At 42.6% G+C, this 72,089-nt stretch overlaps 1 protein-coding gene across 1 annotated transcript; it reads right to left on the bottom strand.

Annotated features, from left to right (window-relative positions):
- Positions 1-13,732: 13,732 nt before the first annotated feature.
- Positions 13,733-61,502, bottom strand: LOC132397645 (sodium- and chloride-dependent neutral and basic amino acid transporter B(0+)-like). Its single transcript, XM_059976414.1, has 10 exons — positions 61,393-61,502; positions 49,937-50,133; positions 48,819-48,950; positions 43,761-43,919; positions 39,896-40,049; positions 31,781-31,913; positions 28,343-28,483; positions 27,341-27,569; positions 23,495-23,620; positions 13,733-13,866 (listed from the first exon to the last, which is right to left on the bottom strand). The coding sequence occupies exons 1-10, from the start codon at positions 61,500-61,502 to the stop codon at positions 13,733-13,735; spliced, it is 1,515 nt and encodes a 504-aa protein (XP_059832397.1).
- Between the last annotated feature and the right edge of the window lie 10,587 nt (positions 61,503-72,089).

Below are 72,089 nucleotides of genomic sequence, written 5' to 3'. Positions count from 1 at the left end.
TCCTCCCTCATGGCTCCATAGCCCCCTTTGTTCAGCTGTAATACTGACACTTCCGATTTTCCCTTCTCCCTCTCAAATTGTAGAATAAAACATAATATTATGGTCACTACCTCCTAATGGCTCCATTACCTCGAGTTTCCTTATCAAATCCGGTTCATTACACAACACTAAAGCTAAAATTGCCTTCTCCCTGGTAGGCTCCAGTACAAGCTGTTCTAAGAATCCATCTCGGAGGCACTCCACAAACTCCCTTTCTTGGGGTCCAGTACCAACCTGATTTTCCCAGTCTACCTGCATGTTGAAATCCCCCATTACAACTGCAGTATTACCTTTACGACATGCCAATTTTAGCTTTTTGTTTAACTTGCACCCTATATCCAGTCTACTGTTTGGGGGCCTGTAGATAACTCCCATTAGGGTCTTTTTACCCTTACAATTTCTCAGTTCTATCCATACTGACTCTACATCTGATTCTATGTCACCCCTCGCAAGGGACTGAATTTCATTCCTCACCAACAGAGCCACCCACCCCCTCTGCCCACCTGCCTGTCCTTTCGATAGGAAGTATACCCTTGAATATTCATTTCTCAGCCCTGGTCCTCTTTCAGCCATGTCTCTGTTATTCCAACAACATCATTCTTGCCAATTGCCAACTGAACCTCAAGCTCATCCACTTTATTTCTTATACTTCGTGCATTCATATATAATACTTTTAACCATTACTCCCCTCACCTTTCACACCGACTCCTATTGCACTTGGCCACACACTCCAATCCCTTCCTGATCTTCCTTATTCTCTCTTTCCACTTAACTCCATCCTTATATTTCCCCTTCATCTCCTCCCCCCCCCCCCCACTATTTACTTTAAACATACCCGTGTAGCAGTGGCAAACCTGCCTGCCAGAATGCTAGTCGATGATATTGGGAAACTGTTAGAACTAAGTTTATCTGAGCTTCAGTAGTCGAGCTGTAGCGTACAGACCAGGCTGATGTATGTGTACTGGAATGCCATTACGGACTCTTACAAGAGAGACTCAACAGCCTCGAGACTAATTTCCTCTGCACCTCACTGATGGTGAGACCTGAAAAACAGAGACCGCATCTTAGTATCGTCACCGACTTCATTTGTGCCAGCACAGCTCTTGATTGGTCGAGAAAAAGAATACTTGAAGATCCTGAACTCAGACTCATCACAAAACACCAAGTGTACCACACAACAGTGATTTCTGCCATCCTACAGTATATATCCAGATTTTGGATTTAATCTAGATTAAATGTATTGGAAAATACCACCTATGTTGCCTCTACAACAGCATCTGATATCACTGGAAGGTTAATTGTAACCTCTTACAGGTCACCACCTCCAGCATGAAGTGTGTTGGCCAGACTACAATGATTCAAGATTCAAACTTTAAGATTTTGTGTACATCAAAACATACAGTAAAATGTGTTTAGGGTATGCTGGAGGCAGCCCAGAAGTGTCACCATATATTGCAGTGCCACCGTAGCATACCCACAATACTCAGCAGAACCAAATAGAACACAACAAGCAACAAAACAACAGCAAAACACACATAGTCCTTCAACCCCCGAGGCAAGCCTCCAGCAGACTCTGACTTGCAGATGTTAGGCTTCAAATAATGAAGGCAGTGCTCAGAGTTACAACATTCCTGACGAGTCCTGGGACTACTTGGCTCAAGACCAATTAAGGTTGGGAAGAAGCTTTCAAGAGAGTTATTGAGAATGTACACATAATCTGCTGTACATCAAGATCACACAGGTGTAAGTGCTCCACCCACCCATTCTGCCCATGAGTCCATGGGTCTTTCATTGGCACCTTCATCCCCTGAGAAGCCGAAGTACCAGAGTCAGAAGAAAGTCATTCTCGATCCCAAGGGACTGCCCATTAAAGGTACATGATTTCAGGTGATGCAATGTGATATAGATTGATGGATCTGTGAATTGGTAAATGTAACCAACTCAGAGACCCCTCAATTTTGACAGGCTTCTTGATATGGGTGGTCATGGTCTTTAATCTCAGAAGTTCTAATAAACTCTTCCAAACTTTTGTCTGTCCATCCCTTGATGTAACTCATGATTGTCATGCGCTGTTGACCAGGACTTTTTCTTCCATCAATTTTCCCATAATAGGGATGTCATAAGGTGGGATGAAGGAATTTTAAAGGGTATCTGAGGGGTGCGTGTTTTACACAGAGAGTGACGGATATCTGGATCTCTGCGAGAAGAGGTGACGGAATCAGATAACAGTTTAAGAGGTATTTAGACAGACATTTAAATAGGTAAGGTGAATAAGGATATGGACCTAATAGGATAGAATGGTGGGCAAAAAGTTAGCGACAACAAAGCAAATTAAAAGGCTTTTCATCTCAGTGAATTTCTGAAGATCTGTTTATGGTTGTTATGTTAGATGAGTATATATGTAAATTCAAGACGTGATCACAAGGTGGTTATATTATATCTTTTTAAACCCATCTCCTACACAAAGGGAGCAGATTAGAGGCCTGGTCTTCAAATTCAGTTGCTTATTTGGTCTTTATAAAACTATAACTCGGTGGCTCTTGTATTGCATACATCACGTTCAAAATTATAAGATCAGCTGTTACTACTCAAAGCAAGTTAAACTCTTAAGAGCTATTAAATATAAGACAATTCAACCATTAAGTGATAAAAATGGAGGCAGTAGTTCAATTAAAAGACACCTGAGGGGCAACTTCTTCACACAGATAGTGGTGAGCTGCCAGAGGAAGTGGTAGAGGGAAGTGGGATTACAACATTGAAAAGGTAGATGGAAAGGAAAGGTAGAGGGATATGGAGCAAATACAGACAATTGGAACTAGAGTAGATAAGCACCTTAGTTAGCATGGATGAGTGGGCCAAATGACCTGTTTCTATGCTGTATGGAATCGAGAGTTCTGAAGATAGTGGAAGGGGCCATAATTTGGGACAGAGGTAATGGTGGTAAAGAGGAGTCTGGGTATGTTGCAGACTACTATGTTCAATATTTACTCTACAACTTGAGTGAAATCAATATCTCAGCCTTTCGTCATCCTTCGGTGATACCAGCTCAGAGTCTTCATTTTTCTCTTTTCTCTCTCTGTGGAGTGGAGGACATGTCCAGCCTGGACATGGCTCCCTGCTCTCCATTTTGTAAGTTCTACAATCTACTATGTTGTCTTTCTCTGCTCACATACACCCATTGACCAGATAACCTTGTTTACAGCTTATCCATTAGTCTCCTCACTTTTACCCTACCAGAGACATCCTCCCTCCCACTCGCACCTTTTTTTTAAAATCCTTCCATTTCTGATGAAGAGCCTTCTATCTGTAACCTTAACTCTGCTCTCTTCCCAAAATATGCTGCCAGAACTACTGAGAGTACCAGCACTTCTGTTTTTATTTCAGAGTTTCAGCATCTGCAGTTTTAAAATATTTTTCACCAAACTGACCAGTTGAATGAACTTGAGAAAGGTCAAAGTTTGTCATAATTGGATGGAATGAAGTAAAAAAGAGAAAGTGTTCAGTAAAATGTTCTATTTTGTTTGAAGTGAAACTTCAAGAGTTGGGCATCCACATACAATTGAGTCTGATCACCACTTCACATTCGTTATCATAGTAACCATTTAAACAAGGAACTACATGCTATCCTTACTGATCAGTTGCTTTTCACCATATTCCTGCTCAATTAAAATAATTTATTTAAAATAATTCTATATAAATAAATAAGTAGCAATACAGAAGTCAAAAATCTTACAATTCAAGTCAACAACGTGAAAGATTAAAGACAAATAACTAAGAATGAGTCATTGCCTTGTAATTAATGACATCCCTTAGGTAGTTTTGTAGATTTTGGAGAGAAAAAAACAATATTGACCAGAGAAATGAAAGGTTCAAGATGTGGTGGGGTGGGATGAGGTGCTACAGGGTAGGATTGTGTTGAAGGAAAGGTATAGGTATGTATAGCATGTTCAGGAATTCTGCTGTGATGCTCATGTCGGCCTGGATTTATCTCAGCAGGTTGTATGACATGGGGATAATGGCTTCAGTCAGTTCTATGAGTTGGTGAGATTATATCCCCCTGCTCCCTTGCCTTGGACCCCCAAATATTCATCCCCTTCTACTGAAAAAAATCCAGTCCATTTGTAGTACATCCATCAAGAATTCCTGGTGAGGCCTGGTTTGAAAAGAATGGATCTCCTTGGACCTGAAAGTGAATTGTTTCCTTTGTAGCATGTCAAAGCCTCCCATTATCTAGGCCTGAACAGAAAAGCAGCAGGAATACGTGAATGGAGTTGCAATGAGCTAGGATCTGTTTGGTTTTCATATCGCTGCCCTCTGTGTTCTTTCAAGTATGGACCCCAGTCAGAAGTTGGTTTGAGACAGGTTAACACTTTCTGTGGAAAGAAAATTAAAATGATCAAGGAGTTGTTAATTCAGAAGCAAATTTGAACCTAGTGCAAGAAATATATTGTATCTGTCACACCTTTTACATGTTAGATAAACAGAGATAGAATTGATATTACTGTTTGGTTACTTTTTTCTCCACTCTACAGAAGTTCTTTCTCAAGAATGATAGCTTAAAAAGTTTAGTTATCTCAGGGAGTGAATAAGGGAGGTACTGAAAGAAGCAGCACTTGAAATGCCAAGACACAGAGGCTGTGGACCAAGTGCTAATAATGGAATCAATGTAGATGGGTAATCAGTGGTCAACATGGGCATGACAGGCCGAAGGGTTTGTTTCTAGGCTATGACTCTATATCTCAATGACTATCCACACAACTGAAGTAGCCTGTGATCCATGCATGGTCTCCCTGTGACCACACGGGTTTCTCCGAGATGCTCCAGTTTTCTCCCATACCCCAGAAGTGTGTGGGTTGGTAGATTAATAGGCCATTATAAATTGCCTCCAGGGTGTGGGTGAATGGAAGAATCTTGGGGCAATAAGTTGGAAAGATGGAGTGGGGGAGGTTACAGGAGAAATTATTGGAGGAATGGAAATGCTCACAGAACTAGCAGTGCACTGAATGGCCTCATTCTCTGTCATAAGAGTCATTCACGCCAGCTCTTGCTTGACATTCCCTCCAACTTTTTATATTGGCTGCCTCCCCTTTTCTGTCCATATGAAGGGTCTTGACCTAAAATGGTGATTGCCCATTTCCTTCCATAAATGCTGCCTAACCAGCTGAGTTCCTCCAGCTCCTTTTGTGTTGTTCCAAATTCCAGGTTCTGCAATTTCGTGTCTCTCCATTTTAGTACATCTCCAAAGCTTTGATCCTTTTCTGGAAGTGAGGCATCCGGAACCAAACAATACTCTGGTTATGGTCTTCCCCAAGTTAATCATGGCTTCCTTGCTCTTATAATCTTTGGGATACAGTAACCAAAGGCAGGTAAATGAAAGGCATATGATCACAAACTGTTCAGACATGAGCAAGATGATCTTTACTATTTGAGATGTTAACCTGATGAATTTGCAACTGCAACTAGACAGACTACTTGTTTCCTAGTGCAGTGCAAAAGGTATTTATAAAATGACAATGGGACACTTCTCATGGAATAATGTTTGGGGCAATTCATACTCTGCCACATTCCTCTCCATCCACATTCTGTTTCACCTTTGGAGACACACGGATCTGGAGAAACAATCTGCTGGAGGAAGTTGAAGGTCAGACAGCATCTGTGGGGGAGTAAGGAATTGCCAGCATTTCAGTCTGAAATGTCTGTTTTTCTTTCGCTGCTTCTGAGTTCTTCCAGCAGATTGCTTGTTGCTGTATCACCTTCCTCCATCTGTCTAACTGATCAGAAGGTGCTGGTGATGGAGGAGAGTGCTACATGTTCCAGGATGTTGACAGAGGGCTGTAGAGTAACCACATCCCTGACAGTATCCAGCTTTTGCCACCATATTCCCAGGTGAAAGGAGCCTGCTCTGCTTTGCATTCCTTTCTTCACTGGGCCGTTGCAGCCAGCACAACTCATTTCCACACGCTTGGAGCTCATCCCTACACCCACCACCTTGTTGAAGGATTGTTGGGTGTTGGGGAAGGCATTCTGGTTTTGAACAACAGAAAGAAAGTGTGGGTGATATATTTCACAGTCAGGATGAATGGGAGGTAAACTAGAAAATGACATTCCTGCCCTCCACCTCTTCCTTTCAGATGGCACAATGTATGTAATTGGGTAAAGAACACTTTGAGTTTCAGAACTCTTTAAAAAAATAGCTTTGGACCCAAATATCTCCCAATATCCATGCACCTCAGCATCTGGTCAGAGCACATCACCGCCTTTATATTGATGGATTCCAGTACTTTTCTCTCTATGCACTAAGGCAGAAGGATAGAATCTGCAGAGGGAAGTTGTCGGGCAAATGTTACTTGTGACAAGTTTATCCGTCATCAATGCCCTCCTATGTCAATCTTTATGCATTATGATACGTGTGTGCACTGCAGTGTCAAATATAATTGGTTTCTACAGTGTCTCTGCTCATTATTGCTTTCTGTTACATCTGTTATCAGCTTGATTCTCCTAGAAATACAAAATAAAGCAAAATATAGTTGTGCAAATGATGCACCACTTCTGGAAAGTGGCTCAGACCAGGAGAGATGGAGCTCGTGGAGCTGCCAGCTCAGTGTGCCAGCAACCATGGTTCCTGGGCACTCATGTGTGGAGTCTATCCATTCTCTATGGCTACAGTGACTTTCCTAAGCTGCTCCAGTTTCTTCCCACATCCTTAAAATGTGGAGGTTGAGAGGTTAATTGGTAACTGTAAGTTGTCCCTAATGTGTAGACAGTAGAAGAATTGAAGGAAATGTTGTGATGAAAAGGGTTTAATGTAGTATTAATTTAAATGGATATTGATAATCAGCAGAGACTCAGTGGACTGAAGGGCCTGTTTCTGTCTTTCACTCTGTGAATCTATCATTTTGTTGGTAGAAACTGACAGCATCACTGGAAATAACGTGCTTTGGAAGTTGCTTGCTGACCTGGTAAATACTGTCACCTTCAGCAGCAGTGATCTCTAATATGGCAATCAGAGGAATCCACATCAGACAGAAAGCGATCATCAGCCATCCAAGTATTGTTGCCCATTTTGGATAATCAATTGATGCATATTTCAATGAAGTGAATGAGTTTATGGACCAGATCAGGATTACCTGTATAAAAAAGTTGCACAAGACAAAGTCAGGATAGAATGAGGTGGAGTATTTGCATCTTGACTAATTAGTCACAGTATGTAAGATCTTCTTACCATCAGAATGGCTGGTGTAATCAAAGCCCAACACACTTTCCACCATATCCAGAAGAATAAACTCTTTTTCCCATTCATCATCTCTATGTCACTGATGAATCTGTTCACGCCTGCCAATCAATGAAAGCAGAGGAGCACAGTTAGCTAACACGGGGAACCTGGTTTACTTAGGAATCTTATACTGAAGTCATCTCATTGGCCTTGGCTATCTCAGGGCTCTACATGAATAACAGATACCGGTCAGAGGCATGAGAGAGATTCTGGTTAAAGTGCTGTACATGTACCCTGACATACAAGGTCATGGAATTTCTTCCTGCACTTCTCCTGCTGTGTGGTGAGCAAAGTCACCGGAGAGACACTGAAGCCAGTGGATTTAGAAGTGTTTATTTCGCAAACAATCAGCAGGCATCAAAGGTAGACACCCCTGGAAGAAGTGGCCTTCTTGACCCAATATTACAAGACTTCTTACATGCTAAAGATCAAAGGTAACAACAGGACAATTCTATAGTTGCAATGTACCTACAGCGCTTCCTTTGAATTACATAAAATTTTCACTCTTCCTTCTTCACACCCACACTCCAGACACCCAAAACGGATGTTAATCCCCACTGACTCTAGGATGCATTCATGCATATGCAGACACCTGAGGTCGAAGTGAAGTATTTTCTTTGTTTTCCATTGATGCAAACCTGCAGTTCTGAGAAGCCCTCTGTTCTGAGCTGCATTTTTAAAAACAGACTGCAATCCACATTCAAATCTGAAGAGTTGCATTTACTATATGCCCCAACTCCAGAATACACCCTAAAGTCTCCAATGTCAAATGACATTAAAGAAATAGGCTGGCACACTGTCTGGCTGGCATTGAGAAAAAGTGTATATCTGTCTTAAAGGGTTCTTAAAATGCTCTGGAATTTTTTTTAAACCAGAGACACGTCTATGAATAGTTATGAGATAACCACACAATGTAACTAATTCCTAATGATGCAAGTTAGTGATTGCTACAGGCAAATTAGTTTTTGCTGCACTTACCATAGATCCAGCATATACCAATTAGTTCCAACAAAGCTATCAAAAGTAGGCCCCATCCAAAGCAGAAAGTATCTATTAAATTTATCCAGTAAATCCCAGCCTAAAATAGAATAAATAGAATTCACTTTAATAGAGCATTGTATAAATTGCTATCTTCTTTCTTTTCATGTACAACATAGACAAGCATCTTTCTGGAGCTTTCTCCACAAGAGAGCAATGCCTCAGAGAGCAAAAGGAAAAGATAGACTGGGGGAAATTTTAACCAGGTGAGGAAATAACATCTTTAGAATAGGCAGCTGATTTTTACAGTGGATTCTGAAAATTGGGTGGGATATAGGAAGGACATTCAATATTAAATCTGAGTGAATAAAATTAAAGTAAGTAAGTGACATTTTCCTTAACCTGTTCTGCCATTATGGTAACTGCTGTATACCCCTCTCCTGCTAGATACAATGCCATCTTATATTACTTAGCAATAGCAGGGAACTTTCAGTTTGACTCATCCCCCTCTGCTTCCTTCCCATTATCCCATTAAAAATCCTGTTGCCACAACAGGATTCACTTTTTCACATCTTCACTTTTGAGGGAAAAAACATAACTGAAGTTGTCTGCATTTTATCATCTAATAAACAGTAGATTCTGGTTGAAACTGAGCTAAACAGTTACACTGAAAGGGTGATCAAGCAAGTAAATCAAGGCAAATGGACTCACTATGTTGTCTAGAAGACATTTTACCACTCATCAAAGAGGCTTCTTCAGTTCTAATTCATGGTGCGTAGTTTTCCAACTTATAAACTTTGTGAGTTGTTTAAAGGTATACCAGTCACATTAAGGCTGTTAAGAGTCATAGAGGTAATGAGAGGGGCATTGGTCTTATCTTTACATCAATGGAAGTGTGAACTGTTGTGGAGATGCCTTGATTTACTACTGCTTGATATCCAGTGACCTGGATGACTGCGAATCTTCATAGACACTAAGGGTGAATTTACCCTTTATTCAGTCATTTGGAAAGGAAGGGGATTAAGTGAATTTTCCCTGAAAGATCACTTCATTGGGCTGAATTTAAAAGTATGAAGTTACAAAAAAGATCTCTGTGACAATAGTACTAAGAGGTATTTGTAACGTGTTTATTTTGGTAAAGCATTGCTGAAAGTAGATTATATCCAAGGTCTGCCCCTCTCAAGATGGGTTGTTTGGTGGAATCACAGAGCACAGAAATGGGTCCTTTGGCCTACCATGTCCATGTTGGACTTACTGCCCATCATTTACCCGCATTAGAATGGCATCCTTCTACGCCTTGCCTGTTTTGTTGTCTGTCCAAATGCCTCTTAAACATAGTGGTTGGAAACATAGAAATCTACAGAACATTACAGGCCATTCGGCCCACAATGTTGTTCCAGCCATGTAACCTAATTTAGAAACTGTCTAGAATTTCCCTACTACATAGCCCTCTATTGTTCTAAGCTCCACAAACCTATCTAAGAGTCTCTTAGAAACCCCTATTGTATTTGCCTCTTCCACCTTCGCTGGCAGTGAATTCCACCCACCCACCACACCTTATGTGATAAACTTACTTCTGATGTCCCCCTTGTACCTACTTCCAAACTCCTGGAAACTATAACCCCTCATGCTAGCCATTTCAGCCCTGGGGAATAGCCTCTGGCCATCCACATGATCAATGCCTCTCATTATCTTATACACCTCTATCAGGTCACCTCTCATCTGATGCCAGCACCTCCTCTGGCAGCACATTCCAGATGTCAACTACTCTATGAAAAAGAAACCCAAGGCTCTACTATAATTCATTTGGTATGTATGAAGATGACAGACTTCACTGCACAGATATTCTCTACCGTTCCCCAAAAGAGAACAGAACTGCTTAGTGGGTTAGGCAGCATCCGTAAAAGAGAAGGAGAGTTAATGTTTCAGATCAATGATCCTTCACTAAAACTGTTCATTTAGCGGGGAAGACCCCCTCCCCACTAATGTGGATCACAAGAAGAATTTCCTTGTGACTGTTGCCATGTTTCCTGGGAGTGCCTATGACTCCCTTAAGCTGAGAGACTCCACACTGCCAGAACATTTCAGCAAAAGGCTTACTGTGCCAAGATGCTAAGGTAGTACTCTACTTCTCTGCTTTCTAACACCAGTCTAATCTCTAACTGTAGCAGCTGAGCACAGATTCAATGAGAACCAGCTAATGATGAATTGCCATGGAAATCTCAGTGATTACTGAGAGAACCCATTCCTTTCCCCAACTCCACCCTCTGCCCTGTGGACATCTCTGGGCTTCATACTTTAAAAACAGGTCTAGGTGAATACATCACCAATATCATTGTACTAAGCTTTCTCTCCAGACACTAAATCACCCCTCCACCATCAATGGTCTCCTCAGCATGGCTGAGTCTGGGAGAACTTCATGCTTCACGCAGATCATCTCTAGAAAGTTGATTAATGATCACTGGTGCAATGAGAAGACCAAGGAGAGACTCAGAGTTTGAAAGACGTGATGTAGCATCTATAGTGTAGTAGGAGCAGAAGAAAGTGGAAGGCAATAGAGGAGCATCTGAACCCACCAGCCATAGCCTCATCTCGTGGCTGAACAGCAGAGAGAAACTTTGTCTATAAGAAATAGAGGGCAGTGATGTTTCTCAAAAGGAGGCAGCAAAAATATTATCCTTCCCACACAAACCTCCTTGCACTTAAATCATTATTAACCATAGATCCCACTATATTCAGACAGGAGAGAACAGATCACATCCTGCTGTGCACGCTTACATGCACAAAAGTGACTGAATCCCTCCCCCAGACACTGAAATGACTTGTTATTAATTCACATCTCGCTCAGCAAACTTGGACTTCCCTGTTTCCTGTGAGTTGTCCCAACTCTCTGTGTGGAGATGGTCACTTAAATGGACATGAAAACTTGGCTCCATTGTGCAGAGACTCTCCCAGGTTCCATCTCCTGCTACATATCTCATTGACCTGGATTTTTATGCTCCGTCAGGTGATTAAAGGAGCCTCTGCAGTCTCCCTCTACAACCTCCCTTTTCTTTATTGTAACTATAGTGTCCAACGGTCTGCCTGACTGCCATTAGGTGTGTGTCTTTAAGAGCTGACAGCCATCTCGCAATGTCAACGATGTCAGAAGCTGCATTGGAGTGTGGAAGGCCCTATTAGGAAGTGTGAATGTCCTGCTTGCTTCTGACTGCAGGACATCCTAGCACAGTGTGACTCCTCTTTTGGCCAAGTTGGCTTTAATGCAGAATACAGTGGTTTTAGAGCATTAGAGATGGGTGGACTCAATTTCAAGTCAACCATTAGATATTAATAGAATTCTAACAACCTAGTAACTAATAAAGAGAAAAAAAAGAAAAGAGAGAAAAAAATAATAAATAATAAAAAATGGGCTGTTTATAATATCCATAAAAAATACAAAATCATCAGTGTCACCAACTCCAATCCTCTCAACATATAATCAAAACTGGAAAAATGAATAGGTTTGGAACAGGGTCTCATTACATCATATGAAAATATTGATTAACTGGTCTCCATGTCTTTTCAAATTTAATAAGGGTCAAATACAACACTTCTAATTTTCCCCAAATTTAGACATAACATAGTTTGAGAAAGCCAATGAAATACGGCAGGGGGATTAATTTCTTTCCAATTCAACAAAATAGATCTTTTCGCCATTAATGTAAGAAATGCAATCATTTGACAAGCAGGAGAAGATAAATGGAGTGAGTCCAAATGGATTGAGTTGTTTTTTTTTAATATATATTATGATATAACCTAGTTTTGCTTTGTTTATATGTTATTTGCATCATTCACGATTTAGGAAGACTTAATTATATTGTAACTACTGATTGTGTATCCTTTCATGTTCAGTATTAATTTGTAAGTTTGTAATCCCACTATCTATGTATTAATCTTATTATGTTGATATTAATAATAATAATAAAAAGATTGAAAAGATATTAATAGAATTCATGCCAACATCAAAAGGAAAAGGAAACTTGGTTACACAGAGTGGGTGGTACTATCCAATGTGATGAAATGGGATTAGTGAAAACAGTCTGCCCTCCTTATATAACCATAGAACATTACAGCACAGTACAGGCCCTTCAGCCCTCCATGTTGTGCTGACCCATATAATCCTTAAAAAAAGTACTAAACCCACACTACCCCATAACCCTCTTTTTTACTGTCATCCATGCACCTGTCCAAGAGGCTCTTAAATACCCGCGGGTATCCACGGGTTCCGCATGCATGGATTCAACCAACCACAGATCGAGAAAACCCGGAAGTTCTCTCTCCAGCACTCGTTGTTTGAGCATGTAGAGACTATTTTTTCTTGTCATTATTCCTTAAACAATACAGTGTAACAACTATTTACATAGCATTAGGTATTATAAGTAATCTAGAGATGATTTAAAAGTACAGGCAGTCCCCGGGTTATGAATGAGTTCCGTTCCTGAGTCCGTCTTTAAGTCGGATTTGAAGTCGGAACAGGTACATCCGGTATTACTTAGCGTCAGTTAGTGAAACGTTTTTCTTAGTATATAGTACAATTTTACCTTTCTATGCATATAAAACTTGAAACATACATATTTCAATAATTAAACCACCGTGTTGCTTAGTAATAATTGTAGCTTTCATTGGGGCAGGGCCTTTCACATGCTCCGGTAGAATTGTTCCGATCGTTGACCAACTGTAGCCTAACACTTTTCCAATGACCAATGGCATTTCACCTCTTTCTGATCGCTTTATTACTTCCACCTTATTTTCAACGTGATCGTGATTATTTTCATGAACAGAAATACTGCGGATTCAGGGCTGTGCTGGGTCCTAATGTTCACCCCACTGAGACATATTAAATAAAGTCCAGGGTTCCGCTGGGTCCTAAAGACCACCACACTGTAACAGTTTAAATAAGAGACTTGAGCATCCGTGATTTTGGTATCTGCGGGGGGTGGGGGGGTCCCGGAACCAGTCCCCCGTGGATAAAGAGGGCTGTCTGTAATAGGATTGTGCAACACAGAAACAAGCATCTCACTTTGTTATATCCACACTGCCCGTTGTAGCTTACCGGCACGAGTCCCATTCGCTTCACACGGGCTCTGGAGAGTATCCAAAGTATTGAGCAAAATGGGAAGGTTTTGTTGATTATTTCAGGGGAAGATGATCATGTGGATGCTCCAATTTAACAGTGTGCTACTCTCAAACTATACAAACTAGTTAAAGGGTGATCACTATTACTTTCTTTAAGGAAAGAATTTCCACACTAGTCGTCTATAAACAGAAGGAATGGGAGAAGTGAAGTCTGGTGAATTCTGCATCTAGTTAAATAGACAATATTAACTATGTGAAGAATAACTATCAATATGATATTGTGACTTATGTACAATTTAGAACATAATGTAACAATAACAATAAATCTCAAATTCTTCTCACCTGTGTCACTAAAAAGATGCCACTAAGGTATAAGACCAGACAAACAGCGGCTGTTAGATAAAGACGTTTTTTCCGGAGCAGAACAGGAAACTTATCTTGTAGGCATGTTATAATGACTTCTGGTGGAAACAAAATATCAGGTGATACAACTTATTAGTATTTAATGGGTGTGAAGTAATTTCATTATTCTGCATTTTTTTCTGTGTTGCTTTAAATCATGTGCATCTGGTTTTAATGGAGTCTGAATATGTTTGAATCACAGCCATGGATTTGACTGTTGGCAAAGTTCTGTCATTTTTTGAAGGGCAGCTGTGGTTGAATTGATACTGAGGCTTCTCTGTTTCTGGCTAAACACCTCTGGGAACAGTGATGTATGACCTCAAATAACCACAATCATTTTCCTTTCAACAAGGTGTGACTCTAGTCAACAAAAAGTTCTCTTCTTCCTTTTCAATAATTTTAGCTTCACCTAGGCTGTCAAGAAAAGGTTCCTGATGCAGAGTTTCAACATGAAACATCAACAATTTCCTTCCTCCTTCTTGGCTTATTTTCTGCTTCAAATTCCAGCATTTTCACTCTTTTATATGTCTAATATCTTATTGAATATTCTGCATATATTTCTAGGAGCAGATATATCAGTTTTCAGCTTGATTTTCAATCATGCATAAAATTGCTCCCAGTCTATGCTTTATTAACCTCACTTAACATTAGTTGCTACACCCATAATGAGGGACCTTCCTTGAGATTTCTCCTGCTAATCAACCTCCTTGGATCATCTTCTCAAATTAGAATAAAACATTAAAGTTCTATCAGTTAGGAAATCATGAGAAAGAGGTGACAAAGGGTCAAAAGGTGTTGAATCATTGTGAGTAGCGCTAAGGAAATGTAAGGGTTAAAAAACAATAATAGGAGTAATATATAGACCTTTAAACAGTAGTAAGGACATGGTCTGCAAATGACAATGGGAGGTAGAAAATGCATGTCATAAGGGCAATGTTACAATAGTCATGAGGGGTTTCAATAACCAAGTAGATTGGCAAAGTCTGGTTGGTGTTGGATCCCAAGAAAAGGAATTTCTAGAATTTCTACAAGGCCTAACAGATAGAGCAGCTTGTGATTGAGCCCACTAGGGAATCAGCTATTCTGGATTGGTTGTTGGATAATGAACCTGAATTGTTTAGAGAGCTTAAGGTAAAAGAATCCTTAGGGAAAAGTGATCATAATATGATTGAATTCACCCTGAAATTTGAGGAGAAGCTGAAGTCAGATGCATCAGTATTACAGTGGAGTAAAGGGAATTACAGAGAAGAGATGGCAGGACTTGACTGGAAAAGAACACTGGCAGGGATGATGGCAGAGCAGCAATGGGTGGAATTTCTGGAAGCAATTTGGAAGGCACAGGACATATACATCACAAAGAGGAAGAAGTATTCTAAAGATGACAGACATGTAGGAAGTTAGAGATTGGGAAGCTTTGAAAAACAACAGAAGGCAAATAAAAACGTTATTAAGAAGGTAAAGATGGAATACAAAAGTAAACTAACGAATTATTTTAAAGAGGATACCAAAAGTGTAATAGCGTAAAAGAGAGGTGAGAGTAGAAAACGATGCTGGAGAGGTAGTAATGGAGGACAAGGAATGACGGATGAATTGAATAAGTATTTTTCATTATTTTTCACTGTGGAAGAGACTAGCAGTATGGTGGAAGTTCATGAGTGTCAGGGGTCAAGAATGGGTGAAGTTGCCAATCTTAGGGAGAAGGTTCTTGGAAACTGAAAGATCTGAAGGTAGACAAGCCACCTGGACTAGATGGTGTACACCCCAAGGTTCTGAAGGGGGTGGCTGAAGAGACTGTGGAGGAATTAGTAATGATCTAACAAGAACCACTAGATTCTGGAATGTTTTTGGAAGACTGGAAAATTGTAAATGTCACTCTACTGAAGTCAGTTAGTCTGACTTCAGTGGATGGGAAGATGTTGCAATCAATTGTTAAAGATGTGGTTTCAGGTACTTGGAGGTGCATGATAAAATACACCATAGTCAGCACCATTTGCTCAAGGGAAAATCTTGCCTGAGAAATCTGTTGGAATTCTTTGAAGAAATAACAAGCAGGATAGACAAAGGAGAATTGGTGAATTTGGATTTTGCACTTGGATATGCACTTGGGTTTTCAGAATGCTTTTAGCAAGGTGCCACACATGAAACTACATAACAAGTTAAGAGCCCATGATAATACAGGAAAGAGTCTAGCATGGAGACAACAGTAGCTGATTGGCAGGAGAGGCAAAGAATGTGGATAAAGGGAGCTTTTTCTATTGACTGCTGCTGACTAGTGGCATTCCACAGGAGTCTGTGTTATGACTGCTTCTTTTTACATTGTATGTCAATGACTTGGATGGTGGAATTTATGGCTTTTTTGCAAAGTTTGCAGAAGATAAAGATGGGTGGAGGGGCAAATATTTTTGAGGAAGTAGAGAATCTACAGGAGGATTTAGACAGATTAGGAGAATGGGCAAAGAACTGACACATGGAATACAATGTGGGAGTTGTTTGGTCATGCACTTTATTGAAGAAATAAAAGGATAGATTATTTCCTAAATGGAGAGAAAATTCAAAAATCTGAGGCACAAAGGGATTTGGGTATCCTTGTAAAGGATTCACTAAAGGTTAATTTGCAGGTGGAGTTGGAGGTGAGGAAGGAAAATGTGATGTTAGCATCCATTTCAAGAGCACTAGAGGATAAAAGCAAGGATATAATGTTTAGGCTTGATAAAGAACTGGTGAGGTCTCATTTGGAGTATTCTGAGCAGTTTTGGGCCCCTTATCTAAGTAAGGATGTGCTGAAACTGGAGTGGGTTCAGGATGATTGCAGGATTGAACAGCTTGTTGTATGAAGAGCATTTGATAGCTCTGGAATTCACTGGGATTGTAAGAACGAGGAGTGAACAAATTGAAACTTATTGACTGTTGAAAGGCCTCAATAGAGTGCATATGGAAAGAATGTTTCCGATGTTGGGAGAGTCTACGGCCAGAGACACAGCATCAGAATAGAGGCGTTTTCTTTTTGAATGGAGATGATGAGGAACTTCTTTAGCCAGAGAGTGGTGAATTTGTGGAATTCATCGTTACAGGTCATTGTGAAGGCTGTCATCAGGTATATTTCAGGCAGAGGTTGATAGATTCCTGATTGGTCAGGGCATGAAGGGATACAGGGGGAAGGCAGGAGATCGGGGCCGAGAGGGAAAATGGAACAGCCATGATGAAATGGCAGAGCAGACTCGATGGGTCGAATGGTTTAATTCCACTCCTATGTCTGTAAGTCAATTTCCTCATGTTTTCCTGAGGCTTTTAATAGTGGAAGTGTGTGGAAACCTACTTCCTGTTTTCTATTTAAAGATTAAAGTAGGGGACAATCTGCATATATTAATGTTACTAGAATTCATAAGAGCTGCTCATGTCCCAGGCAAACAAAGTTTCCACACACCTGAAGATGCCTTCAGGAGTCATAGAATTATAGATCAGAGAACACTACAGCACCGAAACAGGCCCTTTGCCCTATCTAGTCTATGCCAAGCTATTAATCTGCCTAGTCTCATCGATCTGCACCGGAATCATTGCCTTCAGACCCTTCCCACAAATTTCATCTAAATGTTGAAATTGAACATGAATCCACCAATTCTGCTGGGAGTCCCACACCCTCACCACACTCAGAATGACCTCTAGCTCCAGTCTTACCCTCCCCAACCTCGGTGGAAAAAGCCTGCTTGCATTTACCCAATCTATACCTCTTATAATTTTGCACAACTCCATAAGAGTTTAAAGTTCAAAGTAAATATTTTAATTGAAGTACATATATGTCACTAAATACAACCCTGAAGTTCGTGCTCTTGCGGGCATACTCAGTAAATTAAAGAACCATAATAGAGTCAATAACTACACCAACAAGTTGGACAAACAACCAATGTGCAAAAGACACTGAACTGTGTAAGTACAAAAGAAAAAAAAATCAATAATAATCAATAAATAAGCAATAACTATTGAGAACATGAAATTCAGAGTCCTTGAAAGTGAGTGGTTAGGTTGTGTAACAGTTCAGTGATGGGAGAATGAAATTATCTCCACTGCATCAAGAGATTAATATTTGGGGGTGATAACTGCTACTGGATATGTTAGTGTGGGTCTTTAGGCTCCCGTACCTTCTTTCTGATGACAGCTGTGAGAAGACAGCATGGCCGGGGTGGTGGGTTCTTGTCTGCGACAGTGCTCCCTGTAGATGGGCATAATGGTGAAGGGGGCTTTACCCATGATGGACTGGGCGATATCACCTTGTTTTTGTTGGATTTTCTGTTCATGGGCATTGATGTTTCCATTACAGGCTCTCCTCAGCAATGTAAGTTTTAAATGTCATACCAAATCTTCACAAACTCCTAAGGAAGCAGAGGGGCTGCCGTGCTTTCTTTGTTATTGCACTGAGCCCAGGACAGGTCCTCTGAAATGATAACACCAAAGTACTTAAAGTTGCTGACCCTTTCCATCTCTAACCCCCTGATGAGGACTAGCTCATGGACTCTAGTTTCCTCCTCCTGTAGTCAATAACCAACTCCTTGGTCTTGCTGACACTGAGGGAGAGGTTGTTGTTGTGATACCACTCAGCCAGATTTCCAGTCTCCCTCCCATATGTTGATTCATCCCACCTTTGCTTTCGCCAGTGACAGTGATGTCAGCAAACTTAAATATGGCATTGAGCTGTGAGTATAAAGCGGGTAGAGCAGGGGCTAAGCACGCAGCCTTATGGTTCATCGTGTTGATGAAGATCATGGAGGAGATGTTGTTGCCAATCCAGACTGCAACTGAGGAAATGGAGGATCCAGTTGTACAAGGAGGTATCAAGGACAAGGTTTTGAAACTTTTTGATTAGTTTTGAGGGATGATAGAATGTCAAGCTGTAGTCAATAAAGAATATCCTGATGTATGCATCTTTCCTGTCCAAATATTCCAGGGTTGAGTAAATAGCCTGTGAAATATATCATTTGCTGTGGACCTGATGTACTGGTAGGCAAATAGGATGAGATCTAAGTTACTTCTCAGGTAGGAGATGATACGTTTCATCGCCAGCCACTCAAATCATTTAGGCAGGTTACCACATTCTTCTTAGGCACCGGTATAATTGAAGCCTGCTTGAAGCAGGTGGGTACCTCAATATCTCAGACTGCTGAAACAAAAGGTTAAAGATCTTGGTGATCCCTCAGCCAACTGATCTCTGTGGGTCTTTTGTATTTGACCAGGTACCCTACATGGGTCAGATTCTTTCTGTGGGTACACCTTCCTGAAGGATATTCTCACATCAGCCTCAGAGACAAAAATCACAGGGTCATCGAGGGATGTGGAAGTCTGTGAAAGTGCCTGCATGTTTTGATGGTCAAGTCAGCATAGAGGCATTGAGTTCATGTGGGAGTAAAGCCTTGGTGTCACCTAAGTTGCTTGGCATTCAAGCCCTGCCACAGTCGTTGGGCAACCTTCAGTTATTCAAGTTTGGTCTGGAAATGCCAATTCGCACATCTGATGACTTTACAGAGATTGTACTCTGAACCTCTTGTATCTAACTTGGTTGCCAGACATAAATGTCACTGATCTGGCCATCTACAGATTGCAAATCTCATGGTTTAGCAAAGGCTTCTGGTTAGGGAAGTTTAAAGAGAAATTACAGGTTGTAGACAGTGGTAAGAATAATTCAAAGTAGGAATATTGAGAAGTTATTGAGAAGCGACCTACAGCACATCCCTATGGTACTCCCACACCATCTTCCACCCTACCCCCCCCCCCCCATCCTTTCCCTCAGTCTCCTCACATTTTTCTAGGCTGTAGGACATAAAGTTATAAACTATTCAAACTTTCCTGATAACTCGGGTCCTCAATTCTTGGCGACCTCCTTGTAAATTTTCTTTACACTCTTTTAATCTTACTGAGATCTTTCCTATAGGTAGATGACCAAAACAGCACACAGTACTCCAAATTAGGCCTCACAAATTCAATGTAATATCCCAGTTCCTGTATCAATTGATTTATGAAGGCCAATGTGCCAAAAGCTTTCTTTATGACCCTAGCTACCTGTGATGCCACTTTCAAGGAATCATGAATCTGAATTCCCACTCCCTCTGTTCTACTGCACTCCTCAGTGCCCTACTACTCACTTTGTAAGTCCTGCCTTGGTTTTTCCTCCCAAAGTGCAACATCTGACACTTATCTGCAAATATAGTCCTGTAGAATGTGATGAGTATGGTGGGTGGGAGATGGACTTTCCTCAGCCTTCACAGAAAGCAGAGACACTGCTGGGCTTTCTTTGCTATGGAGCTGGTGTTGAGGGACCAGGTGAGATTCTCCACCAGATGAACACCAAGAAATTTGGTGCTCTTAACGATCTCTACCAAGGAGCCGTCGATGTTCAGCGGGGAGTGGTTGCTCTGTGCCCTCCTGAAGTCAACGACCATCTCTTTTGTTTTGTTCACATTCAGAGACAAGTTGTTGGCTCTGCACCAGTCCGTTAGCCACTGCAGCTCCTCTCTGTAAGCTGACTCGTTGTTCTTGCTAATGAGACCCACGACGGTTGTGACATCGGCGAACTTGGTGATGTGGTTCGAGCTGCACAGTCAAGGGTCAGCAGAATGAACAGCAGTGGACTGAGCACACAGCCCTGAGTGACCACCGTGCTCAGTGTGATGGTGTTGGAGATGCTGCTCCCGATCCGGACTGACTGAGGTCTCCCTGTCAGGAAGTCTAGGATCCAGTTGCAGAGGGAGGTGCTCAGGCCCAGTAGGCTCAGCTTTCCAATCAGTTTCTGAGGAATGATTGTGTTGAATGCTAAACTGAAGTCTATGAGCAGAAATCTCTAATAGCCTCCTATATGGTCTGAAGGTATCAGGCCCTGGGGATTTATCCACCCTAATTTTCCTCAAGACAAAAAACAGCTCCTCCTCTCTGATCTGTATATGGCCCATGACCTCACTGCTGCTTTGCCTCACTTCTATAGATGTGTCTCTCTACCGAGTAAATGCAGATGCATAAAATCTGTTCAAGACCTCCTCCATTTCTTTCAGTTCCATGCACAGAGGACTACTCTGATCTTCCAGAAGACCAATTTTATCCCTTGCTACTCTTCTGTTCTTAATATTGTAAATCTGTAGAAGCCCTTGGGATGCTCCTTCACCTTGTCTGCAACAGCAACCTCATGCTTTTTTTTTTAGCTCTCCTGATTTCCTTCTTAAGTGTTCTCTTGCATTTCTTATAATCCTCAAGTATCTTGTGTGCTGATTCTGGCCTATAGTTGCTATACACCTCCTTTTTCTTAGCCAAATCCTTGATATGTATTGAAAACCAAGGTTCCCGAAAACTGTTACCCTTGATTTTTATTTTGAAACATATACACCTCTATTACACCTCTATGAACTGATTAAGGAAACTTTCTTGAACACATTTGACAAAATCTATCCCATCCAGCTCTTCTATAGTATGGGAGTGCCAATCAATATTGTAGTTCCTTTTCACGCCTTGTGGTGTATTGGGCTACATTTTTGCTATTTCCATTGCATTTGACTGGTTTTTACGAGGCCGTGCTGCTAGTTCGACACTCAACCCAGCACAAGTGGAAAGCATGCAAGGAGCTGGCCAGTTTCAAACCCGGGATATTTGCCTAAAAGTCTGATGCTGATGCCACTACACCACCAGCAACTAAGTCAATATGTGGAAAGTTAAAATCCCTTACCATCACAACCTTGTGATTCTTTCTTCCTCTGGTTCCTGTGGACTGTTGGATGGTCTATAATACAATCCCATTAACATGGTCATCATTTCTTATTCCTCAATTCCACCCATACAGCCTCAATAGACAAAATCTCCAGTCTGCCCTGCCTGAGCACAGCTGTGACATTTTCCCTGACTAGTAATAACCCATTCCCCCTGAACCCTTCCTGCTCTATCACACCTAGAGCAATACTGAGCTGCCAGTCCTGCTTCTCCTGCGAAAAAGTCTCAATAATGGCTACAATGTCAATCCGACATGCTGACTCGTGCCCTGATCTCATCCGCATATCCTGCAATACTCCTTGCATTGAAATATACATAATTCTGAACATTAGTCCCACTATGCTCAATATTTCATTTCCTGACTTTGCACGTAGGCTCAACAATATCTTCGCTTGCACCCACTCTGCTATCTGCTCTGATGTTCTGGTTCTCAATCCCTGCTGTTCCAGTTTAAAACACCCCCCATACATCACAGCACTAGCAAACCTTCCCACAAGGATATAAGTATCCCTTCTGTTCAGATGCAAGCCGTTCTGACTGTAGAGAGCTTCCCTGGTAGAGAGCCAAATGATCCAAAAACACAAAGCCTTTTCTCCTGCTCCATCTCCTTAGCTACATGTTAAAGTGTATGATCTTTCTCACAAGCATGTGCCACAGGTAGCAATTCTGAGATCACAGCCCTGGACGTCCTGTCCTTTAACTTATGTCAGTTACCACTTGAGAGTAGACAGTCTGAGAAGCAGTTTAAATCTTGTTTTGCCATTCTTAATAATTTCACAAATTTAGCCCAAACTAATTTTGGACAAATAATGATAGTCATTTAAAATATTTTATTGCAGACAAAGTTTTAAATGTAATTGACAGTTTTAAAAAGGACTCAACTATTGGCCTGGATTGTGAGTCTCTGCATAAGGTTCGCAAAATGGGCACCAAAATACTAAATAGAATGCATTCTTCTTGGGTTCAATGTGACACAGTTGTACCTCATGTCAAAAACTGTTGCCTGCAGGGTCTTCCGAACACTTGATTTATGTAGGAGCTGCAGAGAAATTGGCCGTTCAAAAGCTGAGGTAAGACTTATATTCAGTGCAGGCAGCCCTGTGGCACTGCAGGTAATAGAAGCATTGAAATATAGAAAACCTACAGCACAATATGGGTCCTTCAGCCCACAAAGTTGTGCCAAACATGTCCCTACCTTAGAAATGACCTTGGGTTACTCATATATTACAATGTACTTGATGCACCATCAATAACTCACACTGAGACGTAAGGCGAGATATCGGCTTTTATTGACTGGAAGAAGGAACCAGGAGTGAGTGTCTATCATACAATGTCCTGGAGACTGAGGCCGAGCGTCAGGCCTCAGACCTCCTTTATACAGGGGCCTGTGGGAGGAGCCACAGGAGCAGTCAGCAGGGGCGTGTCCCGACAGGCACATAGTTCACCACAGTACTACTGCCCAAAAAGCAACTAATTTCATGATATAAACAGTGAGGTTAAACCTGATTCTGAATTTGTGCAAATTGGAAAATAACAGTCCTGTTAATTGAATTGGGATGGTTGAAGGGTGGCAAATGCCAATATAAATTGTAACAGTGTAACCTCAAACAGAGCAAAGATCTTTCAAATGTTAGAGCCATATTATGCACAAAGGAATTGGGTTGAGGCTGTTAGAGGTCTGTCATCCTTGGTACAACTTATCGAACAATATAATAAACAAAGGAGAGGTAATTCAGAGTTTGGTTTGAAATCCACCTGCAGCTAGGGATGGATGTAATTGGGTTGAAACATAATAATATTTTTCCTAAATACATTCATAATTATTTCATTAGCAGTATGCAGTAAGGAAACTAGTACAAATGCATTCAGAATTACTTATCTAATCAATTAGTAGCTTTGCTCTTGATAATATGGGATGGAAATGAAGTTAAAACTTGTTACACTCACCTACTAGTACAGATTGACTGGAAAATCCCAGTGTAACAATTGTGCAGAAAAATATAATGGACCAAAGAGGAGAAATTGGCAAATGAAGAAGAGCTTCTGGGCAGGCAAGAAAAGCCAATCCAAAACCTGGAGTGAGAAAGAAGAGTAATCTGGCTTCAATAATGAGACTAAAGTTGGTACAAACAGATTTGTGTTAAGCAGCACTCAATCCAGTGGTAAGAATTTGGTTTTGCAATTGTAGTAACTGAACAGCACCGACTGGCCTATTCCCAATCTGCCCCGTTTCCTTCTGCTACAAGGAACAGTCGGAATCAACCTCACTATAGGTAGCCTGCTTCACCATTTGCCAATGCCATGTGCGATGCAGCAAGTTACCACAATATTGACTAAAATGAAGCAAATGAACACTCCCAGTATTTTATTCGTTCAAGTTTAGTCCACTGAAAATCCTGTCCACAGACTTCATTTGATTGTTATCGACAGTAAAGCAGACCCTCAAGCAAGTCTCTCGGAGCAAGGGCATAGACCAGATCGGAAGTCTGAATCTGTAACTGACCAGATATGCCAAGTTGACTGCTAGCTGGTTCATTCTACCACTCTGCAAGAAACCCTCCCAGTGTACAGTTCCACTGTCCCCATCAAATGGTAACCTGTGAAATAACTCTTCTTTTGGTCCACAGTGAGTATGTCCCAGCAGAAGATCTGAACTCACTTCAAGGCACCATGACTCAGGCAAAATAATATAAAAAGAGAAGCAGCAGGAGCCCCAGTCAACCTCTTAGCTACATGTCTTCCCTGCTATGACTGATCCCTCACTACATTCATTTGGCCTACCTGTCTCTTTACCCCCAATCCCCTTATTGATCTTAGCATCAGTTCCCCAATGACTAGGCACCAACTTTAAGTGACTTACAAGCCTCAGCCTTTCTCCTCCTCATCTTACCTCTACACACCTTATTCAAAGTCAATGCCTTTTGTCCCAGACTTCACAGTCAGAGGAAGGAGCTTTCCATCCCATCAAATAGTCTCAGAGGACTGCCAATCGAATTCCCCTAAACCTAAATGCCAAAATGTCAGCCTCACTCAGACAATCCCATTATCGTCAGAATCAGTCCAGGATGACTGTGAAATACAGATTCAAGTGACCAAAAACTGGATACAGCATTCCAATGCTCTCTACATTTGTAAGATGTCATCAACTATGTATCATTTTTCTTGCAATATTTTCCTATACCTGCAGAACCAATCTGTTTCCCCACACACCAACAATTATATTTCTCACTTGTTAAAGGGTTGTTTTGCTACTCTTTGTTCCAAAGTGAATGAACTCATATTTTCATACATTGTTCATCTTTCTGCTCACATTCATTCCATCCATAGATTATTCCTTCTTCGTTATTCCCCATAGCATTATGTCAGCATTAAACAAGAACATGTTAAACTTTGTCTTTAACATGAATTGTGGAGTGCTGAGGACCAGTTTTGGCCCTAGTGACTGTCATCCTGCAGAGCAACTAAGTTATATATTCTTCTCTTTGTTTGATGATCATTCCCATTGCTACACTCATGATAATAAATCACCTCTATGATGGCACTGAGCCTCAATGTCCTTTGGGATTGGGGCTCAGACTTAGTTTATTAACTTTGTAGGGATGGTTTTTGAGAACAGTGCAGGTTGGGTGGGGGTGTTCGGGTTCAGGTATAGGGACAGAAATGGACAGAGTGAGGTCAGGGATGGAGAACGTTGAGTTGGGTGAAGGAGTGTGTGTTGGTGTTCAGGACAGAATGCTCTGAATTCAGTGAGACTTGAGGATGGAGGGTCAAGGTCTGTGGGCGCTGGAAATGAAGGCTGCTATTCGCCAAGGTCAGTTATTCCCAGGATTTGGAGGCTTAAGGAGGTCGTTTGGCAGTTCCTGAGATCAGAAACCTGTAATTGGCAAGTTCTGGGGTTAAAACCCATATGTCTGCAAATCTGGAGATCAAGGCACAGAGGTCAGTGAGCCTGGAGGTCAAAATTTTGTGATCAGCAAGCTCCAGAGTCGATACCCAGAGGTCGATGAGTTTGGATGTTGAAGCCTCAAGGTCAAAGACTAAAGATGGTGAATCTGGTGATTGAGCCTTGAAGATCGAAGACTCTGGATTGTCAAATCTGGGACAGGGACTGGAGGTCGGAAGCAGGGAGGCAGCCCATCCTGGCGTTGGAGATCTGTCTGTGTGTGGATGGGTGGATGGAAGGGTGGAAAATGCAGGTGATGTTTTGTTTTTGTTGTTGCTTGTGTTGTTCAGCAGAACATTGTGGGTGTGCTACTTTGGTGTCAGAATGTGTAGTGACACTTGTGGGCAGATCCCAACACATTGTTAACGCAAGCAATGACTTTCACTATATATTCCAATGTATGTGTGATTTATAAATAAATCTGAATATGAATGCATAATCTTGTGAGTCTTTAATTCATATATCCATCTTTTAGTGTGTTACCTGAATCTGAGCATTTTTCTCCCTTTGATTCTGTTAGCACTATCCTAAAAAAGTTTTCTCAAACGAGACCTTCCTTTCACACAACTGTTTTGACTCTAACTCTCACAAAATGCTGGTGGAACACAGCAGGCCAGGCAGCATCTATAGGGAGAAGCTCTGTCAATGTTTCGGGCTGAGACCCTTCGTCAGGACTAACCGAAAGGAAAGATAGTAAGAGATTTGAAAGTAGGAGGGGGAGGGGGAAATGTGAAATGATAAGAGAAGACCGGAGGGGGTGGGATGAAGATAAGAGCTGGAAAGGTGATTGGCGAAAGTGATGCAGACCTGGAGAAGGGAAAGGATCATGGGACAGGAGGCCTCGGGAGAAAGAAGGGGGGGGGAGCACCAGAGGGAGATGGAGAACAGGCAGGGTGATGGGCAGAGAGAGAGAAAAAAAACCAACAACTCAATATGTCAGAGATGAAGGGTAGGAGGGGCATTAACAAAAGTTAGAGAAGTCAATGTTCATGCCATCAGGTTGGAGGCTACCCAGCCGGTATATAAGATGTTGTTCCTCCAACCTGAGTGTGGATTCATCTTGACAGTAGAGGAGGCCATGAATAGACATATCAGAATGGGAAAATCAAATGGAGGAACAACACCTTATACCCATTCTGATATGTCTATCCAGTGCATCTCCCTATAGATGCTGCCTGGCCTGCTGTGTTCCACCAGCATTTTGTGTGTGCTGTTGTTTGAATTTCCAACACCTGCAGATTTCCTCGTGTTGACCCAAACTCTATTAGTTTCTAAATTCCCTGTTACCACTGAGCCAAAGAGAGATGTAATATTCACAGAGTACTACACTTGATCTTAGGTAAAAGGCTGAGTCTTTTTATTCAAAACCATAAAGATTAACAGTCCTTCAGCTCAATGAGTCTACGTAATTCAAAAAGCAAGCATTAATATTAATTCTGCCATAACCAATGTTATCAACTCCATATTCCTGTCAGCTTCCTCCAAAATGAACTAGTCAAATTGTACACCATGGAGTATTTACAGCACCCAGTTAACTGGCCAACTTCTCATCTTAGGTATGAGGGAGAAAAATAAAGGAAATCCATGTGGTGACAGGGGAGACGTGCTAACTCCACACAGACAGCACTGGAGGTCAGAGGTGAACCCTGTGAGACAGCAGCTCCACAAGCTGCATCATTGGGGAAGGATGTTCAATATATCCAACATGGCAAATGTCCAATTCTAAATTTACCAATAAAGTAGACAACTTTGCAATTAGACTCTTAGAACTTGACAGATGATAAAATGGTCATAAACCTTACAGATTGAACACAAACTGTAAATTGATAAATTCATCTGTTTACTAGTACCTGAATGAGTCACTGCAGAAACCGGCATATTCAAATCATGAGCCAAATGTCCAAGAACGGTAAATATGGTGAATCCAGCAAATATGCTTGTGAGACCATCGATAATACAAATACTGATGGCATCTGAGCAACAGTCATTGTGGAACTTGTTGTAGGACGACAGTGCCATCAGCCCACCCAAGGTCACTGACAGGGAATAGAAAGATTGTGTTGCAGCATCTTTCCAAACCTGTTGGGTGTGAAGTAGAATCAATTAGTGGTGGGTAATTTTCCTTGGATTTTGCCAATATTTACCTCACCTCCCATCTATATGGCAGGTAATATTGCAGCTGGTTTCAGAGCTTTAGGTCAAGGTTATTACCTCACATCTTGGTCAGGTAAGCATCATTATTGCTTCATGTACAAAGATCCCGTGAGCATCATTGCCAATCGTAGAACTTTGCAAAGACCTTGCACCCATTCTGTAAGTGTAATCTACCTCAGCAGCTTCCTGGATCTCATGTAGCAGACTTCGCTATTAAATGCCCTTAAGCTCTGACTGGAAGAGTGAGTGTGTGTGTGTGTGTGTGTGTTGTGTGTGTGTGTGTGTGTGTGTGTGTGTGTGTGTGTGTGTGTTGTGTGTGTGTGTGTGTGTGTGTGTGTGTGTGTGTGTGTGTGTTGTGTGTGTTGTGTGTGTGTGTGTGTGTGTGTGTGTGTGTGTGTGTGTGTGTGTGTGTGTGTGTGTGTGTGTGTTGTGTGTGTGTGTGTGTGTGTGTCTGTCTGTCTCTGGAACCACAGAGCAATTTCCAGCCTATTAAATCATGGTTTCCTTTATGATGGGAGATAGTCAAATCACATATCTGGATTCCCGAAGCAAACCGAAGGACTGAACTCAGTTTTTTGACTGCTGAAGCATGATTTGAGATTTGGCTCACAACTTTCAGATGGCCTGTGAGGTTTGAGTTCAGAGAAAAATGGAGAAATTATTAATCTTGTATTACTCAAGTCAAGAAGTATGTTTACCTCAGCATTAGCCAGTTTGGAGAAGTCTAGCTGGTTTCCAATGTAGAATTCGATCCCTTTATTAGCTCCAGTCAGGGTTGCCCCTCGGATCAACAGTAAAATCAGACCGAAGTAAGGGAATGTCACAGTGAAGTAAACCACCTGGCCATGGACAGCGGATTGTTGAATAGTCAATAGTTACAATATTAAATCTAATTGAATAGTAAATAATAATAATAATAATAATAGGACTATGTTCAAAGTGGAAGACAGAGATCTACTCTAAACAGGGAAAAGCTAATTTGTATTGATAATCAAAGTAATAAGGCATTCCAGCCAGTGTAATGGGCAAAATAGGAACCTTCTATACCTAATAAAGTGACCACCGAGTATGGGTCCACAATCTCTGCTGCTGTAGCCCATCCACTTCAAGGTTGTGAGCAGGTTTGGGCTTCTTATCTTAGAAAGGATGTGCTGACACTGGAGACGGTTCAAAGGAGGTTCATGAAAATGATTCCAGGATTGAACTGCTTGCCTCATGAGGAGTGTGAGATGGCTTTGAGCCTGTATTCACTACAACTCAGAAGAATGAGGGGTAACCTAATGGAAGCCTATTGAACAGTGAAAGGCCTTGATAAAGTGGATGTGGACAGGATGTTTCTTATGGTGGGAGAGTCTAGGATCAGAGGATCCAGCCTCAAAATAAAGGGGTGTCCTTTTAGAACAGAGATGAGGAGGAATTTCTTTAGCCAGAGAGTGATGGATCTGTGGAATTTGTTGTCACAGAGGGCTGTGGAGGCCAAGTTTTAAGTAAGGCAGAGGTTGATAAAATCTTGATTGGTCTGAGTATGAAGGGATATGGGAAGAAGGCAGGAGATTGGAGCTGAGAGGAATAATGCATCACCTGTGATGAAATGGCAGAGCAGACTCAATGGGCCCAATGGCCTAATTCTGCTCCTATATTTTATGGTCTTATTATTCATTCCTCTCCCCTACTTCTCAATCTTCTAGGAGTTTTGAGCATTTCTGCTTTTATACAAAATTTGAATGTTCAATTAATCCTCATTTTGAATATTTCTCATCAGTTTTCAGACAGCAGTACATTGAAGAAGTGATGGAATGTCAGGAGCTGGCTGGTTTGGGATGCCATTTACACCATCGGAGGCTCCCAATGCAGATGTGAACATGTATGGACCCCTGCAGGCACGTTGTGGCACATTATTGGCATGATCAGGGGTAGCGATGATCAACTCTGGCCAGAATTGGCTGAAACTTCACCATCAACATCACTTTTCACAAGCCAACACTCACTTATCAATATCTCGTAAAATCATGGCACCTACAGCGCAGTAAGAGGTCAAACTGCTCAGTGTAATGAGGGTCTCTGCCATCATCTCCCTTTCAGACTGATATTTCTAGACTCCCCCCCCCCTTCCACTGAGTCAAATCCCTCTACCAGTTTACTTGCCCCAAGTTATTTCTGTCCTTATGAATAAAGCTTGATTTTTCTTGTTTATCACGTGAAGAATCTTACAATTTTATACAGCTCATGTTAACATGCACTTGAGTTATTTAATTTCCAAGGAAACAAATTCATTCTAGAGCAGGGGTTTCCAACCTGGGGCCCATGGACTCATTGGTTAATGGTAGGGCTCAATGGCATAAAAAAAGTTGGAAACTCCTGTTCCAGACAGTCTCTCTCATAAGCCTCATCCCCAGAATCTCACACATTATCACACCCTCCCTCACTGTTGCTTCCTGAACTTTACATAAAATCCTACATCTGTGACCTAGCTCATGTTCTATACAGGCCTAGCTTGTTTTTCCTACTCCCTGTGTTTTATGGGTATCTATGACCATCAAGGGTACTTAATGACCTGAAGTTAAAACAGAAAGTCTTGGAAAGTATCAACAGATAAGGAACACCTGTAGAGGGAGAAACACATTTCATTCAAATCTCTCTTTAGATCCACCTTTTGTAATGTGGCCCACTTTATCTTCTCATAATCCTTGCCCACTGACCAATTCAATGCAGAAAGAATTTATAAGAATCTCCAAACTCACTGAAATGTTTTTTAAAGACTTAGTTCCCTTGATTTATTTATCATATAGTTGTGATGAAAGAGCATCATTATGAAATGTTAACTCTGTATGCAGCCTGCCTGACCTGCTGAGTATTTCCAGCATTTTCTGTTTTAATTCAGGATTCAAGAGTCAAGATTGTTTAATGTCAATTCCTGTACATAGGTGTAAAGAAAATGTTATTCTGGATCTGATAAAGAACACAATGATAATAATAATAAAAAAATAAAACACACAAGAAATGTAGATACATAAGATAACTTATAATAAATACTGTAGATTGAGTGTATGCACATAAAGTGCTGTACATAAAGTGACTTATGGGAAATAATAAAGTAGTGGTGGAGTTAGTGGGTGGAGGTATTGATCAGCATTTCTGCTTGGGGAAAGTAACTGTTTTTGAGCCTGATGGTTCTTGTATGGATGCTACGTAGCCTCCTCTCTGATGAGAGTTGTATAAAAATTCCATGACAGGCTGTGTGGAATCCTTCATAATATTACTTGCCCTTTCCCGGCACTTTGCTGTATATATGTCCTTGATGGCAGGTAAGCTGGTGCCAATGATGCGTCGGGCATTTTGACTACCTGGTGTAAAGCCTGTGTGTCCGCTACAGTGCAAGACACATACCAAGCAGTGATTGTTAGGATGCTCTCTACTCTGCCTCAGTAGAATGATGTCAGTATGGATGTGTAAATTCCAGTTCCCTTCAGCCTGCCCAGAAAGTAAAGGCATTGGTGAGCTTCCTTGACTGTGCAGGATGTGTCCTGGAGCCATGAGATGTTGCGTATGATATGAGCTCCCAAGAGTGTAAACTGCTTGGAGTTCTATTCCAGATTTTCTGAGTTTGTTTTGCTTTCTGATCATATTAACTTGGATTTGCAGTCCAAAACCCATCTGTCCCTATGTCCTTTCAGTATCCTATTTTAAATGGTCTTGTATATTGCCTTGCTTTATTTGTCCTTGCAGAACACATTACTGCACTGAATTTCATTCCCTATTTTCTACAAAGATACTTGTTGGTAAAACTGAATTAGCATCAGATGCACTCCATACGTCAATCCTGCTTCACCATGCAACAAAACCAGAGCTGCTCTGATTGCAACTTATATTACAGGTCCCTGTCAACCCCTGGTAACCTCTTACCCCTTTCCTAATGAGGTATTATCTACCTTAGACCAGGCACCTCCACCCCTTACCTTTGACCGTGGACTAGTTGATTGACTGCAGCCTTCAATTTCCTGACCGCAAGTCACTACAAAATATGGTGGGCTCTCTATCAATCCCATCACAACAGTTCACTTTGTCTTCCAGTACATGTTTCCTTCAGCTCAGTTCAAGAAAAAAATTCCATGTAAGGATCTTTAAACTAAAGTTACCTTTCCTGAAGATTTGATTCCTTTAGAAACTACAATAAAAACTACCAGCCAGGCTAGGAGGAGGCAAAGGGCCAAGTCCCAGTTTAACTTTCCAGTATGATTGATTGAAGGTGAGCGTTGTAAAACTTTCTCACTAAATGAAGACAAAAAACATTAGGATGAGAGAGAATTGGACACATTCACTTACTCAAAAGTTCATTTGCAAGAGGAAACTAGAAATGGCATAATATGTCAGCAAGGAATTAAACATAAAGGCAAATGTAATTCATTGTTGTTCCTTCTTTGTGAGCCAATCAAATGTGCACTGGAACTGGAGTAGAGTAGATAATGTGCGTTTGTCAGAGAGGGGTGGACAGATAGAATAATCTCACCTAGCCAGTGAAAGCAAGGAAGACCCTGGGCCAGAGGATGGGCCAACATTGGAACACCCTTTGGCATTACCTTCCAGAATATTTCTCTGGAGGAAGGCTTCTGATCCACAATTACCACCCGAGCTGGTTAAAGCTGAGGGATGGAAGGAGGTTTGTGAAGGAAGCTGGATGGTCTTAGGAACAGTTTACAATTCACAAGCTACACATCCCTCCCCTTCTTTGAAGCAGTTTAAAAGTTGGATTGCACCTAACCTATTCTTTCAACCTGGACTCTGAACCTAACTCCTCCTCAGTCCCATGTGACCTAACCTTTTGCATCAGACTGCCATGTGGGACTTTGTCAAAATCTTTACTGAAGCATATGTAAACAATGGCCACTGCCCTATCTTCATCTATCCTTTTAGATACCTCTTTGAAAAACTCCAAAATATTCGTCCACTACAAAACAATGGCCTTAACTATCCAAGTGCTGGTAGATCTTGTAGCTCAGAATTCTGTGCCCCCCCCCCCCCCCCCCCGGTAACGTCCATACAACACAGGTTCACTAGCGTATAGTGTCTGACTGGTTCTTGTTATTCTTTTTCAACAATGAAACTTTAGTCACCCTTTAGTTTTCTGGAACTTCCTAGTTGCTCATGATGAAACAAGTATCTCTGCAAAAGTTTCCAGAGTTCTTCTCCAGACTTCCATAAAGTTTAGAGATACACTTGGCCATATTGTGGAGATCTGTCCACTCTAATATGCTTTAAGGCTGCAAGTATCACTTTCCTCATAATATGCAAATGATCCAAGAATTAACTACTTGTTGCAGTACTACAAGTCTAGCTGCAGTATTGTCCTTAATAAACACCAAGGAGAAAAAAGGCATTAGGAGTCTTAGACATCTCCCGAGTCTGCACAAGTAGGTGGATCTGATGGTCTTCAACAGGACGTAGTTTCTCCCTAGTCATCCTATTACTAGTAATATAATAGAGATTACCTTGCACCCTGCTTGCCAAACCCATCTTATACCCTCTTTTTACCCTCTTAATTTCCATCTTAAGCTTTGTCATCAACATTTTTATATTTGAGGGGCTGATTTGTACTCAGATGCAATATATAAGACCATAAGACATAGACACAGAATTAGGCCATTTGGCCCATTGAGTCTGCTCTGCCATTTGATCATGACTAGTCTATTTTTGCCCTCCACAGCCCCACTCCACAACATTCTCCCTGTAACCTTTGAAGCCGTGTCCAATCAAGAACCTATCAAGCTCTGCTTTAAATAATACACCCAATGATCTAGCCTCCACAGCTGCCTGTGGCAATAAATTCCATAAGTTCACCACCCTCTGGCTAAAGAAACTTCTCTTCATCTCTGTTTTAAATGGATGTCCTTCTATCGTGAACCTCTGTTCTCTTGTCTGAACTCCCCCACCATGGGAAACATCCTTTCCACATCTATCCTTCTATCTAGGCTTTTCAACATTCAAAAGGTTTCAATGAGATCCCCCCTCCTGAATTCCAGCAAGTACAGACCCAGAGCTATCAAACATTCTTTGTATGATGACCCTTTCATTCCCGGAATCATCCTTGTGAACCTCCTCTGAACCCTCTCCAATGCCAACACATCTTTTCTTAGATGAAGAGCCCAAAACTGTTCACAATACTCAGGGTGAGGCCTCACCAGTGCCTTATAAAGCCTCAGCATCACTTCCCTGCTCTTGTATTCTTGACATCTTGAAATGAATGCTAACATGGCATTTGCTTTCCTCACCATGGACTCTGCCTGCAAATTAACTTTTAGGATGTTCTAGACATGGGCATCCAAGTCCCTTTGCATCTCAGATTTTTGGGATTTTTTCCTGTTTAGAAAATAGTCCACACATTTATTTCTTCTGCCAAAATGCATGACCATGCATTTTCCAACGTTGTATTTCATTTGCCACTTTCTTGCCATTCTCCTAATCTGCCTAAGTCCTTTTGCAGCCTACCTGTTTCCCCAAAACTACCTGCCCCTCCACCAATCTTCATATCATCTGCAAACTTGGCAACAAAACCATCCATTTCATCATCTAAATCATTTATATACAGCATAAACAGAAGTGGTCCCAACACCGACCCCTGTGGAACACCACTAGTCACTGGCAGCCAACCAGAAAAGAATTCTTTTATTCACACTCACTGCCTCCTACCAATCAGCCAATGCTCTAACCTTGCCAATAATTTTCCTGTAATTCTATGGGCTCTTAACTTGGTAAGCAGCCTCATGTATAGCACCTTGTCAAAGGCCTTCTGAAAGTCCAAATATACAACATCCTCTGCATTCCCTTTAACCATCCTACTTGTAAGTTTCTTAATAAATTACAACTGATTTGTCGGGCAAGATTTTTCCTTAAGGAAACCATGCTGAACTTGTCCTAACTGTCCTGGGTCACCAAGTACTCCATCACCTCATCCTTAACAATCGACTCCAACATCTTCCCAACCACTGAGGTCAGGCTAACTGGTCTATAATTTCCTTTCTGCGGCCTTCCTCCCTTCTTAAAGAGTGGAGTGACATTTGCGATTTGCCAGTCCTCTGTCTCCACGCCAGAGTCCAATGATTTTTGAAAGATCATTTCTAATGCCTCCATGATCTCTACTACTACCTCTTTCAGAACCCTAGGGTGCAGTTCCCCTTCTCCGGGTGACTTGTGTACTCTTAGGTCATTCAGCTTTTTGAACACCTTCTCCCTTGTAACAATAATTGCACCCACTTCTCTTCCCTCACACCCTTCAACATTTGACTCACTGCTAGTGTCTTCTACAGTGAAGACTGATGCAAAATACGCATTTAGTTCATTTGCCATCTCCTTGTCTCCCACTATTATTATTTCTCTGGTCTCATTTTCAAGCAGTCCTATATCTACTCTCATCTCTCATATTTTTTACATACATGAACATGCTTTGATATTGTGTGCTAACTTGCTTACATATGTCATCTTTTCTCTCCTAATGATTCTTTTAGTTACTCTTTATAGCTTTTTAAAAGCTTCCCAATCCTCTGTCTTCCTACTAATTTTTGCTTTGTTGTATGCTTTCTCTTTTGCTTTTATATTAGGTTTGGCTTCCTTTGTCAGCCATGGATGTACTATTTTGCCATCTGAGTATTTCTTCGGTTTTGGAATACATCTATCATGCTCCCTCCTAATTTTCCCAGAAACTCACATCATTGCTGCTCTGCTGTCATCCCTGCCAACACTTCCCTCCAATTTAATTTGGCCAACTCTGCTCTCATAGCACTAAAATTTTCTTTATTCCACTGACAAATTGCTAAGTCAGACTTTCTCGCTATCAAATTTCAAGTTGAACTCAATCATAGAAACATAGAAAATAGGTGCAGGAGTAGGCCATTTGGCCCTTCGAGCCTGCATTGCCATTCAGTATGATCATGGCTGATCATCCAACTCAGAACCCTGTACCTGCTTTCTCTCCATACCCCCGATCCCTTTAGCTACAAGGGCCATATCTAACTTCCTCTTAAGTATAGCCAATGAACTGGCCTCAACTGTTTCCTGTGGCAGAGAATTGCACAGATTCACCACTCTCTGTGTGAAGAAGTTTTTCCTCATCTTGGTCCTAAAAGGCTTCCCCTTTATCCTTCAACTGTGACCCCTCATTCTGGATTTCCCCAACATCGGAAACAATCTTTCTGCACCTAGCCTGTCCAATCCCTTTAGAATTTTATACGTTTCAATAAGATACCCCCTCAATCTTCTAAATTCCAGTGAGTATAAGCCTAGTAGATCCAGTCTTTCTTCGTATGAAAGTCCTGCCATCCCAGGAATCAATCTGGTGAACCTTCTTTGTACTCCCTCTATGGCAAGAATGTCTTTCCTCAGATTAGGGTACCAAAACTGCACACAATATTCTAGGTGCGGTCTCACCATGGCCTTGTAGAACTGCAGTAGAACCTCCCTGCTCCTGTACTCAAATCCTTTTGCTATGAATGCCAATATTCCATTTGCCTTTTTCTCCACCTGCTGTACCTGCATGCCCACCTTCAATGACTGGTGTACAATGACGCCCAGGTCTCATTGCATCCCCCCTTTTCCTAATTGGCCACCATTCAGATAATAATCTGTTTTCCTGTTCTTGCAACCAAAGTGAATAACCTCACATTTATCCACATTAAATTGCATCTGCCATGAATTTGCCCACTCACCTATCCTATCCAAGTCACCCTGCATCCTCTTAGCATCCTCCTCACAACTAACATCACCACCCAGCTTCGTGTTATCTGCAAACTTGGAGATGCTGCATTTAATTCCATCGTCTAAATCATTAATATATATTGTAAACAGCTGGGGTCCCAGAACTGAGCCTTGCGGTACACCACTATTCACTGCCCACCATTCTGAAAAGGTCCCGTTTACTCCCACTCTTTGCTTCCTGTCTGCCAACTAATTCTCTATCCACATCAATACCATACCCCCAATAACGTGTGCTTTAAGTTTGCACACTAATCTCCTGTGTGGGACCTTGTCAAAAGCCTTTTGAAAATCTAAAAAACATCCACTGGCTCTCGCCTATCCACACTACTAGTTACATCTTCAAAAAATTCTATAAGATTCATCAGACATGATTTTCCTTTCACAAATCCATGCTGACTTTGTCCGATGATTTCACCTCTTTCCAAATGTGCTGTTATCACATCTTTGATAACCGACTCTAGCATTTTCCCCACCACCGATGTCAGACTAACCGGTCTATAATTCCCTGGTTTCTCTCTCCCTCCTTTTTTAAAAAGTGGGGTTACATTAGCCACCCTCCAATCCTCAGGAACTAATCCAGAATCTAAGGAGTTTTGAAAAATTAGCACTAATGCATCCACTATTTCTCGGGCTACTTCCTTAAGCACTCTGGGATGAAGACCATCTGGCCCTAGGGATTTATCTGCCTTTAATCCCTTCAATTTACCTAACACCACTTCCCTACTAACATGTATTTCCCTCAGTTCCTCCATCTCACTAGACCCTCGGTCCCTTACTATTTCCGGAAGATTATTTATGTCCTCCTTAGTGAAGACAGAACCAAAGTAGTTATTCAATTGGTCTGCCATGTCTTTGTTCCCTATGATCAATTCACCTGTTTCTAACTGTAAAGGACCTACATTTGTCTTGGCCAATCTTTTTTCTTTTCACATATCTGTAAAAGCTTTTACAGTCAGTTTTTGTGTTCCCTGCCAGTTTTCTCTCATAATCTTTTTTCCCTTTCCTAATTAAGCCCTTTGTCCTCCTCTGCTGGTCTCTGAATTTCTCCCAGTCCTCAGGTGTGCCGCTTTTTTTTGCTAAGTTATACGTTTCTTCTTTGGACTTGATACTATCCCTAATTTCCCTTGTCAGCCATGGGTGCACTACCTTTCCTGGTTTATTCTTTTGCCAAACTGGGATGAACAATTGTTGTAGTTCATCCATGTGATCTTTAAATGCTTGCCATTGCATATCCACCGTCAACCCTTTAAGTATCATTTGCCAGTCTATCTTAGCTAATTCACGTCTCATACCTTCAAAGTTATCCTGCTTTAAGTTCAGAACATTTGTTTCTGAATTAATATATTTTAATATATGTTAATATATTTTATTATAAAATTATTATGATCACTGCCTCCTAAAGGTTATTTTACCTTAAGCTCCCTAATCTCCTCTAGTTCATTACATAACACCCAATCCACCATAGCTATCCAACTTATGCTTCTTTTTTTTTCAATACCAGAGCCTCAATATCTCTCATCAGTTAAGGTTCTCTGAACTTGGTATGTCTATCCTTTACTTTAAAAAAAAACAAGTTGCCCTAGACTCTTGATTTGACCCTTTTAAAAACCATCTGCTTGCCATTAATTAGAATCAACAAGTTGACCTTTCTGAATGCCCTCAAAGTTGGCCCTATTCCAGTTCAGGACTTCAACTTGTAGACTTGCTCTCATTTTTTTAACCATAACTATTTAAAATCCAATAAATGTTGTGGCCATTGGACCCAGAGTGCATCCCAACCGTCACTCGTTACTTGCCGCACACGTTCCTAAAGAGGAGGTTTACTATTGCTTCTTCCTGAATAGCTCCCTCTGTAGAATGCAAGAGGAAACTGTCTTCTACCTTCTGTTGTATGGTCAGGGACAGGGAGTGAGAGGTGTGAGATTCAAAAATCAGAGGTACAAAGGGACGTGGGAGTCCTCGTGCAGCATTTCCTAAAGGTTAATTTGCAGGTTGAATCTGTACATGAATGTAATGTTTGCATTCATTTTGAGAGGACTAGAATACAAAAGCAAGAATGTAATGCTAAGGCTTTATAAGGCAACGGTGACGCCTTACTTGGAGTATTGTGAGCAGTTTTAGGCCCTTTATCTAAGAAAGGATGTGCTGACACTGGAAAGAATTCAAAGAAGGGTCACGAAAATTATTCTGGGATTAAAAGGTTTATCATGCGAGGAGCATGTGATGACTCTGGGCCTGGTGAAAAATTGGAGTACTGTATGCTATTGAGCTGAGTGGCTTGGGAGTGCTTATACAGGAATCACAAAAGGTTGGGTTGCCAGTGGAAATGGATATTGAGAAGGCAAATGGAATGTTGGCCTTCATTGTTAGAGAGTTTACATTTAAATGCAGGAAGGTTATGCTGCAACTGTACAGGGTGTTGATGAGGGTATACCTGGAGTACAGCATGCAGTTATGGCCTCCTTACTTGTAAAAAGATATCTGAGCTTTGGAGGCAGCACAGAGGAGATTCACTAGGTTTATTCCGTACATGAAATGGTTAGCCTATCAGAAAAGATTATTTGTCTTGGACTATACTCACTAGAATACATAAGAATGAGTGGGGATCTTATAGAAACATATAAAATTATGAAATAGGGGCAGGAAATTGTTTCCACTTGTTTGTAGGTAAGACTAGAACCAGGGAAAATAGCCTGAAGATTTGGGTATTATACTTAGAATTGAGATGAGGAGGAACTGGTTTCCCCAGAGAGTACTGGATCTGTTGAATTCTCTGTCCAGGGGTGCAATGTAGCTATGTTATTGAATAAAATTAAGACACAATCTGATGGATTTTTGCATAGTGGTAAAATCCAGGGTTATGGGGAAAAGGCAGGTAGGTGGAGCCATAATCTTATTGAATGCAGAACAGGCTTGATGGACAAGATGGCTTACTCTTGCTCCTATTCCTCTTGTTTATAATCTTCTTATGTGAGGTCAGGAGAGGTTCCATTCACATCCAACATGAGGAAAAGAGGAATGGAAGATATAGTTACAGCCCATGAAATGTTCTTGCTTACTGCCTAATCGCCAGCTGGGTATGTTATGCTTCTGGATTTAAGATGAGGGGGGGTAAGATTTAAATGGTATCTGAGGGACAACAAGTTAGCACAGAGGCTCATGACAAGTGAACAAACTGACAGCGAAAGTATGATCACAGCATATAAGAAATATTTAGACAGGTACATAGTTTGGAAAGGTTTAAGAAGATATTATTCAAATACAAGGAAAAGGGACTATCTCAGGCAGCTTGATTGGTATCGACAAGTTGGGCCAAATGTTGTGCTGTGTATCTCTATGACTGTATGGATGCAGCTCACCAGTTCTTGAGGAAGCCCAGGACAATACTCCCAAACCCCACCAGAATCTCAGCACAGATTCATATGGATATTGCTCCATTCATTCATCAGATGGGACATTCAAATCCACCAATGAGCAATCCCTATGGCTGCATTATTTATACTCACTCCCAGTAAATTTCAGTTGCTGGCTTTGTAATGGTTCTATTGGCACACGTTTTGTTTTGAATTATTTTGTAGCCTCCAGTTGGCAAAGAAACATTCAAAGTGAGTTCTGAAACAAAAGGGCATAAGAGTATCAGCTCAAGTGCACCACAGTAAGAAGCCATTCAGTACATTGTGTTTCTACCCAGGACACAATCATATTCCAACTAACACCACGAGCAAGGCCGGCAGTTATTGCCCACGTGGTGGCGAGCTGCCTTCTTGAGCCACCGGTACAGCTGTCGTTGCGAAAGAGTCCCAGGATGGATCTCCAGCATTATATTTCCAGTATAATTAATATCTAAACACACTGATCAAATTCATATCAGCAGCATTTGCAGGAAGCTACTTGTCATTCTAGTCAAGCATTTAAAGCAAATTCTAACTGCAGCTGTTATCATTAGCTGAGAATACCTCTGTTCAGTGCGAATGTTCAGTGCAACAAGGCAAGGAACAAGTCACAATCCTACACTCAGTGAATCTTCAGCTTGTCTAATATTAATATTGTATCTCAGGCATCAAAGATTTTCAGATATTTATTGAATCAGAGGATATGAGCTAGTGTAGGTAGGCAATCAACCATAATCTCACTAAATTATTTATAGGAAAATTATTGGAAGGTATTCTAAGAGTCCAGATATATTAGTATTTGCATAGACAGGGACTGATTAGGAATTGGCAATAAGGCATTATTTGTGATAGATACTCAATCTTGCAGAGTCTTTCAAGCAAGTTACCAGTAACGTTGATGAGGCAAGGCAGTAGAATGTCTACGTGGAGTTTAGCAAGGCCTTTCACAAAATAACAAATGGTAGGTTTGGAAGATTCACTCACTCGTCTTTCAAGATGAAGTAATAAATTGGATGAGATATTCACTGGGGAAGCCACAGAGTGGTAGTAGATGGTTGCCTCAGTGATTGGTGGCCTGTGACTCATAGTGTGCTGCAGGGATCTGTTGTGGTTTGTCATCTATATCAGTGATCTGAATCACTGATCTAGTGGTTAACTGGATCAGCAAATTTGTGGATGAAACCAAGACTGGGGTTGTAGTGGACAGCAAGGAAGACTGAAAGCTTGCAAAGAGCTGGAAGATTGGTAGATGAAATTTAATTCAGACAAGTGTGAGGTGTTCCAGTTTGGCAGGTCAGACCAGAGTAGGACTTACATAGAGAGCAATAAAGCACGGAGTGGTTTGGTAGAACAGAGGGATCTGGAAACACAGATTTGTAATTCATTGAAAATGATGTCACAGGTAGATATGGTTATAAAGAAACCTTTGGCCAATGGGTCTTCATCAATCAAAGTGTTGAGTACAGGAGTTGAAATGTTATATTGAAGTTGTATAACACATTGTTGAGACCTAATTTGGAGTGTTGTTGCAGGTTTGGGCACGTGCCTACAGGAAAGACATTAATAAGATTGAACGAGTGCAGAGAAAATTGTTTCCAGTTACAGGGCATTTGAACAGGTTAGGACTTTATGCCTACAACACCGAAGATTGAGGGAGATTCGATAGAAGTATACAAAATTATGAAGGGTATAGATAGGGTAAATGCAAGCAGGGTTTTTCCACTGAAGTTGGATGAGACTAGAACTCGAGGTCATGGGTTAAGGGTGAAATGTTTCAGGGGAACATGAGGGGGAGCTTCTTCACTCAGAGGGTGGTGAGAGTGTGGAATGAGCTTCTGGCGGGATGGTGGATGTGGGTCTGATTTCAACACTTCAGTGACATTTGCATTGGTACTAAGATGGGAGGGGTATGGAGAGCTACAGTCTGGGTTCAGGTTGGATTGGACTAGGCAGGTTAACAGTTTGGCACAGACTAAATAGGCTGAAGGGCCTGTTTCTGTGACTCCATAAATGACAGTGCAGACACAATGAAATGAATAGCCCATTGTTCCAATTTCTCACACTGATATGTTTTATCCCCTCATTAAAGATAGAAATACTCGTAAAAATGTTGCATATTTTTCACCCTTTTGAAACTTCTCACTGTTTTCAACATCTGTTAACGTGTGTCACCTATAATGCTCACTAACATTGTTGATCCCACCAAAGGTAACATCAATGGTCACCTAATTCACTATCCTCAGCCTTGACAAGTCTGACATCATCCCATAAAGCTGAAATAAAGTTCCTGAAGCCAAGGGCTATCGAATTCAACATTACACCATCTTAGGCCTTGAACCCTCCAACTCTGCACTAATTACGTAGAATTACAATTTTTTGATGAGTTTCCTCATAACTACATGCTCCTTCCTCAGGGTTCATCCTGTAAAAGCAACATACTATTCCTTTTTCACATCAGTGAGATCCTCCAGGAAATGCCAAATGTGAATGTTTTGCACTTTTTAACTGTTTAACTATGAAGTTGAACTGAGTTAAATAGAAAGAAGGCCAAACATGTGACTGTACCTAATCACCATCATGTGTTGGAACTGTCAATAAGACTCATCAGACTATCCTAGAGTTATACCTCCTGTACCTCATGGTCTTCTACTGCAGTAGACTGTCCAGTTAAAGGGTGTTTTGCACACCACTCTTATAAAGCATGATCACTGGTGCCTTCCAGTCAGTTTGAATCAGTCTGACCATTCTCCTCCACCCTTACTTGTTATTCAGGCGATTTTGCCCACAGAGCTGCCACTCTCTGGATGTGTTTTTTGCACCATTCTTTGTAAATGTTCATGACTGTTGTGTGTGAAACCAGGACATCAGCAGCTCCTGAGAGACTCAGATCACATCATCTGGCACCATCAATCATTCCACAGTCAAAGTCGTTTAGATCACATTTCGTCCCCTTTCTGATGTTCAGTGCAAACACCAAATGAACCCCTTGAACCTCTGAATGCTTTTATTCATTGAGTTGCTGCCACTCAATTGGCTGATTAGATATTGACATTAACAAACAGGTATACAGGTGTGCCTAATAAAGTGGCCACAGAGGGCAGCTTTACCTCATCAAAGAATCATAGATCCAACATGGATCAACAGCAGTGAAAATGGCCCTTCAGCTCAATGACCCATGCTGACCATCAAAATACCCATTAACATCACTTTCTAATCAATCCAGTTGTGATCCTCTCCATCAGATACAGTGAGACAACTCCCCCACATCAGTCTCATCCATTCACCTCTACACATGGCGTAATTTATGGCAGATGATTAACTTACTGACTAGCACATTGCTGGAATGTGGGCAGAAACGGAAGCACTTGGTAGAATCTCACATGGTCATGGGGAGAACATGCAAACTCCACATAGACAGCACTGGAGTTCAGGATTGAACACAGATCTCTGTCTCATCTAGGATTGTAGAAACATGGAGTACTGTAGCACAGAGTGAGCTCTTCAGTCCAGTTGTCCAGACTGAAGAGTATTACCCAAAGGCAGAGTTTGGACAAACTTGTATTGTTTTTTTTAATTATTTTTTGAGCATGAGAGACTGAAGGGAGACCTGATAAAAGTGTATAAACTTTAAGAGGCATAAATAGGGTAGTCAGTGTTTTTTCCAGGTGGAAATGTCAAAATAGTAGAAGGCACTGGTTTAGCTGCGATGGAGAAAGTTTAAAGGAGATGTACAAGGCAAAAATTTTTACACAGAGAGTTTACAGCACCTATGGGAGGTGCTCGGAGGAAGTACTGTGGTAGCATTTAATGGACATTTAGACAGACACCTGAACAGGCAGAAAATGGAAGCAGTGCACCAGATGAGATTAGTGAGATTGGCATTGTGGTTGGTGCAGACAAGGTCCTGCCCTGGGCTTACTTTTCCATGCTCTATGTTCTATGTCAAGCAGAAGTGTATAACAGTTAATACATACATTACCTCTGGCACAGGATACATGTTTATCCGACCATCTGGAAGAGTTGTCCCATGGCAGGGGGTATTGGAAGGAGGAGAACAAGTAGAACAGGCTGTAGCTGATGATGATGTTGTAGTAGATGCTTTGAAGTACTGATAGAATAAATGACAGAATTCCCAAACCTTCAACCACACACAGAGAGAAGTATGTTAGAGCTAAGTAACAGAAACAAGTGGACCAACCACTTTATGGATGAGATTGGCACCAATAGCTTGTTTTTCATTAGTATGACATCAAAAAGCTTCCTGCAACAATTGGTGTAGTTAATTTGCAATATACACTGTTACAAGTTCTTAACTAAATAAAATCCACAAAAGAGTAGATACATTCCAGATAATGTTTTTCACTGATGTTTGAAAGAAGGGTATAGAGCAGGAATTTGCCCAGCCACCTGTACCATCATGACACAGACTGGGTCAGGCTCAGAGTGTAATTGTTCATCTGCACCACCCCAGACGGCATGGCACTCTCTCAGCACCTTCTCTAAGGCTCAGGTATGGAAATTAAATCTGCAATCACAAGAGTACCACTGACTATTCGACACCATCAGAGAACAGAAGTGGGTGTAGCTGCTGTGGATCCAGCCCGGCAGCTCATGAGAGGGAGGACTCTCTACTGGAATGGGTCAATGTTGAATACTGTCCGCTTGAGCCCGGTCCTGATGGAAACAGAAACTTTCCTGGAAATGAAGGCAACAAACATGAATCTGACATCAGGTCTAGCCCTAAGCTCAGGCTGATGCCAGATATGTGCCAGGGACATGCTGGAGTATTTGCCTCTGAGAGAAAGTGTAAGGAGAAGCCGACTGTTAAAATCAACTAAAAGACAAAAAGGAGCATGAACTTAGGTGACTGTAGACTGAGAAAAGGAACGTTTCTCTTTTCTTGAGTCCTCTGAAGAGTCATCTGAATGGCCAACAGTGATGTCTGCCGGGAATGACTGAACTAATATGGTGAGCATTTGATGACAGACGAGAAGAGCTCATTTATCTCAACTGGGCTTGTTGTTTTTATTGCGACAAGCTCAATAACAGACAGAGTGCACCAGCTCAGTGAGAACCAACTCAGTCACATACAGACAGGGGAGGTGATTATTAAACACCTTGGTTACATTCAGGTGCCAGACAATCACACAAGCGAACAGCTGTATAACCATTCGGCATTTCCCAATGGCTGTGCCGAGCTGTGACATGCTGCCGGTGCAGGGTGACGCTAGAACGCCTTGGCGGGGGCTAAAATTGCTTGGTCCCCTCCATCTCTGTGACTGACTTGGCCGGCAACGATGGTGATGTCAGGCGAACGTCCTGCTGAAGGTGCTCCGGCTCCAGCGCCTTTATAAAGGTATGGAGGGCAAGCTTTTCGTCGACCGGGGGAGGGAATGGGGGGTAGCCATGTTGAGTACAGAGTAAAGATCTCCAGGTTTTCTCCTACACGATGCCAGCTACTGCCCAGCTGCTGCCTCATTGCTTCCTCAGATGGCCCCTGCTCAAAATGTCACACTGGCACTGCTATGAGGGCACCGTAGTCACGCCGCTCAGCCGGCACTAGGTTGAGGAGGGCTGCAGGGCATCGTCCTCCAGTGCCAGGACAAGGTGTACCAACATCTTGAAGGGACTCCACCTGTTGTGCCACGTGGCAAATTTGGCTTGAACCAGGCAGCCGGTACCATTGTACCTGGGGAGCTGCAGGCTGGACCTTGTGGTGTCAATTGCTGAGTTCCGTAGATCTTCGTCTTGCTCTGGCAGCTTTGGGCAAGCAGTTGCTGCTTGCCCGTCCTCCCATGGCTGCGGCATGTTGAGCTCCCTGGCACGCCGCGGGCTGTGATGGAGGCAGGTGATGCGCTCTGCCCTACACCAGGTTGGGGAGCTTGGTATACTCATCCCATTGGGGTTTCCTGGGAAGCCACATTTCAGTCTCCCTCTAGGTTGGTGGCCTGTCTTCAGGAGTCCGGCCCAAGGTTGTGGGGGGAGGCATACTACTCTGTTCTCGACTTACTCCCCGGGTCTTAAGGAGCTTCATCTGATGTCATAAGACCATGAAACCATAAGACATCGGAGCAGAATTATGCCATTCAGCCCACCGAGTCTGCTCTGCCATTCCATCATGACTGACCCCAGATACCACTCAACCCCATACACCTGACTTCTCACCACATCCTTTAATGCCCTCACCAATCAGGAAACAATCAACTTCCACCTTAAATATACCCACAGACGTGGCCTCCACCGCAGTCTGTGGCACAGCATTCCACAGATTCACTACTCTCTGGCTAAAAAAGTTCCTCCTTACCTCTGTTGCCCCTCAATTCTGAGGCTGTGCCCTCAGGTTCTGGATACCCCCACCACAGGAACATCCTCAGCACATCCACCCTATCTAGTCCTTTTGACATTCGGTAGGTTTCAGCGAGTTCCCCCTGAATTCCTCTAAATTCCAGTGAGTACAGACCCAAAACTGCCAAATACTCCTCATATGTTAACCCATTCATTACCAGAATCTTTTATTTTGCTGTCAATTTCTGACCCCATTCCTGACACCAGCGTGGTAAGCATTTGGACCATGATGACAGATGAGAAGAGATCATTTATCTCAACTGCTGTTTTTATTTAGTGACAAACACAATAACAGAGAGAGTGCAACAGCTCAGTGAGAACTAACTCAGTCACATACAGACAGGGGAGGTGATTATTATGCATCCTGGTTACAGTCAGGATGGCCACAAACACACAGGCAAATAACCATGTAGCCCAAACAAAAATAAATTAACTCAAACATCTCACCATAATCCTACTGAACCCACACACCACAAATGCATTTTAAAACAGGAAACAATAAGTAATGCTGGCCGCTAGGAATGCTGGGGTGAGCTGTCAACCGTGCCCCCGAGGCACTACAATATCATTCCTTTGTCATACACTATTCTAATAGAATTACCAACTGCTAGGGGTGAAGCTTTTTAATAATAAGCAGTAAAACAAAATAAACTGCTCAAGAGAATCAGCTAATCAGGCAGCATCTATGGAAAGCAATAGACAGTCAATGCTTTGAGCAGAGGCATTTCATCATAAAGCCAGGCATTGTGGCTTGTAAACCCCTAACACTGAAAGTAACCAACACAGTCATGATTGCAGGAATATTGGAAGAAATAACCTAGGATGGGATAAGAGATGAATGTTTATCAATCTAGTAATCCCTCCTGTTTGATTCTGTTCCACAATGGTTGCAGGAAGTCTGGTTTATCTTCACCCAGTCAGGAAAATAACTTGGTTATATGGCTACAAAAGCAAACTACTGCAGATGCTAGAATCTAAAATAAAAGATTAATAGCTGAAAATACACAGCAGATCAGGCTATGCCCGTTCAGGCAGAAATAGGTAACATTTCTGGTGGACGACAGCTCATAGCAGAGAATGAAAAATCTGGTTCTCTCTTTTCAGAAGTTGTGAGATAAACTACTATGTCTTGTTGTCTGTCCCGCAGAAGGGTCTCAGCCCAAGATGTTGACTGCTTGTTCATTTCCATAAATAGATTCAATAGGTATTATTAATGTCAAAGAAATGTATACAATATACACCCTGAATTTCTTTTCCTTTGTAGACATCCATGAAAACAGAGGAGTGTCTCAAAGAATGAATGCTGGCTGACCTGTTGATTTCCTCCAACATTGGGTGTGTGTTACTCTGGATTTCCAACATTTACAGAATCTCTTATGTTTATATCTATTTCTGTTTTTTATATAACCATTGTGGTTAGATACAGTATCTAATGTTAGCCTCTTGTTAACTTTACTGATGTGCTGTCTCCCTGACTAGGCATCACTAGGTCTCACTGTTTCCATTCTCATCTGGCTAATGGCTGCCATGTTGTAGGCAAAAGCGATGAGGACTGAAACTCATTTGACTTCTGAATGAGTGAGTCTCGTGCCTGCCTGGCACAGGCAATGTGGCTCTGGTGCACTGGGCATCTCATTATAGCAAAGCTGCTCACTACCAATGGCTGTAAATGTTCCTTGACCGTTCTGATGGGCACCATGGGACCTTGCCTGATTTGGATAGTTACAGAGGCTAGGCCAGCACAAGATTGGAGGTGGGATGTTCCATAATATATGGGAAAAGAAACAGTTAACTGGGTTGGTCAGGAGTTTTAACATTAACTCTGTTTCTCCTTCTATAGATGCTGACTGATTTGTTGAGTGTTTCCAGGATTTTCTGCTTTTAGGTAAGTTTTCCAGCATCTGTGGTGTTTTGGTTTGATTCTTATAATGTGTCACTGTTTCCATGGAGATCTATGGTGTAGTCGTTATGTGCAGGGTTCTCAAGTTGTTTAATGCTCCCAAAGATCCCGTACCCAGTTGTGCTTCTGAACTTACATAATATCCTAACTTTCCAAAGGTGCATGTTAGTCCTCCACAAACCTGCTCTGTCCATGGAGACTACACTGGCTGAAGTGGAAAAGCCCTATTTACCTGCAGGACCTTGTCCGTCAACAGGCCCTTCTTCATCTGGAGGGCTTTGTATCTCCTGTCATATGGGTGGGGAAAGCAAGCCCCACCCACAAGCCAGCTGTGACAGGCAGAAAAACATTGCCCTCTGTCAGAGACAACAAGTTCTTTAGGAGCTTCAGGATGTCCCAGTATGCAAAACAATTAAAAATGAAGTATTTAAACATGTAAAATATAATGAAGTTTTTAACAAAAATGTAAACCATCTACATACATTTAAAACATATTTAAATATTTAAAACATTAGGGAAATACAACAATTAAAAATCTAGTGCTCTCCTTTGCAGCCCTGAGATTTCAATGCAAATGAAGATGCTCGTGAATGCTGTGCCAACATTACAATTCTCGTACAACCTCCCCTGTGCGAAGGCTGCATAATTCACTCTACTGAAAGACTCATCATAGCAAAGCACCACAAAGGGTCAGCAGTTGGAAAGTTCATGGGTCAGAGTCCGGACCTGCTGGTGTCCTTGCTGGTAAGTGCTGATTACCCAAAAGCTCAGTTGTATTGTCTACACATTAACCTTGTAGGATGGGCACAACTTTCCACACTTCCAGAGGTCCCAGACTGGCAAACTGTCCCAAAGCAGTTTCCAGGAAGACCAGTGGCATTCCAGCAACTGCCATCATGATTGCGTAGGGAATGAGGAAAGCCCCTGGAAAACAGAGAACAGCAGGGTAAGACAGCAGCATTGATATTAAGGTGATCAGTATGAAAGTGGAATTTATTGAATCCAACCAATTATCACCACGTTCAATATAAAGTGGAACCTAGTTTCTCTCCTCAATTCTTCGTCATTTGTGAAACATGAGACAATGATGCATCCGGGCAGTTGATCGCAATGCTGTTCCATTTCCAATCACACTGGACAGCCTCCAAACTATGCACAGGTGAGTACACTTCAGAGGGGTGTCAGAGGGTAGCTGCATATGTGATCCCAGCCCAGAGCACAATGTGTACACATATCAGCTTCAAATTACGTTGTGTTATCCAGTGATAAGTATCAACCAAAATAGCCAGGAGGCTGACAGGAGATCTCTGGGATGGGTTATTGGGCACTGCACTGCAACATCTCCAACACTGAGGCATGCACTCAGCCTACTCCACAGCTTCAACCAACGCTTTGTCCAGAGATCTGTGGAGTGAGTCTCATGCCTACACATTCCGGGTGCGATCAGTCTGTGTGGATGATGCAGAAGCAGGGGCAGGAAGCATGTGTTCCCCCAAATGCACAGCTTCCTCAGGATAACTAGGTGGATGGGAAATTTGTCCCTTGCACTGTTTATCAGATTCACATGAATTTTGAGGCTGGTTTATTGGTGTGGGGGGGGGGGGGTGGGGGTCCACCAGGGAACAAACAGCTTGCTTGCAAAACTAGATTAATGAAGTGTACAATCACCAGTGGCACAAGGTTCGGCACGGACTAGAAGGGCCGAGATGGCCTGTTTCCGTGCTGTAATTGTTATGTGGTTATAAGGTGAAGACACCTTCCATCACCTCAACAGCTCAGCAATAATCACCCACATTTTCAGTCATCCCTTTGCGGTTTGTTGCCTTGTAATGAGTGTTCAGTTCAGAAAGGGAGATACCTTTGTGCTCCCTTCAAACACACACTCCACTTGTTTGGATCCCGTGTTTTACCTCCTCCATTCTTGTACACCAGGTAAGGGAAACGCCAGAGGTTTCCCAGCCCCACAGTGAAGCCAACCACTGACAACACATAGTCAGCCTTCAATGACCAGTTTCCTCGCACCAAGTTCTCATCTGTTGATTCCAAATTCTCGTCCTCCTGCTGACGAAGAAAGAATAAGTGGGAGGGTGGACCTTGGCAAGTACAACTGAGGAAGCTAACAGAGGCTGGCTGATACCATCAGAATACCATTGTTTTTTGCCTCTCTTTTAGCCAGACGTGCAGTCCTTAGGTGGAGAGATGCTGCCCCACCCACTCATGCTCAATGGCTCAGAGACATTATGTCCTGCTTAGACCTTGAAAAGATTTGTTATTCACTTCTTAATTCGGACATAAAGTTCCAAAACGTGTGGGGACCTTTACTTGAATATTTTCATAATTCCCATTTAGATTAAGGGTGCATCCCTCCCTCTTTTCTTTTGCATTTAAATCCCTTATTTCCTGCTTATTATGGTTAAGATCTACATTTTTTAATGTATAAACATATTATAGTTTAGGTAGTAGGCAATATACCTTCTATTTATAAATACAGCTCTGTGGTGAAAAAAGTTCTAATTAACTTTTTTATATATCGTAAGGTTGGCTTGGAGTTGGGTAGTGGGAGGGTGGGGTGGTAACTAACTTTACATGATTCCACTATAGGTGCTTTTCTTAATTGTTATGAATTGTACATTTGATACGTTTGTTTTGCATTGTATAAACCTTTTTTTTGTTTAGTCGCATTGTAGAAATTCATTAAAAAATTATTTAAAAAAGAATAAGACTGCAAGGGCTAACCAACCCAGTCATGTGCACAGCTAAGGTAGAATGAAAGACTTGCTTACAGTATCATCACAAGCACACAACAGACAGAATATAACTTATACATGCAGTGAAGAAAGGGAGAAGAAAAAGAGGGGGCTTTGGAGTTACAAAACAGAATGCTGCTGATCCTGGGGGAGCAGGGTGTTGGAGAAGCTACTGCCCATTATGAAAAAAGTGCAGAGAGGGGAGTGTGTACACTGTGTGCTGGCAGTGGTAGATAAACGACAGCAGAGGGAAGGCATAAACTGCTTGAGGAACTCAGTGGCTGAAGGAAAAGGGAGGGTTAATGGTTCAAATCATGACTGCGGCTACATCCACACTAGACCGGATAATTTTGAAAACGCCAGTTTCGGATAAAAACAATAGGTGTCCACGTTATGCGTTTTTGAAAATATCTCTATCCACACTGAAACAGAGATTTCAGCGAATCTCCTCCTCCTGCGTACGTGCAGGACACATCTACTGAAAACAAGCGACGTGTTTGGTGTCGAATCTCACCATAAAAGTGCGCATTTGTGTAGTTACAGACTAGAATTTAAAACGACGGGCCGCTGTTGGCTCTCGCGCGGGAGGACTTAAAACTAAAAAAAAAATCAAATACTGGAGCGTATGGAGGCAACCGACAGGGAGTTCATGGACAGATTGACCCGGCTGATGACAAACGTTGAAAAACTGACTAACTCTGTTGCATTAATAAAGCACCTTTTTAAATGTATAAAACATGTCTGCATCAGTGTTATTTTGTATTTCCATACAATGTTACATTAGGCTGTTATACATCTATTGTCAGAGAAGTACTTGCACAAATAGGTAAACCACCTTCATACGAGCAAGGACAGAAAACGGCAAAGTGAGTACAGTATACTTATCTATTCAGTAAATTATGGGTCAAAGTATTTGGTGAGTACATTTCTAACTCTTTTGGCTTCAGTCTCATTGCCATCTGTTCTGAAATTGTTAGGTTGCGTTCAAGAAAACAATGAAATAGCACGCTGCCGCCTGATAGCGTTTTCAAAAGTCTCCAGTTACTCCGTCCACACTAAGCTGCCTGAGCAGCATTTTCAAAAATATCCACCTTGGAAATTGTTTCTGAACAGCTCTGGTATCGGGGGACAAAAACGCCGTTTTAGTGTGGACGGAGGGTAAAAATGAAGAGAAAAAGTTTTGGTTACAGATTTATCCGGCGTAGTGTGGATGCAGCCTGCGAATCAGTACTCAGAGTGTATAGTTGAAGAGGTGAAGGGAGGGGGAAGGGGTGAAACAGGAGGGGTAGGTGACAGGTGAAGGGATATTGTGGTGAGGGAGGGATGAGAAAGGTGAACTAAGGAAGCAAGACACAGGATGGACTAGAGATAGTGGGAAAGGCTCGTAGTGGGATAGTGGGTTACATAAAAATAGAAAAATAAACATTCATACACTGGGTTGGGTGTGACCCTAGGTGTTGTTCCTCTAATTAAAGATGTTCTTGGGGGACGGGATAAGACCACATCATAAATACCTCAAAGGAAATGCGGCGAAACAAGTGGTAACAAGCCTTGACATAAAGCATCTGTTAATGGTTCTTTACTTGGACAGATAATCTGGCAAAGAATAAGCAGGAACTCATAACTGAGGGTCTCCACCGGGGGATGATACTAAATTGAATTTGGAAGATTTTGCAAAGGCAACATTGATGACATCCTTGCAGTTGTTGAGGTCCTTGCTGAGAAGATGAAGGCCTCAGAAGCACAGAAGATCACCACTGCTTGGAGGACCATGGGATTTGTGTCAGGTCTGAGGCCATAAATGTCAGTGGGAGGTGTTGATAAATCTTCAGGAAGCAGTCCTTGTTCTTCAGGGACATATTGTAGAGTTATAAAGACATACAGCTTGTAAATAAGTGTTTTGGCCCAACTCGATCATGACAACTGTGTTGCTCAGCGAGCTAGACCAATCTGCCTGTGTTTGACTCATTAGCCCTGAAAACTTTTCTTATCCTGTACTTATCTAATTGGTGTTTAAGCGTTGTCAATGTGCCACCTCAAGGGCAATTTCTGGCAGATCATTCCAAATACGCACCACCTTTTGCATGAAGAAGCTGCCCCTGTTTTTCTTTTTAAATCTCTCACCTCCTTTAACAAACATATGCCCTCTTGTTTTTTTTTATTACTTCCTCCTTAGAGAAATGACTACGTGCTTTCACCCTGTCTATACCCCCCCCCCCCAACTCCATGGTCTTATATAGCTTTTACAGGTCACCCCTCAGCCTCCTATATCCCATGGAATAAAGTCGCAGTCTACACAACCACTGCTTGTAACTCAGGCCCCCAAGTCCAGACAACACTTTATTTCCATTTTGGCAATATTTCATATGAGGACAGTGTTATACTTGCAGAAGGCCAGGCCTTTCCTTTGTCGGCTTTGAGTGTCTTATGCATTGGTGAATGAGGCAACAATGACTTGGAGGTCAGAATCAAAGACGCACAATATCTTAGAGCTGTGATAGTCATTGAACAGCTTCCCACCAGTTCCATTCATTAGCTGCAGTCGAGCAGGGAGATTGGCTTGGACAGATATTTAGTGGGAAAAGCACAAGAGGTCCATCAGCACTAACACACAAAGTGCTGGAGGAACAATGAATAAACTGTCAATGTTTCAGACCAGGTCCCTTCTTAAGGACTGAAAGGAAGGGGGAAGACACCAGAATAAAAAGTGTATGTGGGGGGGGGGGAAGGAGGATAGCTAAAAGGGGATAGGTGAAGACAAGTAGGTAGAAAAGGTAAAGGGCTGGAGAAGAAGGTATCTGATAGGAGAGGACTGTGGATCATCGGAGAAAGGGACAAAGGAGGGGATCCGGGGGATGGGATAAGTAGGTGAGGAGAAGAGGTAAGAGGCCAGAGTAGAGAATAAAAGAAGAGAGAAGGGGAGGGAATTTTCTTACTGGAAGAAAAAAGTGATGTTCATGCCATCAGGTTGGAGGCTACCTTGACAGAACATGAGGAGTGCTCCCCCACCCTCATCATGGCAGAAGAAGAGGCCATGGATCAACAAGTTGGAATGGAAATAGAGATATGAATTAAAATATTTGGCCACTGGGAAATTCTGCTGTTGGTGGATGAAGCAGAAGTGCTCATCAAAGCCATCTCCTAATTTACGTCAAGTTCACCAATGTAGAGTAGGCCACATCAGGAGCACCAAATACAGAGACAATGGGCCTACCCAGACAGTCAGGTTTGTGGATCTTGGGTAGGAGGTAGAAAATGCAGTGCAGTGTAAGGTAACTATGAGTTTGGCAGCAGTGGATGGGAGATTTCCAGAGCTGATGAGGTTAGTGATGTGTTGGAAACAATTTTCTGATGGTCCACAATGGGGTCTTTTTCAAGGTATAGGTAAGAGGAGGTGTCTGAGTCGCTGCCAGGACTCAGCTAGGTAGAGGTCAGTCTGCCACACTGCATCAACACCTCCTTTGTCTGCAGGACTGGTGTGCAGAGAGTGCAGGGCAGTGCATTCAGAGGGGGTAATATTTGAGGAGAGGCAAGGAGTGCTGAAGACAGAATGATTGATGTTTCATCAGCAATGGGAGACAAAAAGACTCAGAGCAGGTAGTGAACAAGAATGGTGTGTCCAAGGAGAGAAGGAGGGTTGGAGATGGGAAAAGGGGTCTTTCGTCCCAGATGGGGAGATGTTGCCAAAGAAGTGGGCTCGCAGATGGAGGCGACGGAAGAAGAGCTCTGTGTTGTGAGGAACGCGGAGCTCGCTGATGTGTGGGCAAAGGGGAACAAGGGTAAGGACCTTGCTGAGGACAGAACTTTTGCTTCATAGAGGGGAAGGTCAGAAGGAATGAAGATACAACAGGGATTAGAGCTAGGATCAGTTGGGGAAGGACAGCTGGTGACATCAGAGAAAGGGAGAGGGTTAGGGTGTTCAGGGAAGATAGGATGGAGGAAGATTGAGGATATGAGGGCCCAAGAGATGATTAGAGAACTTGATAGAGAGTGGTGATGGGGAAAAATCCTACATTGATTTAGGTCCTTCCACACTAACTCTGACCCTTCCACACAGCCAACACTGTACACATCTCAAGGAGTCACCCTGCTGAAAGCCAGAAACTTATGTGAACTTGTTAAGGACAGGGAGCTGACTTTGAAGAACTCTTTAGCCAAGCTTGTGTCCCGAAAGCAGATGCCCTTGACTTAGTTCCACAACGAACTACCAAGGCCAGCCTCACTATTGCTTCTGAGCAGCAAGAAACTGAAAGGAAAACTTGTCAACTGAAGATGAACCAGACCTCAGGAACAGACAAAATCTCTGCTAAATTTCTGAACATTGTTAGACAGGAATTTTAGCCACAAATTGATAACTTTGTCTTCCCCAATCCCCATGAGGGAATAGGATTATCATATGAGAAACATCTAGCAGCTCTTGGACTGTATTCCCTGCAGTTCAGGAGAATGGGGGGATCTCACAGAAACATTCCGAATGTTAAATGGACTGAACAGATTAGATATGGCAAAGTTATTTCCCATGGTAAGGATTCTAGGATGAGGGCACAACTTCAGAATTGAAGAACGTCTTTTTAGAACTGAGATGCGGAAAAATTACTTTAGTCAGAGGGTGCTAAGTCTGTGGAACTTGTTGCCGCACACGGCTACGGAGATGAAGTTATTGGGTGCATTTAAAGCAGAGATAGATAGATTCTTGATTAGCCAAGGCATCAAAGGGTGTGGGGTGAAAGCAGGGGAGTGGGGATGACTGGAAGAATTGGATCAGCCCATGATTGAATGGCAGAGCAGACTTGATGGGCCAAATGGCCTGCTTCTGCTCCTATGTCTTATGGTCTTATAATCTAGGGATCCAATCAAATAGTTCAGCATCTCTTTCAATGAAAGAGACATGTCCGACTATTATAACAGAGTGGACTCTCTGTTGTTCAATGCAGGGAAAATGATTGCTGGAGTTCCCAGCACCCACTTCCTTCCAGTGCACTGAAACACCATGCGGGATTTGTCCATCCAGAGGTCTACTGGACATGATCTTTTAACTGCCTGATATCTTAAGTTGCACCTCAAGGATACATACTTAATCCAATGCTGTACTCTCTCTACACTCAGGACTGTAAGGCTAAGCACAGCTCAATTTATCAATTTGCAGATGACACCAGTGTGTTGGTGAAATCTGATATGGTGACAAGGAGACATACAGAAGTGAGATAGAGCAGATGGGTTGAGTGGTGTTGCAAAAACAACCTTTCACTCTGCACCAGCAGATCGAGGAATTGACAATGGACTTCAGGAAGGGGAGGAAAGATGAATATGCACCATTCAGCACTGAGAAGTCAATGGTGGAGAGGGTGGATAGCTTTAAGTTCCCCAGTGACAACATCCATATAAATCTGTCCTGGGCCCAACACGTTGATGGAGTCCCAACAAAGACATGCCAGTGTGGTTCTACTTCACTAGGAGTCTGAGCAGATTTGGTACAACACTGAACACTGTTGTAAATTTCTGTAGACATACACGCAGACACATCCTGACTGGTTGCATCACAGCTGGTATGAAGGCTCCAGTGCACAGGGTCACAAGAGGCTGCAGAGAGTTGTAGAAACAGCCAGCTGCATCGCGGGCACAGCCCTCCCTCCCCATATCTTCAAGGAGACAGTGTTCAGCATTGAGGACCTTCACCATCCCAGGCATACCCTCTTATTGTCAGGGAAGAGGTACAGGAATGTGAATTCCTGCACTTAGTGATACTGAAACAGCCACTTATACTCCATCAGATTTCTGAACGATCCATGAACCTATGAACTCTACCCCATCATTGAGTTTTTCATTTATTATTGATATTGTAATTTATATTAATTTTATCTCTTTGCTCTGTGCTTCTGTTGCAAAACAACACATTTCACGTCATATAATACAGTGATAATAAACCTGATTCTGATAAAGAGAAATGCAGTGAGCATTTTCAGTTATAGTGCGTGGCCTTTCCTGGCCTCTTTAAAGATTTTGCTCCATCATTTGAGGAGACTGGGGAGCATTCCTCTTGTGTTTGGTTGCCCATGAAAGTTTATCTCAGTCACGATACCATGCAAGCTGGGTTGTTATCAATAAAACCACAACTGAGTCAGTCACAGTGCAGCTTCGTATCACCAATAGAATCATGATAATCCATAATAAAAACCATAACAGAATCAATAAAAGACTGTAACCAACAGAACAAACAATCAAACTGCAAATACAAAAGAAGAAAAAAAAATAATAAATAAACAAGCAATGAGAACCTGAGGTAACCAGTCATTGAAAGTGAGTCCATAGGCTGTGGAAACAGTGCAGTGATGGGTGAGTGAAATTATCCCCACTGGTTCAAGAGTGTGATGGTGGAGGGGAAATAGCTGTTCCTGAGCCTGGTGGTGTGAGTTCTGAGGCTCCTGCACCACCTTTCTGAGGGCAGCAGAGAGGGGAGCATGGCCCAGGTGGCAGGGATTTTTGATGATGGGTAATGCTTTCCTGTGACAGTGCTCTGTGTAAATGTGCTCAATGATGGGAAGGGTTTTACCCATGTTGGACTGGGTCATATCCACTACTTTTTGTAGATTTTTTTTGTTCTAGGGCATAAGTGTTTCCATCCCAGGCTGTGATGCAACAAGTCAATATATTCTGTCAAATTTTTAGATGTCACGCCAACTCTTGACAAATTTCTAAGGAAGTAGAGGTGCTGCTGTGCTTCCTTTGTAATTGCACTTACATATTGGGCCCAGGTCAGATTCTTTGAAATGATGACACCCTGGAATTTAGAGTTGCTGATCCTCTCTGATTCCCCCAATGAGGATCAATTGATGGACCTCCGCCTTCCTCCTCCTGAAGCTCCTTGCTGTCTTGCTGTCATTGAGTGAGAGATTGCTGTTGTGGCACCACTCAGCTAGATTGTCAATCTTTTCCTACATGCTAAGTCATCACCACCTTTGATTTGGTCTATGCCAGTGGTGTCATCAGCAAACTTAAACATGGCATTGGAGATGTGCTTAGCCTCACAGTCATAAAAGTTTGCAGAACTGAAGTATCACCTGTTTCTCTTTCTACAGATAAAGTCTGACCTGTTGAGTTTTTCCAGCATTTTGTGTATTAGTTATCATAGATATTCAGTTTAAGACCATCACATGGTGAGACATGCTCCAACCTGTCAGTCACTGATGCAGAAGTTTGATCTCCCAGCTTGGGTAATAGTTTTTCAGTAGCTATCCCAACAAGACCTCAAAGTTTATTCTACTTTTCCTGATACTTCTAAACACCAGGTAAATCTGTACAATTTCTGCTCAAGCCATGTCCTTCCAGAACTCTTTCCAGTAATGGTACTGAGACATATAATTTCATTTTACATCAGGGTAGTGGCTTGTCTCACAATAATTTCTGAGTCATTAGAGCAACCCTAACCCTCCAAAATGCACCATCACTCCGTTTCAGACTCAGCATATATTATGTTGGAAAAATACAAATGGGTCCAAAATGTGTTTCTCCTATTTGTAATCTGACTGAAGCAGAGAAAGTTTAAATGTTATTGTGATATAGGAGGAAGCTATTCAGATTACAAAGGCCAAAGTCGTTCTCAGAGTAATCCCAGTTTATTTCTCTGTACATTATTCTGTGTCAGATGGCCACCAACTCTCTCCCACCACAATTTCTATTTTCCCATGACATAGGAGTTATTTGGTCCATTGATCCTAGGAAACAGGGGAATCACATCCTCCCACTTTAAATCCACCTACACAAGTGGGAATTTAAAGAGGTCAATTACCTTGCCAAGTCACATATCTTAGGAGCACCAGGAGAAAACCCACACAGTTGTCGGGAGAGCATGGAAACTCCACACAGACAGTGTCAGAGATCAGGATTGAACCTAGGTCTGGTGAGCTCTGAGGCAGCATCTCCACCTGTTACACTATTGTGTCACCCTCAGTTTACTAAATGCTTTAGATTATAACTGTATTGAATGAAGTTACTTACCAATTCTTCTACTGGAGTTACTTTGTTAAAATAGTTTAAGCTGGGAAATTGAAAGAACATATTTATGGGAAGAGCAAAATAATCACAGGGCCAGGAACAAAGGAAGGTTTACTGCCTTAGAATTGAATCTTAGGGTTACTTCACCAAATACTTAGGTCCACATTAGATCTCCCTTCAGCAGTCTGTTCAAAATGTAAGCTCATACAGGACCATTAAATCCGGCTAACAGACCAAGTTCTGCCTTAGGACTGGCTTCTACAAACCAAAAGCATTTGGATGTGATGCACTGAACACGGGCACATTACACAGAGGAGTTTGTTTACTGTTGGAGATTGGAACATTGGTTTTGAAATGGCAGTGTTCTAGAACATGGGGGGAGCTGAAAATTTCAGGCCTTCTGGATGTCGAGGGAAGTGAATGCATTTTCCTCTGCATTAGATGATGACATATAGAACCAACTTGGAACATTGCTGGAGGAACTCAGTCTGTTGACCAGCATCTGTGGGGGGAAGAGGAATTATCGATGTTTTGGGTTGAGTTTCTGCAGCAGAACCACTGGATGTTGTTGTCTCCCACATTCATGCCTCCCCCCTCCACACACTCAGAACTTCTTGTCTCAAGTCCACAAACAGCTGTCTACCTCAGCTACAGACATGGGTAACCTGTCCATGTCCTTGCCTTGTATGTATCCTAGTACAGAAGGGGCCTACTGTGTCCATACTAGTTCACGGGAGAGAAATCCAATCAGTCTCATTGCACCCTCCTCATTCCCCTGTAACACTGAACCTATTCTCCCTCACACTTGCCCATCAGCTCCCCTTTTGGTTGCTTTCACTAGTAATCTACATTAATGGTCAAATCAATAATTAGCAGGAGGCAGGGACCACTGAACGTGTCAGCACATGCTATGGAATGTGGGAAGAAGTCCACACAGTGACTGTAAACTCCATATTGTCAGCATCCAAGGTCAGGATTGAACCAGAGTCCCTGGAGGGTCTGAAGCAGAAGCTTCTGTGTCACTGTTAACAGACTTTGAACTAGTCATTCAAAATATTGCAAGGTGTGGCCTTGGGAGGAACTTGAAGCCACTCAGACAACTGTGATCTGTTGCACTTAGGAGAGTTAAATCAGGCCAAGACTTACACAGTGAATGGTGGTGTCCCGGGGTGTGTTGTAGAACAGAGACATAGGGGTACAGATATATAGTTGAAAAAAGCCATTTGGCATTCTTGCTTTCTTTGGTCAAATTACTGAGTACAGGAGTTGAGACGCCATGTCACAACTCTACAAGACCACACATAGAATTCTGGTTGCTCACCTATAGGAAGGATGTCAGGGGTTCAGAGTTCAAAGTAAATTTAATATCATAGTTCATATTTGTCACCATATGCTGCCCTGAGATTCATTTTCTTGCAGGCATTCACAGTAGAACAAAGAAATACAGTGCAGTAAAGATGGAGAATGTCACGAGGCCTGGGTGGTGGGAGTTATAGAGTGAGACTGGAAAGGATGTAATATTTTTCCCTGGGTGTAGGAGGCTGACAATTGACATCATAAAGATTTATAAAATCATGAATGGGGTAGATACAGTATGATAGATGGTCACAGTCCTGTTCCCAGATTAAAGGGAGTCTAAAATTACAGGATATGGATTTAAGGTGAGTGGGGAAAGATTTAAAAAGAGGACCAGAGGGGCAAGTCTTTCACACAGTTGTGGGTACATGGAGCAAGCTGCAAGAGGAAGATATGGAGGTGGTAAAAGACAGTGATTCTGTGATTAGTGTGGGTTCATGCCTGCTGCATCCACCTCCACTGCTCTCAGTTTCACAGTTGCTTTGTTCTGCCTCCTCTTTGAGGTCAGGTGGATGTTCTCACCTCTCAAGGTAAAACAAGCCCCAGTACACAATACTGTTATAAGTAGCCATACTATCATATCAAATGCCTTTTAATATTAATATTTAATCATTTCATCTGGGCCAAAGTGTCAGGCCTGCACATACAGGCTCCCCGTCTCCATCCAGCTTACAGGAGTTGTTTCCAACTCATCACATGCAGCCTATTTAAACCCAACTCCCAAAAACAATCCTTGAACAATATTTGTTTACTAACCAGCCTCAACCAGTTGCTCCTAACCTGCAGTTACCTTGTTGCCTTGTTGTGTTAAATATCTGTTCTCTCTTGTTTTGTGGCCCCTCATGATTTGTTATTTTGCAGTATATTAGTAAAGTTGTGTGTACTGCTAAATTGTCTCTGATGCTCTGCTTTTAGTAGAACATCTGCTGGACAATGCTGAGGATGTTCTATGAGTCTGTGGTGGCCAGTGCTATCATGTTTGCTGTTGTGTGCTGGGGCAGCAGGCTGAGGGTAGCAGACACCAACAGAATCAACAAACTCATTTGTAAGGCCAGTGATGTTGTGGGTGTGGAACTGGACTCTCTTACTGTGGTATCTGAAAACAGGATACTGTCCAAGTTGCATGCCATCTTGGACAATGTCACCCATCCACTCCATAATATACTGGTTAGGCACAGGAGTACATTCAGCCAGAGACTCATTCCACCGAGATGCAACACTGAGTGTCATAGGAAGTCATTCCTGCTTGTGGCCATGAATGACTACATTGCCAAAGTGCTACAGCAAGGCTTTGTTTATCCATCCCAGTCTCCAGCCGGTGCAGCGTTCTCCGTTTATCCATCCCAGTCTCCAGCCGGTGCAGCGTTCTCCGTTTATCCATCCCAGTCTCCAGCTGGTGCAGCGTTCTTCATTTATCCATCCCAGTCTCCAGCTGGTGCAGCGTTCTTCATTTATCCATCCCAGTCTCCAGCTGGTGCAGCGTTCTCCGTTTATCCATCCCAGTCTTCAGCTGGTGCAGCGTTCTCCGTTTATCCATCCCAGTCTCCAGCTGGTGCAGCGTTCTCTGTTTATCCATCCCAGTCTCCAGCCGGTGCAGCGTTCTCCGTTTATCCATCCCAGTCTCCAGCCGGTACAGCGTTCTCCGTTTATCCATCCCAGTCTCCAGCCGGTGCAGCGTTCTCCGTTTATCCATCCCAGTCTTCAGCTGGTGCAGCGTTCTCCGTTTATCCATCCCAGTCTCCAGCCGGTGCAGCGTTCTCCGTTTATCCATCCCAGTCTCCAGCCGGTGCAGCGTTCTCCGTTTATCCATCCCAGTCTCCAGCCGGTGCAGCGTTCTCCGTTTATCCATCCCAGTCTTCAGCTGGTGTAGCGTTCTTTGTCAAAAAGAGAGAAGCAGCATCCGTCCCTGATCTCAACAAGGTCACCATTAAGAGCCATTATCTTCTTCCCTTGATGGATAGAGCATCTGAACCACTCAAAATCTTCACCAAACTGGATCTATGGAGTGCATACAATCTGATCTGCACCTGTCTGGGGGATGAGTGGATCCTCTGAGGCACGTTACACAGGTACGTCTTTGTCTACCTGGATGATATCCTCATCCCTTCCAAGGATCCCCAACAGCACACCTATCACATCTGTTCAGTTCTCAAGAACCAATTCTAATGCAAGTTAGAGAAATGCCAGTTCTACACCCCTTCGGATATGTCCTTCCACCCTAAGGTATAACCATGGACCCAGAGGGAATGCTGAATTGCCCCCAACCACACTCCCTCAGAGAGCCACAACACTTCCTGGGCTTCTCCAACTTCTACCACTGTTTCATTATGAACTACAGCCAAATCACTGATCCTCTCACTTCCCTCACCAAATCACGAACCTCATGGATAACGTGGTCTGCTAGTGTGGACCACTCTTTCGAGAAGCTTCACACCATGCCCAGTCTCTGCCATCTGAACCTCTCTTGGCCTTTGTAGTAGAGCAGTTGCTGAAACCGGGTTGAAAACTGCCGCCATGAGTAGCAAGCCCATGTCAGCCCCATTGGGGTCTATTCCCTCCTGTCAGCTGTCTTCATATGCTGTCACAAGGTCCTTCCCTTGTTATCAGCTGCCCTTTCATGGCAGTCACTGGTCAGGTCCAGTTAATCAAAAGCAAACAGCACAGGATAAGATGTTAACATCCCTCATACCAATGAGTCGTGAGCGCTTGCTCAAGACTCCTTGATGTTGGGAGATGCACAGGACTGACATTCAGGGGTTTTCAAGTGGGCACCCTCCTCCCTCGATGTTTCATTGATTAGCCCACTGCATTTCCAGAAGGCTCGACGATGACATCTGCCGTCCCAGAGTTACTCCCGTATTAAGTTCTCCCACTCTCTTGGAGCCCAGGAGAGGTTGTTTCACTTGATCCAAAGCCAACAGACAGCAAGAAGAAGGAGATCAGCAAGTGGAGAGGTTTCTGTGATGCTTCACCACCTCTAACCTTTCTAACATGGAAAAAGAACTGTTCCACAGTCTACACTCCTCCTCTGCCAAGGGTACGTCACCCTTTGAAATTATTCATGGCTCCCCACAGAGGAGCCTGCAGTGGAGGTTCCACCCATCAGAGCCCTGGTTTGCTGCTGTCAGGATGCTTGGAAGAGGGCATAGAGGGGTTATCCTAACTGCCAACTGCACCCACTGCTGCCAGGACAACAAGCCCAGCCGGATGACTCCAGCCTGTGGACCGTGTCTAGCTGTCCACCCAAGATCTGCTCCTGCTCCGACTCTTCCAAGCTCTCACTCCAATTCACTGGTTCATTCATGCTTACCTATCACTTCAATCCAACTGTCTCCAGCTGCACCATCCACTAGGATCACACCTTCCTTCTATGTGTCCTGCCTCAAGCCGGATGTCCACGGACCATTCCACCCACCTGCGCCTGCAACTCCAGAACCCAGGATGGTGGGAGATGGTCCAGTGCCCATGGTTCACCAGGCGATGAATTCACCTCATCAAAATCATGCTCTGAAGTACCTGGTTGACTGGGCAGGGTATGGTCTAGAGAAGAGACCTTTGGTGATGTTTAATTACACTTTGGATTAATCGCTCATTGAGGAGTTCCTCCGGTCCCATTTGCATCATTCTGGGCTGATTATAAGGAGGGTGGTTGCGTACCTGTCAGGCCTGCATGTGCAGGGTCCCTCAGTCTCCAGCTAACTAAAAAGAATCACCATCCACTCATTGCCAGCTCATCACCTGCAGCCCAACTCTCCACAACAATCTCACATAAATCAGCCATTCTCAACCATTTACTCCTAACCTAGTTACCTTGTGGCTTTGTCAAATTACATATCTATTCTCTCTTGTTTTGTGGCTTGTTATTTTGCATTTTATTAGTAAAGTGTCATTTACTGCTAAATAGATACTGGGGGCAACTGATGAAAATATTGGGGAGAATATTTTGAAAATTGCATTATTGTAAATAGATGGATGATAGCTTAACTTCATTGGGCCAAAGCCCCTGCCTGCTGGAAATATAGAGCAATTGTATCAAACACCCCTCTTCAGAACTGGGACTGACAGAGAATAAAGTGGAGGTTGCAGAGGAGGAAGGGAGAGGATAAGTGGAATGCCTGTGATAGGTTGGGGAAGGCTGGTGGTGGGGAGGAAATATCAATCATCAGTCCAGTAAATTAGTAAATTGGTTGATTAGATATTGAGATACAGTGAAAAAAATGGCTTTGCATACCGTTCATACAGATCTGCTCAATTTAACAAGGCAATAAGGTAGTACAAGGAAAAACAAAATCAGGGTGCAGAATAACACACTACGGTTTCAGAGAGTGTGCAGTTCAGGTAGACAACAAGGTGAAAAATCAGAATGAGGTAAATTTTCTGGTCTGAAGAGCCAATTCTAATTGTACCAGTGAACCATTTGATAGCCTTTTTAAACTGTTCTTGAGACCTGCGATACATTCCTTCAGGCTTTTGTACCTTCTGCCAGTTGGAAAGGAGAGGATGTCCAGGGTGGGTGGGCTTTGGTTAAGTTGGCTGCTTGACCAATGCAGTGAGAAGTGTGGACACAGCTCATGGAGGGGAGGCTGATGTGCTGAGCTGTGTCCACAACTCTCTGCAGTTCATTGAGGTCACGGGCAGAGCAATTCTCATACCAAGCTGTGATGCAATTGGATAGAATCCTCTCAATGGTGCTTTGATAAAAATTGGTGAAGAGACTGCCAAATTTCTTTAGCCTCCTAGGGAAGTAGAGATTTGACGAGCTTTCTTAGCCATGGTGGCTACGTGGTTGGACCAGGACAGGTTATTGGTGATGTTCACTGCTATGAACTCAAAGCTCTTAATCCTTTCAGTCTCAGCACCAAACAGGAGCATATGCACCACCACAACCCCACCGCCTTCCCTTCCTGAAGTCAGTGACCAACCCTTCAGTTTTGTTCACATTGGATAACATCGTGTCACTGGGCTCTCTATCTCCTTCCTCTACTCTCTCTCATCATTATGTTGAGATACAGCTATCCACTGTTGCATCGTCTACAACCTTGTAGGTGGAGTTGGGGCTGAATCTAGACACACAGCTGTAAGTGTACAGGGAGCTGAGAATGCAGCCTTGCGGGGCACCAGTGGTGAAAATAATCGTAGCAGAGTGGCTGCTGCCTATTGTAATGGATTGTGGTCTGTTGGTCACAAAGTCAAATATCCAGTTGCAAAGACAGAACTAGGAATCTGGGGATGAGTTTGCTTAAGTATTACAATACTCTGGGAACTAGACTGTGACTATTCACCCTCCCTATACCCCTCATGATTTTATAAACCTCTACATGGTCACCCCTCAGATTCCTTCACTCCAGGAAAACAGCCCCCAGCCTATCCAGAATCTACATAACAACCTAAAAGTGCCAAGCCCTCCAGTTAAGGACACATCCTTCTGAACCTTATCCTCACCTTTTCAAGTGTAATGACAACACTGCTGTTGCTAGGTGTGTCACAATACGGCAACAATGAATGTAGAATTGAGACAGGTTTTTTTTATAAACAAATAAAACATTTATTAAACACTGCTCAATAAAAAACCCAAAAGTAAACAAAAGACTAACTTAACCGGAAGTTAACTGCTATATGACAACTCGAACAGTTCTTAAAGTGATAAATGCGAACACAGTTCTTAAAACTAGTAAGTGCAAAAGTCCAAATGATTTACACAGTCAAATAGGAGAAACTTTCCTGAAGTAACGAATTCCTCAATGACATGACGTTACTGCTGATCCCCACCAAAATATGCCTTGCTCGAAGGATTTACGACGAAGGAAATAAAACAGCTTAAAGGCACTGATCTTCCCTTGGCGAATACTGCTGCGTCCAGCTCTTTCTGCTTTCACAATGCAGGAGCTATCTTGGATGCAGGTTACTAATTCCTTCTGAATGAGGATTCAATAAGGTTGATCCTGTATTACCACTGACGACACCAACTTTACTCGATCCTTCGGGTCTCCACACTTCCATAACTCTTCAGTCTTTGACTGAATTAAACTGCAAAGGTAGGAATCAAAACTGGCAGTGTTTGTGAAACTGCTGGGACTTTGTGAAACTGCTTTTGAGACTTAAGGCAGAAAGTAAAACTCCACTTTAAAACTGCATCATGAGACGAGTACGCAGCATAACGGAGTCACTGACGGATTAAACCACGAACTGACCTGCGTCACAGCAAGGCTTTCGCCTTTTATACTTATTAAAACAGGCCATCACATGACCTCTCACTGGCAGGAAAATTACATCATGTCCACCATCACAAGACCATTAGATCATGCTCAGTAGAGACACAATTACTTCATGGTCATGTGACAGTCACAAGATACCCACGGGGTATGTAACAGGTGATAAATGTTATCTCAGCAGTGACATAACATGACATGACAATTCCTGTATCCTTCCCCAGTGACATGAACTCACACTCACCCAATATCCCTGGAGAGGACCACTCCCTGTATGAATGCTCGCCAGCACTGATATCACCCACCTGAAGAAGTTCCTTCTCTGTCCTTGAGGACATTCAGTAAGCAACGTTTAGAAGTCTATCAATAATCAAAAGCAGTGGTTTCAGACTGCAGATTCAGGTTGCAAGTGCAGTTTCTCTCAAATGAAAAGCAAGTGTGGACACCGCACTGGGTTAAAGGTAACTGAAAATACAGGACATCCTGAGGCCCCCACTCCACAGAAGGAGCAACTCGAGGATGCGTCCTCAGCCTGCTGCTCTAACCCATGGCACTTAACTCACCATCTATAAATTCATCAATGACACAAGCGTGGTGTCACAGGTGCTTGAGCAGTGTCAGAACAATAACTCATCGTCATTTAGATAAACCATCTGATTGTGAACTTCAGGAATGGCAAGGCAGGAGAGCACACACTAGTCCTCATCGATAGGTCAGCCGTGGAACGGTGAACTGGTTGAAGATCCTGGGTCTCAGTAGAGCTGTTGTGGCATGTAGTTATGAAGCAGGCACGACAGTATTCAGAATTTGGCGAGATTTGGTACGTCACCGAAGAGTTGACAGATGTACCATCGAGCGCACTCTGAGTGATAGTATCACTGTCTGCTATGGAACGGACACCACGCAGGATTTGTGAGAAGCTGCAGAGAGCTGTCGACTCTGCCAGTTCCATCATGGGCACTAACTTCCCTCGTTCCTCATAAAGGTGGCATCCATTCATTAAGGACCCCCACCACCTGGGTATGCTTGTCTGCGGAATGGGTGATTACGGAGTGAGTTGGAGGCTGTTCCTTGTGGACTTCACACACGAATCTTAGTAAATGAATGGGGCTTGTCTACGGAGCAGGAGATTGCTTAGGTAATAGCAAATTAACAAGGGCCAATAAAAATAAGTCAGGTTTAAGCAGAGTGGACATGTGGGAGCGGCCTTTGTTGGAGTGGACCAGAGTTAGAGTGGGAGGCTTTACCTCAATAGGCTTCTGCAACAGCTGGCGGAAGGTAAGGGGGCTGAGTCTTTAGGAATCAGCATGATGTAAAGATGAATGAGCGGCTGAAGAATTGGTGCAGAGGGCAGGGATTCAATTCTTGTATCATTGGAACCTTTTCTGGGACAGGGTGCCCTGTACAAAGGGGACAACATGCAGCTAAACAGGAAGGGAACCAATATCTTGGCTGGGAGGTTTGCAAGTGCTACTCGGGAGGGTTTAAACTAATATGGCGGGGGTATGGAAACCAGCACATCAGGTCAGAAAGTAGAGGGACGTAGATGCCAGGGCCAACGAAAACAAGCAGGAGAGAAGTACGAGAAACAATGGAACAGGTAGTTTGAAGTGTATGTAGAGAAAGGGCTATACTGGACTTGGTGTTGGGTAATAAGACTGGCCAGTTCACTGACCTTTCAGTGAGTGTACAGTAAGGGAATAGTGACAGCAACTCCTTAAGTTTTAAGACATATAACTAAGGATAAGCATGTATTATGCAGAAGAGTATTAAATTGGAACAGGGCAAGTTACACGTTGCAGCTTTATAAAACTCCAGTTAGGCTGCATCTGTAGTATTGCATTCAGTTCTGGTCACTCCATTATAGGAAGGATGTTGAGGCTTTGGAGAGGGGGCAGAGGAGGTTCACCAGGATGTTGTCTGGATTAGAGGACATGTGCTCTGATGAGAATTTGGACAAACTTGAGGTGTTTCTTCTGGAGTAACAGAGGCTGAGGGGAGATCTGATAAGAGATTTACACAAACATGAGAGCCGTAGATAGGATAAATGACAATCTTCTTCCCCGGGTTGAAATGTCTAATATAATTTAAGGTGGAAGGATAGTTTCAAAGGAGATGAGAAGGAATTTTTTTACACAGAGAGTGGTGGGTGTCTAGAATATGCTACCTGGGTGGCGATAGAGGAAGAAATTTTACAGACTTTAAGAAACTTCTTGAAATTCATATGAATCCATGAAAATAGAAGGATATGGAGATTGTGTAGGCTGAAAGGATTAGTTTAATTAGCCATTTGATTACTGATTTAATTCCTGTGCAGTACTGTTCTATGTTCAGTATTCCCATTACTATCATCAGAGAGGAGGTAAAGAAGCCTAAAGACACACACTCAACATTTCCGGAAAGGTTTCTTCCCCTCCACCATTAGATTTCTGAATGGACAATGAACCTATGAACACTCCTATACAATTCTTTACCTCTTTCTGCACTTCCTAATACTTTTTATATTTGTACTCTATATTCTAAATTTCTTATTATAATGTGTAGTATGTTTTTGTATTGCACCGTACTGCTGCCACGAAACAACACATTTCAAGACATATGTCAGTGCTGATAAACCTGACTTTGATTCTGAATGGCTGAGCCATCAATTTGAGACAGTGAGTCCTGGTCTAGATCCTGTCCCAGAGGAAGCGGTGACTCTGTGTCCTGAAACGCTGGAAGTATCTGTTCAAATGAAATCCCTCAGTTGACAGGGATGTTTCCACATCTCAGCTGAGAATGGAGTTTAAACATTGAGATTAGAATGTTACATTGGTGGTAATGGGGCAGCAAACCCCCTGTCATCTGGGTGACAGGTGAACTGGATGATATGGGAGGCCTGTTGTTGGGTTGGGTGAAGGGTGGACAGGATGGATGATAGGCAGCTGGCCAGGAGAGAACTGGGAGATCTGGCAGCCCAGAGATCTGATTGTGCAATTCCCTTTTGCCTACATTCGCCTCATATCCCTCTCAACTTTCCTATCAGTGTACCCGACCAAATCTCTCTCAAAACATAAATGTACACACCTATCTCTTTCTCTGGCCATTCATTGCCTATACTCACTACACTCTGAATAATTTGTCCCTTAGATCACCATGAAATGTTTCCCTTCTCACCTTAAATTTCCCCCTACCTTCGAAATATCAGGTATTGTTGGTCTTAAAGTAAAGTGGATATATCTCCAGGTCCTGCCCAAGTGCATTTTCAACTCATATTGGAAGAAGTTACAGAATCCCTTACAGAGATACTTGTGTTGTCTTTATGTGACACCTATCGCCAGGCAACCAAAGTGCACACAGCACACAGTGTGATGTCATCAGTGACCTGTACACCTGTAACATGACATCACAATTCTTATTTTTTTCCTCAGTGACACATCCCAACACTCACCCCAGAGCCCTGGAGTCGACCATGCCCTGTCTGAATGTTCTCCAGGACTGATCCTGCCCAGTCCCAGCTGAAGAAATTCCTTCTCTACTCTGTCCTGAAAGGCTGACCTTCCTTTTGACACAGTGAGTCCTGGGTCTAGATCCCCTGCCAGACGAAACGTTAACTCAGCACTCTGAAACACAAATATTGTGGTAGTGTGGTTTACTCATTCTGTCTTCGTAAGTCTCACCCTGTGCACACCGTACCTGGTGCTGCAGGGATAATGTTGTCCAGGGGGTGGCGGTGGAGACCACCAGATGAGGAATCACTGTGTGCTGTTACCGGGCGGACTGGAATCAGCAGTGAAGGTAGATGATGGACAGGTCAGGCAGCATCTGTGCAGGGAGGAAAAGAATTAATGTTTCAGGTTGATGGCTTTACATCAGGAACACAGCATCACTGAATCAGACTACAGAGGAATACTGGAAGCCATCTGAGGAAGAACTCTCCCATACGGTGTGTGGTTGCAATGTAGAACACTCAGCCGATGAGGGTTATTGAGAAAAGACCAATTCTAGTACTGTTCTATGTTCTATGACACATTAATATCTTCCTTCAATAATAAACTATTGCTATTTTCAGTACACAAGATATGCATGATCAATATTGGCATATGCATGGGAAAACTACTTCTGAGAAAATGGGAGTAACTTAGAAGGCTTTCTGGCACAGCCTGGAGAATCTGAGCCACAGGTTCCGTGCTATATAACTTTATGACAGTAGATATTCACTCCATCTGTACTCTTCATTATTTTATAAACCTCTACGATGTCATCCCTCAGCCTCATTTTCTCCAGGGAAAGCAGTCCCAGCCAATTCACCCTCTCCTTATGACTCAGGTTCCCCAGTCCTGGTACCATACTCGTAAACTTTCTCTGCAGTTTTTCCAAAGTAATGTCGACATTGTTATCGTTAGGTTAGCACAAGTGCAGACAAAGCACCCAGTACGATCTCGGCAGTAACCTGTAATCCTGTAACACGACATCATAATTCTTATCTGTTTCCCTCAGGGACACGTCCATATCCCTACAGTCACTGCGGCTCTCCCAGCTGCTGCTGCTCCTCCAAGACCTGCACGTTGGTGGCTAGAGTGACCCTCATACGTAGGTGGGTGATAGACTCTGTGGGGGAGTATTGTGCCATGGAAATGGGTGCTAGCTCATTGGCACAGACTCCGAAAGGTGTTTTTGTGCTCTATTGACTTTACATGAGATTAGCAGATTTCTCTGCAATCCAATAAAGGGGTTTAAACATTGAGATTAGAATGTTACATTGGTGGTAATGGGGCAGCAAACCCACTGTCGTCTGGGTGACAGGTGAACTGGATGATATGGGAGGCCTGTTGTTGGGTTGAGTAAAGGGTGGGCAGGATGGACGATAGGCAGCTGGCCAGGAGAGAACTGGGAGATCTGGCAGCCCAGAGATCTGATTGTGCAATTCCCTTTTGCCTACATTCGCCTCATATCCCTCTCAACTTTCCTATCAGTGTACCCGACCAAATCTCTTTCAAAAACAATTGTACACACCCATCTCTTCCTCTAGCCAGTCATTGCCTATACTCACTACACGCTGGGAATAAGTTGTCCCTCTGATCACATTTAAATGTTTCCCCTCTCACCTTAAATCTCCCCCTACCTTTGATAAATCAGTTATTGGTGGTATTAAGGTGGATATATCCCCAAGTGCATTCTCAGATCACATTGGTAGAAATTACACAATCCCTTAGAGATACTTGCATTGTCTTTATGTGGCACCTATCGCCAGGCAACCAAATGTGATGTCAGCAGTGACCTGTACACCTGTAACATGACATCCCAATTCTTATCTCCTTCCTCAGTGACATGTCCTCACACTCACCCCAGACCCCTGGAGTCGAACATTCCCTGTCTGAATGTTCCCCAGGACTGATCCTGCACAATCCTCACCGTCGCTCCAGCTGAAGAAATTCCTTCACTTCAGTCCTGAATGACTGAGCCTTCCTTTTGACACGGTGAGTCAAAGTTCAAAGCTCAAAGTAAATTTATTATCAAACTACATATATGTTACAATATACAAACCCTGTGATTGATTTTCTTGTGGGCATTCACAGTAAATACAAGAAAAACAATGAAAGACTGCACCCAACAGGATGAACAAACAAGCAGTGTGCAAAAGACAACAAGCTGTGCAATATAAAAGAAATAAATAAATAATAATAATAGATAAATAAGCAATAGATACAGGAACATTGAGTACAGGAGATGGGATGAAATGTTGAAGTTGTAAAAGACTTTGGTGAGGCCTAATTTGG

The sequence above is a fragment of the Hypanus sabinus genome, chromosome 8 (genome assembly GCF_030144855.1).
Source record: "Hypanus sabinus isolate sHypSab1 chromosome 8, sHypSab1.hap1, whole genome shotgun sequence".
In the NCBI taxonomy this organism is placed as follows: Eukaryota; Metazoa; Chordata; class Chondrichthyes; order Myliobatiformes; family Dasyatidae; genus Hypanus; species Hypanus sabinus.
The sequence above is the reverse complement of the archived record's forward strand: the minus strand, read 5'-3'. Positions and strand labels throughout refer to the sequence as shown.

Coding starts and splice junctions, on each gene's coding strand:
- LOC132397645 (XM_059976414.1), bottom strand. CDS start 61,502: ATGGATAAACGGAGAACGCTGCACCGGCTGGAGACTGGGATGGATAAA. Junction 40,050..43,760: donor ACATGTATCCTGTGCCAGAG/GTAATGTATGTA, acceptor ACTGAATGGCTT/CTTACTGTGGTGCACTTGAG. Junction 27,570..28,342: donor CCAAACTGGCTAATGCTGAG/GTAAACATACTT, acceptor CACACCCAACAG/GTTTGGAAAGATGCTGCAAC.